The following is a 72089-nucleotide window of genomic DNA, read 5'->3' as shown; positions in this document are numbered from 1 at the left end:
ACTACCCCACATACGACAAGGAGTTGTACGCCTTAGTGAGGGCCTTGGAGACTTGGCAACACTATCTTCGCCCTCGGGAGTTCGTGATACACACTGATCACGAGTCATTGAAGTACCTCAAGGGACAACCCAAGTTAAGCAAGCGGCATGCCAAATGGGTAAGCTTCATTGACACCTTTTCGTATGTCATTAAGTATAAGACTGGCAAAACGAATGTAGTGGCTGATGCATTATCACGTAGACATTCGTTGCTTGCCCTTCTGGATGCCAAGTTACTAGGGTTCGAAATGGTTAAGGAACTCTACACAAATGATCATGACTTTGGTGATATCTATGTTGCTTGTGTTAAAAACCCGCATGGAAAATACTTCTTGCATGATGGATTTCTATTCCATGTAGATAAACTGTGTGTACCTAATTCTTCCATTCGTGATCTGTTGATTCGAGAGGCACATAGCGGTGGTCTCATGGGCCACTTTGGCATCACCAAGACTCTGGCCATGTTGCAAGAGCACTTTTACTGGCCTCATATGCGTAGAGATGTTGAACGCATGGTTGGTAGATGCGCTACTTGTCACAAGGCAAAGTCTAAGACAAATCCATATGGCTTGTATACCCCATTACCTATCCCACACCATCCTTGGGTTGACTTGTCTATGGACTTTGTGCTAGGTTTGCCTAGATCACCAAGGGGTAATGACTCCATATTTGTAGTGGTTGATAGATTTTCTAAAATGGCACATTTTATTCCTTGTCACAAAACTGACGATGCATCTCATATTGCTACTTTATTCTTCAAAGAGATTGTCCGTCTGCATGGCATGCCTAGGACTATTGTTAGTGACAGAGATGTGAAATTCCTGAGTTACTTTTGGAAGACTTTGTGGTCCAAACTTGGCACTAGGTTATTATTCTCCACCACTAGTCATCCTCAAAGCGATGGACAAACTGAAGTTGTCAATCGCACACTTGGCATTTTACTCCGGGCCTTGATTAAAAAGAATCTTAAGTCTTGGGAGGAGTGCTTACCTCATGTTGAATTTGCCTACAATCGAACTGTGCATAGTGTAACACAATATTCTCCCTTTGAGATTGTTTATGGCTTCAACCCCCTTACCCCCTTGATCTGGTGCCCTTACCTTCCTCTGAGCACACAAGCTTAGATGGGAAAAAGAAAGCTGATTTTGTGCGTAGGTTACATTAAGCTGTGCGAACGAACATCGAGAAGCGCACGCAGCAGTACATCCAGCAAGCCAACAAGCACCGCCGCAAGATGATTTTTGAGCCTGGAGATTGGGTGTGGCTACACTTGAGGAAAGAGCGATTCCCCAAGCAACGTCAAAGCAAATTATCCCCAAGAGGTGATGGACCATTTCGGGTACTCCAAAGGGTCAATGACAACGCCTACAAATTGGAGCTACCTGGGGAATTCAATGTTAGTGCAACCTTCAACGTTGCGGACCTAAGCCCATTTCTTGACTAGAAGGATCCAGATTTGAGGGCAAATCCTTCTCAAGAGGAGGGGACTGATGTGTGCACGAGCCTCGGCCTACGCAATGACCCAGTCCGAGTCCCATTGGGCCCAGTCACACGTGCACGGGCCAAGCTTTTCAAAGAATCACTCCAAGCCCTGGTGAGAGTCGTCCAAGACCAACATGGAGTTCACAAAGATATTGAGGGCTTAGAGAGAGACCACCGGGCCATTTACACCTTGATCCAAGCCCATGAAGACTCAAGTGGGTCACCAAGAGCTTTGGCCGAGTAGGGCCTTAGCCTTTGATAATTATTAGATTGGATTAGTTTGGTTAGTAGAATGGACCGGCCCATCTTTACACTAAGATGGCCGACCACCCTCTTAGGGTTTCTTTAGGGTTTTGCTTGTTACCTTTTAGCCTATAAATAGGCTAGCTTTGTAAGGTTAAAGACACAAGTTTTATGAATAAAATTCTTAGTACTTTCGTTTTCGTTCTAGAGAATTCGAGCATTTAACTTGCTTTGGCAAGGGTTATTGAGCAATCTTGCGTCCTGTCCTTGATTGTTCATCCGACCTATTCCCCTGGAGTATTCACCTTCATTGGAGTGTCGTCTACCACCTAAGTCAAATCGTGCCGTCCGTATTGACTCTAGGTTCCGCAAACCAAGCGTTGGACAACCTCGCTAGATCCTTGGGCAAACGTGCTACGTGTCTCGAAACGAGTTGATCGAGGAACGTATCAGTTGGCGTGGCAATTATATTTCCATTAGGGTTTGCACTCTTTGCTTTGAAGATATTCTATCAGTTTTCTTGAGTTGCTAGTTCTTTGATCGATCGAGCCCCGGCGAGAGATAGGCAGGCAGTCTGCTGATATCCTAGGGTTCGCCCTAGGGAGGGGTGGGGCTGTCACAGGTCGTATCAGAGCCTAGGTTTGAATTGACCTAGGCGTATTAGGAATTTTCGACTTTAGGATTATATTTGATCATTTACCCCTTAAGAGTACTTAAGTTTTATCTACACTTTGTGTAGGATGGACGGACATAGTGGCCCTATCGATAGTCAGGTTGGCGCGCAGCCTCGTGCTTCATTACCTATGATTAAATACCAGATTCGGTCAGGAGGAGCAGCCGTGCTTTGGAATCCTGCTAACCGCCATCAGCGATGCGAGTGCCATGTGATACCCCGATTTTTAGGAGAATGTTTTGTTTAGTCTCAAAAAAGGATGTTACAGTTTCTTTATTTTATTTTTATTTTAAGACATTGTTTTGTTTTAAAGACTAGAAACCCTACTTGTACTCAAAACCCTAGTTTTACTTGTGACTAACAGGTTTTCTTAAATCTCTCATATTTTAATCGAAACCCTAATTTTAATCGATTGAGTTGTAAAATCCCTCATATTTTTCTTAAAATTCCCTTTTATTTGGAATCCATTCCCTTATAATAGCTATACTACTCATTTACATCCCCAATGGTTGGAATAAAGAATAGAATTAAGAGTTTTTTCTTTTCATTCATCGTTAGGGTAAACTAAGGTTTTTATGCCCTTTCATAGTGTGACTATTCGGTACGGAGTGTGGATTAAATTTAGTGATTAAGAGTGAGTTTTAGACGATATTAAGTATGTGATGAGAAGTGATAATAATAAGTTAGTGAATTATAAGTTAAAACCCTAGTATACGCGATTTAAGAAAAATCGGCTTGAGCCGACGGGTATCGTTCACTACCGATTGAACACACCACTTGGCCACCACTTTTCTACCATAAAACATCATTGATATTAGTGCAAAATATCAGCCCCTTACTCAGCTCTTGATGGCCGAAATTATTGACTAGAAAAACAAGGGAAAAAGAAAAAATTTTGAAAGTTCATCTCATGGCGACAAGTGGCGATCATCCTAAGGTTGTTGACCAACCAATTTCTTCCATATTTATCACCAAAAATCATATGGTGGTTCAATACTCAGTCCCTTTGGTACTAATTCTCAATGGGCATGTCAAGCCATTCCAGCCGTGAGCTTTGAGGGAGAAAACAAGAGAAAGAAAACTCCATTTCCATCTTGAGCTTAACTTGTTTGAGTGAGAAATCAAGAAATCTAAACCGATTAACTTCTAAATTGGGGCTTAGGAAGCTTGGGGAGCTAAAATTTTTCAAGGAGAGGTGAAGGATATCTCTTGCAAGCATTTTATTGAGGTAGTAGGGCTGCTCATCCTATTTCTTTCCCTTAATCTTGCTTAAGTTATGTAGCAACTTGTATTCTTGGCTTGTGATACATACTTAAGTGATTTTGATGATTGTGGTTGTGGATTTGTGTGTTAGGGTTTTGAATTGTTCACCTATATTTCTTGTTGTTTAGATGGTATATGGTGTATATAATCTTGTATAGGAAGTTGTAGTAGTGGTTCAAGCTAGAAATGTGAAGTTTACACTTTGAATTCACTGAATTCCAGGTTTGAGCTTTTAGATTGCCCTGTTCTGACCGGTTCCATTCGGCCATGATGGAAGCCGAATTAGGCTTAGCTCCAAACATGAAAGTTGTAGGAAATGGTGTTATATAGTTTCTTGCATAATTTCAGCTCAATAGGAGTACTGTAGCATATGAAATGATAGAAATATCCCTGACTGTCAAATGCCCTGTTTTGTGGACAGTTTTCTGTCTTCTTTGACATTGCACGATTTGACCTTGAAAATGCACGAACTAGTTGTTGATGTCTTCATGAGACTTGTAGTTCTCTGTCTTAGCTTCGAAACGGTATAGCGTTTACCCCAAACCGATAGGCGTAGCTTCAGTTGTGACCAAAACGCCAAGAGACATCAAATCTGCCATTTAGCTATTTGCCTTTAAACTTGATTTCCGGTTGCCTTGTTAAGACTTGTGTTGTAATTGGATTATTTTGAGCCTAGTTGAAGGGCTATTGTGGTGACATTACCTATGTGTGACATTGGGGCTGATTTGAGGAAAATAATGAGGCTATAAATGGCTGAAAAATAGGTAAATACAATGGGCATGCCGCCCAAATTTTCACTAGAGGTATAAACCAGCCTTTGGAGTTTTGGTTCCGTAATCTACAAATGTGACCTAGATCCACTAAAAACTGGGTTGAGTTGTCTTCATGAAAGTTGTAACCCTTTGTCTTAGTTTCGAGACGCTACCTAGTACACCTTGATCCAATAACCACAACTCTAGTTATGATCAAAACCGTGTAACCCATTTTTATACCGTTTTCATTTCCGCGCATGCACTTCTTTGCCGTTTTCGCCGCTTTAATCGTTTTAGTCCTTATTTCCATTTGTGATGGTCGATTAACTGATAGTTGAGTACAATCTTCTGTCACAAGCAGTGACGAACCGGACAGAGTCGGTGGACCCGTATAAAGTGCCTTGATTTACGTGCTAACTATTTTGAGTGAGTAATTGGGTTCGCTTATATGATAAATTGTCAAAGTACCTTGTATATGTTAAATGGGTACTTAGTCGAAGGTGTACTTTATCTCACTCGACCTAAGCCCATCCTTTGTTCTTGATTTAATATGTGAAAGTACATGCCTTGTGTTGAGTATCACTCTTTTGCTGTGTGCTGTTGGGGTGATTACATGACTTGAGTTGAACCCCTTGTGCTGTGTGCTGTTGGAGTGAGTACTTTGTTATGTACTTTGTTGAGAGATATCATCTGTTGAGAGATTGGATATCTCAGGGCTTGGTTCCAGCCCGGTTCCAAGGGTAGACGGACTATTCGAGCCAGTCGGGGCTTGGTCGAAGTTAGTTCCATACTAACCTTAGGATTTCGTTCTTTGTTAAAACTTTGATTAAAACTAAGTGATTTTGTTTCGGTTGAGCTACTGTGTGCTGTTGACTGGCCAGCGGGGGTTGATAAGGTGAACGGGAAAAGTAAGTGGAGTCTACAGACCATGAGTATTTTGGTTGACGGAGAGTCAACAGGCATTCAAGCTCGACGAAATAAACTGGCTTTGAAGCCACCCGTATCCTACCATTGTGATGTTACATTTCTATCTATTGATGTGAAATATCTTGGTTTACATGTTTATTTGGATGTGATTTTACATTTTTACCCCTAATTATTCACTAAGCATATACCTTACCCCATTCCATTTATTTTCCTTAGCAGGGGCCAACGCGGGGATCTCTCGGGAAGGTGTATAGACTTTTGGTTTAAAGAATAACTGATGTTGCCCTAGTACTTGTTATAAGTGGACTAGTAAGATGTATATATTTGTTGTGGTGGTTATAATTAGTAACTTTTCTAGGATTTACTTTCTGATACTAGTGGTATGTATGGCTTGATGTAATAGTTTATATAACTTTTGAAGATGTAATAGTGTATATAGAACTTTCTTTTAGCGTAAAATTTATTTTATCATTTTTGGAATCGAGTACTGGCGCAAGCTAGGCAGGCGATCCGCTAAACCCTCTGGTACGCCTCTGGGTATGGTGGGGTCGTCATAGGTGGTATTAGAGCGCCTAGGTTAGAGGACTTGGGCAGTTGGGAAATAAGTCATAGGACACATAAGTATTCGATTGCCTTTAAGTTGAAACGTATCTATTAAGATGAAATGCCGGAGAACTGATTAAGTGATGTTTTGTTGTTTAGGTATGGAGACTGGTGGACCTAGTGATATCGGTGGACCTAGCGGTGCCAGAGCACGAGCTACAAGTGTAGGTAGTCGGTGAACCGGGTGGTACGCCGACGAGTCCTCAGATATTAGAGGAGGGTCGGGGAACCCTATAGGTTATATTCTCCCTTCGGTCAGATGAGTCGATCGTGTGAGTGTCGACATACGTATGGATACCCTGGCGAGGTAGTTATGGCTATAGATGATGAGCATCGTTGTCTAGGTAAGACGGTTGATACTCTGAGGGCACAGTTGGAAGAGGCCAGAAGGGTGAGCCATGGACAGGCCGTGCGCCTGCGTGACCTCGAGGAGGGGTTACGAGCTGAGGAGGAGCAAATGCATACTCTTGGTCGTCAGCTTGAGGAGACCTACCGCCACCTCTTTGGTTTGAAGGGGCAGATGAGAGAGAGAATCCGGGGTATTATGCTAGACTGTGAGGTTCTCTTGGATATGGCTGCAGAGGCGCCATCTAGGGTTGGCGGCGCGGGGCCGATGGATGTGGTAGACTCTATGGGCTCTGTAAGGGATTTTCGCTAGGGCCGTTACCTTGACTTGTATTGTTGACTTTTAGAGCCGGTGTGCTCATGAACTAACATGTTTTGTATTGGTTGGATGTTAGTTACTATGTGGACTAATACGTGTATATTTTGGCGTGGATTGTATATAGATATGTATATAGTTTAGTATATGACATTTTGGCATTTTAACCATTTCCTGCATTTTATAATTTTCCACGCTTTGAACTCCTACTATATTTTGTCCCAATTATAGAAGTTATAAGACAATCAAATGGAGACCCGTGGTCGAGGTGGGGGTAGAGGACGAGGACAAGGAACCGAAGGGGTAACAAATGAAAATGCGAATATACAGGCCGAGACCCAAGTAGCTACAGCCATACAACGAATGGCTGATTTGTTAGAACGAATGGTTAACCAACAGGGTCAAGGCCAGGTACAGCATCTCGGAAATCATGAGGGAGAGGACCATGCCTTAGAACGGTTCCAGAAGTTTCTACCGCCAAAATTTTTGGATGGACCTAACCCTGATATAGCGGAGAGTTGGTTGGATCGAATGTTAGATATTTTCGTTGCGTTAGGATACCCAGAGGAACGGCAAATAGCTTTTACCGTTTTTCAATTTGAGGGGGCGGCTCGTGCCTGGTGGAATGTGATCAGAGCCAAATGGGATAGAGAGCAGACCCCCTGGACATGGGTTAATTTCAGCCGTGAGTTTAATGAGAAGTACTTACCGCCACTTGTTCAAGAAAGGCGAGAGGATGAGTTGATACGATTACGTCAAGGGACTATGAGTGTGACGGAGTACGAGACACAGTTTACCAAACTCTCTCGTTTTGCTCCAGAGTTAGTGCTAATAGACCGAAAGAGAATTCGTCGGTTTGTCCAGGGTTTGAACGTGGAGATTCAAGAGGCATTGGCAGCTACTCAATTGGAGACATATAGTCAAGCGATTGAAAAGGCACAAAGATTTGAAAGTACTAAGAGTCAAGTAAAGGCTTTTCAGGATAAGAAAAGAAGACAACCGAATACAAGCAGTTATATAGAGGGACAGAGCTCGAGGAGCGAGCCACCATCTAAGATGGGCCAAGGAATAGGTGGTCCACAATCCACAGGGATCCCAAATCAAGGAAATTTTGAGAAGGGTCAGGCAGGGAGAGAGACACAAAAGGGTACCTCACGAGGGGGTCCGACATCAGGACCTAGAATGGCATGTGGGTTTTGTGGGGCTGCTAACCACATGGAAGATAATTGTTGGAAGAAATGCCAAGTTCGGAAATGCTATCGATGTGGTAGTGCTGAGCACTTGATTGCTCAGTGCCCTCACCTGCCAAAAGAAAGAAATTTGCCAAGGGCAGAAGAAAACACTTCTAAGCCGACCAATGCAACAAGTAATAGACCGAAAGTGCCGGCAAGGACCTATGCAATGGGACATCAAGAGGTGACAGACCCATTGGCAATCATTAAAGGTACCCTCCCTATCTTCCATCGTATTGAGGTTTCCTTCTATTCGCTCTAATAGATTAAGGCCGAGTACAACGGAATTATTATGTCGTTAAGATTTTATGGAATTCGATCTATGAGACGTTCAGCGTTCATTAAGAATACGTAAAGATCATTGAGATTTTGAGCTAAGGATTACACGATTGGTTCTTGGATTGAATACATAAAGGGACAAACTTTTGAGGTGATTTTTATTGTCAATGATGAACTCGTTAATGAGGTATTAGAGTATTCCAACCCTTAGCTTGTGAAAAGATTAAGAAGATTTGGCTTATAGGTTGCAATTTCGAGGACGAAATTCTTTTAAGGAGGGGAGATTGTGATACCCCGACTTTTAGGAGAATGTTTTGTTTAGTCTCAAAGAGGATATTACGGTTTCTTTATTTTATTTTTATTTTAAGACACTGTTTTGTTTTAAAGACTAGAAACCCTACTTGTATTCAAAACCCTAGTTTTACTTGTGACTAACAGGTTTTCTTAAATCTCTCATATTTTAATCGAAACCCTAATTTTAATCGATGGAATTGTAAAATCCCTCATATTTTTCTTAAAATTCCCTTTTATTTGGAATCCATTCCCTTATAATAGCTATACTACTCATTTACATCCCCAATGGTTGGAATAAAGAATAGAATTAAGAGTTTTTTCTTTTCATTCATCGTTAGGGTAAACTAAGGTTTTTATGCCCTTTCATAGTGTGACTATTCGGTACGGAGTGTGGATTAAATTTAGTGATTAAGAGTGAGTTTTAGACGATATTAAGTGTGTGATGAGAAGTGATAATAATAAGTTAGTGAATTATAAGTTAAAACCCTAGTATACGCGATTTAAGAAAAATCGGCTTGAGCCGACGGGTATCGTTCACTACCGATTGAACACACCACTTGGCCACCACTTTCCTACCATAAAACATCATTGATATTAGTGCAAAATATCAGCCCCTTACTCAGCTGTTGATGGCCGAAATTATTGACTAGAAAAACAAGGGAAAAAGAAAAAAATTTGAAAGTTCATCTCATGGCGACAAGTGGTGATCATCCTAAGGTTGTTGACCAACCAATTTCTTCCATATTTATCACCAAAAATCAATTGTTCTTCAATTCAGCCATTCTAGCCGTGAGCTTTAAGGGAGAAAACAAGAGAAAGAAAACTCCATTTCCATCTTGAGCTTAGCTTGTTTGAGTGAGAAATCAAGAAATCTAAACAGATTAACTTCTAAATTAGGGCTTAGAAAGCTTAGGGAGCTAAAATTTTTCAAGGAGAGGTGAAGGATATCTCTTGCAAGCATTTTATTAAGGTAGTATGGCTGCTCATCCTATTTCTTTCCCTTAATCTTGCTTAAGTTATGTAGCAACTTGTATTTTTGGCTTGTGATACATACTTATGTGATTTTGATGATTGTGGTTGTGGATTCGTGAGTTAGGGTTTTGAATTGTTCACCTATATTTCTTGTTGTTTAGATGGTATATTAAAGGAACTATTAAGATGCAAGCCGATCGGATCAAAGAACTTGAGTATGATGTGGTTGAGGGTCAGGAAAGGGTTGATGACCTCTGTGTGCAGTTTGGAGAAGCTCAGGAGTACATGGTAAAGGGGGCCATGAAAGTGAGGAATAGAACGGAGTCCATTCTGAATATTTGTGATGACCTACTTGGAGATGTGAGTGATAAGGCTTCCCACATCGGAGGCGAGGCAGGAGTTGAACCTGCCCAGGATGAGGGGTCAGCTAGTCCCACGGCGGACTGATCCTTGACTGTTAGGTTACACTTTTGGATGATTTTGACCTTTGTAAATAGAAAGGATAGGGGATGTGGTGACGTACATTGGCTTTTGCATGATACGACTTGATAAACTGTGTCTGTACTTTAGAGTTTCGTACTTGATACTTTTGGCCTTGTTAGCTTGTAAATGACTGCTATGAGCCTTTGAATGGATAATACTTTGACTTTGACTTTGACCTTGATTTTGACTTTGACTTTATTTCAAATTGGCATTTAACTGCTCTGTGTTTTCACTTGCTTATCGTGATTCCGACTTCATTTTTCTTTGACCTTCGATTGTGAATAAGTATCTATTGTCTACCAAAACTTGCTTACACTATTAGTTATGATACTTGGACCCTAGACCAGTGAGTGATAATGGAAGGTAGATGACAATGTGGTCGGGGCCGTGGGCGTGGACCCAGGCAAATTCAGGACTAAGAGAAGGAACAAGGATCAGTAGCAAACTAGAACCAGGGACCCAGAGGTGAAGGAGGGGACCAGGTTGCTACAGCTATCAATCGTATGACTGATTTGTTGGCTCGATTAGTTGACCAGCAAGGTCAAGTACCTGGTAACCAGCAAAGGGACCCTGAAGTAGGTGAAAACAGGGCCCTAGAACGGTTCCAAAAGTTCGCTCCTCCTAAATTTCTTGGAGGACCAGATCCCAAGTTGCCGAGAACTGGTTTAAAAGAATGGTGGACATCTTTGCTGCGTTGCACTACACAGAGGAAATGCAAGTAACCTTCGCCGTTTTCCAGTTGGAAGGCGCGACCCGCTCCTGGTGGAACGTAGTAAGGGCAAATTGGGATAGGGAGCAAACTCCCCATACTTGGTTTAACTTCACAAGGGAGTTTAACGAGAAGTTCCTCCCGCCCTTAATTCAGGAGAAAAGAGAGGATGAATTCATCAAACTACGCCGAGGCATTTCGAGTGTGGCGGAATACGAGACCTAGTTTACCAGACTCTTCATATTTGCTCCGGAACTAGTGGTAATGAGCAAAAACGTATAAGGCGATTTATACAATGTTTGAATATGGAGATTCAATAAGACTTAGCTGTGGCTCAAATCGACATGTTTAAAGATGCTCTTAAGAAAGCTCAACGAGTAGAGCAAACCCGATTTCAGGTTCGAACTTTTCAAGCGAAAAGACGAGGTGTATCTGGTAACACTTCCGGGCGAGACGATCAAAATGTATCACCTCCTAAGTTTGGAAGAGGTATGGGTGGAGTTCGAGTCTCAGGGACACCGAGAGGAACTCCCTCCAGAGGGGCTCAAAGTGGAAGGGAATAACAGAGGACTGTCTCCCAAGGAGGTCTGACACCCACCCCTCGAACAAGCTGTGGATATTGTGGTAAGACAAACCACACTGAGGATGTTTGTTGACGTAAAATGAGGAAATATCTCCGTTGCAGAAGTTTTGAGCATCAGATTGCCACCTGTCCTGTTAAAAATTGTGACGGAAATGAGGGTGTGCAGCCAGAGAAGTCAAGCTCTAAACAACCAACTGCTAGTGGGAGTAGACCGAAAGCCTCTGCTAGGGTTTCTGCCTTGGACTATCAGCGAGCCCCTGAGTCCTCTAAAGTAGTGGAAGGTATGATCCCTGTATTCCACCGCTTAGCTAAGCTTTTAATTGACCCTGGGGCAACCCATTCTTTTGTGAATCCTACCTTTATGTGTGAATCCTGTTAAATTGCCCTATGACTTGGAAGTTAGAACACCTACTGGGGATCAAAGCCTAATTACCAGTATGGTCTATAAAAATTGTGAGATTTGGGTAGGAGAACGGAAGTTGGTGGTAGACTTGATAAGTTTAGACCTCAAGGGGTATGACGTGATATTAGGCATGGATTGGTCGGCTCATTATAATGCTCCTCTATACCCGGAGAGGCAACTTGATACAAACTCGATTCTCCAAGGACCGCTCGAGAAGAAATGGAATCGATCAGGCAGCAGAAGGATCTATCTTGATTAGGTTATGGAACAATAACTACCTTACTAGACCTAAAGAGAACCCGTCTCTAGAAACCTAGTGGATTGATTATTGGCTTGAAAGAATAAGATGATGTGATCATCTTGCCTTGAACACCACAAGTATCCAAACTAAATACTTGATACAGTTCAAGAAGAAACTCAAGTTCCATCAAGGAACTCCATAAAAGGAGACAACTCTCTTTTTATTAATTCATCTTCAACATCATATATTGAATAGTTAAATAAAGTTGGCTATTTATAGCCTTACAAGACTCAAAACCCTAATCTAAATTGGAAACAATACAAGTTTCTTTATTTGACTTGATTTCCAAACTTGACACAACTTCCTAAACAAATTTGGAAGCAATTAACTACTTTCCTAAACTCTAATTTAACTAGAATAGGAAACTAACAAACTCAAATTGGCTTAACTATGGTCAACATGACCTTAGCCTTTATTCCCTAATTCAAACAACTTACTTAACTCTCAAATTAACTCTAATTAACAACTAACATTGCTGAAAACTCAATTAAATAAATGATAACAAGAAATAAGCATGACACGGGGTTGGATCTTCAATGATTCTCGAGCCCGATTGCACCATCAACCATCATTGGAATGTGAAGACTTGTAAAATGAATTTTCTTGGACTTGAAAGGAATCCAAATATTCATGTTCTCATCACAACTTTAAGATTGGATGTGAGAGGTAGATTAGTTTCATCTGCACTTATTTCCGGAATTCGGGCCAGGAAATTATTGAGTAAAGGGGCGCAGGGTTACTTAGCCTTCTTGATTAATACTCCTAGAGACAAGGTGAAATTGGAGGATATGTTAGTAGTAAATGAATTTTTCAATGTTTTCCCTGACGAGTTGAAGTCGATGCCACCAGAGAAGGAAATAGAATTTAAGTTTAATTTGGTGCCTGGAACCGCTCCTATTGCGAAAACTGTGAGGACCCGAAAATTTTCTTATTTTTATCAAATATTACTAGTTTATTTAAATATTTATTCACCTGTTTGCTCCGAATATTTTATTCCAAACTTTTTAGACCCAATTATAGGGAACTATGGCCTACCTGTATTTTTAAAATGGCTTGTTACAAAAATTATTTTTGGGAAGCTCGTTTAGTGAAAATAAGTGGATGCGCATGTGGAGGTAATAATCAATTTAAGGGTACAATGAGATTGGAAATTGAAGACTTATACATTAGTCTTGAAATAGGTATTTTTATGTTTAAGTACTCAAGTATTAGTTAGTTATACCATCATTATAAGAATTTCTTAGAAACTTCGCCGTACCCCGCGCAAATCGAAAGTTCGCGTATATCGAGCCGGAGCGGTTAATTGGAGATTTAAGAAAATATTCTAGACTATTAAGAGTGAATAATTATAATGTTTAAGAAAGTGGATTGGAGGTTTAGTGCACTAGTAAAATAAACTCGAGAGGAATCGAGCACGACACGCGCGCGTGCGCTCGCGAAGAGAGAGTTGACTTTTGAACACTTGTGAGCCACACACTTAAGCTTCCTCAAGAAGCTTTCTCATCAGTACACAACACTCTCTCTCTTGCTCTTGCTGGCCGAACAGCAAGGAGAAAGAACAAGACCAAATTCCTTCATCATCTTGCTTCATTTCTTCATCAAATCACTCCAAAATTTACACATAACTTGCAAACCACTTGGTGATCAACCTAAGCTAGGAAATGAGCTTCATCTCACGATTTTTCTTGAGCTTAAAGTGACCTAAAATTTCTGCTCTAGTCATCTAAGGAAGTAAGTGATGATCAATCTCTTGAATCTTGGTTTATATAAGTTGCATTGCACTTGTGAGCTCATAGATTCATACGGGTAGATTTATATTGTTGGAAATCTTGTGAGTGGGCTCTATGAAATCCCTCAATGGCTTGATGAACTGATTTGATGAGATTTGATGTTATTTATGTTGGATTAGTGCTTAATCTAGTAAAAATAAGTTGTGTTGGGAAAGAAAACTCAAAGGAAGTGAGATGAGCAAAAGTGACGATTCTGCCCCTGTTTTGCCGTGACCATTAGTGCAATTTTTTATGGTTCAATTAACTTGATTTTGATGTAAATATGTTGTGTGGGTTGTGTGGAAAGTTTTCACAAAAAATCATCCAAATTGGTTGGCCAAAAGTTGAGATTTCGAAAATGTAGGAAAACTGGAAACGTAACTAGAGCCTCTCTGGCAGTGGTTTTGTTTTGGCCAAAACTCTTTGCTCTGAAATCGAAATCGAGTGCCGTTTGCGGCATTAGAAAATATACACTTCCAGTTTCTAACGGTATAAAATACATGCCCAGATTCCACCAGAGTGAGCCGTACCAACCTTGTAAAGTTGCCTGTTCTGTTTCTCGTCTGTACTGGAAGCCCTGTTTTGAGCTGCGACTTGATGCTCAAATATGAGCTAGTTGTGGACAGAATTTTAAAATGATTCCTTCTGAGAAATTGTAGCCTTATGAATTTAGTTTTCAACGCCACCAACACGCTCAATTCTGAGTTGAATTGAGTGAGTTGTGGCTGGGTTTCAGAGCTGTTTTCGTGAAAGAAAACCTTAATTCTGGACTGATTTATAGCTAATCTTGATTTGGGACTTCTTATTCGAAATCCTTGGTGTTAATCACCTATCAAACACATCTTGGATGTTTATTAGACCTTGTCTTCTCAAATGGACCATGTTTGAGAAGATTTCATTGGCCAAATGTTTGAAAAAGGAAAACTGAAGTACAAGGCAGATTTGCCTTGGAAATTCTTGAAAATTTAGTAGCTTTGTTAACTGACTTCCCGATTGAATTTTTATATGAAATTTGACAAAGGAATATCCCTTATATGGTAGAGTAATACTACCAAATTTGGAGCCATTCCGAGTCTATTTCAATACCCAACTGGACTCACAAAGTTCATGTTTCAAATCTGGAAATTCTTGATCAATGAGGAATTTTTAGCCAAATTTGAGATGCTATATCTTGGCGCTCAAAACTTTGATTCTTGTTCCATTTGTTTTGTTTTAAAATTTGATTATAACTCTAATTTAGTTTCAAATTTGAGAGGCTAGTTCGCATTTCGTGAATTTTGCCAAATTTTCAAAATTTGCCGAAAACCAACTCCAAAGCTATCTTGGGAGTTCAAATTAGAAACTTGAATCCGAAATTTGAATGTTTTCAATTTGGAATCATGGAAAAATGCCTTCTAGAAACTTTTAGTACTTTGGAAGTAGTTTCCAACGATACCAAGTTTTCCAATTTTGAACTTACAGAGAATGAGATACGATTTTTCAAAGATTGCTTGTCAAAATTGAAATTTCCAAACTTAAAGGAAATTGAGTTTTTAGAACTCACCTTTTTCCTTCAAGATTGCTTGACCATTTTACACTTGATTTCAAGATGAAAAATCAGATTTTTCTTGTATTATTAAAACCCTACTTCGAGCCTCGATTTGCGAGAAATTAAGGCTCATTCTAGGATATCTTCTTAGATTGTACATGAGTGCAATCTTCCTTGGTAATTTGGGGTTTTAAGCGATAATGTGTAATAGTTCGTTATTATTTGCCCAGGCGCTCAAGGGGACCTTCAAGAGGAACTCAAAGCGGACGCCTAATCACTTGTTTGAGCACTTACTCATTTGTTTTGAATAGGTGAGTGTTCCATATAGGAGTACGTGATTTGAATAGTTTTATGACATGTTTACTCCATGGTCATTATATGTTCAACTGTTAAGTGCTACCGATAATTGTTTCTATGAACTTTTCCACCATTTTAAGGCGAGTGTGTACTTTATCGCACTCGACTTACTAAAATGATAAATGTCTTCAAATTAACCGTGAACTATTCGGTGCCATTCCGAGTCTATTTCAATGCCCAACTGAAGTCCTAATGTTCAGGTTTCAAATCTGAAAATTCTTGATCAATGAGGAATTTTTAGCCAAATTTGAGATGCTATATCTTGGCGCTCAAAACTTCGATTCTTGTTCCGTTTGTTTTGTTTTAAACTTTGATTGTAACTCTAATTTAGTTTCAAATTTGAGAGGCTAGTTCGCATTTCGTTAATTTTGCCGAATTTCCGAAATTTGCCGAAAACCAACTCCAAAGCTGTCTTGGGAGTTCAAATTAGAAACTTGAAGCTGAAATTTGAATGTCTTCAATTTGGAATCATGGAATAGTGCCTTCTAGGAACTTTTAGTACTTTGGAAGTAGTTTCCAACGGTACCAAGTTTTCCAATTTTGGACTTACACAGAATGAGATAGAGCTGTTAAACGAACCAAGCTGTTCGATAGCTCGGTTCGTTTTGACTCGTTTGGACGAACCGAGTTCGAATGAATTTTTTTGTTCGATTAATAATCGAGCGAACACGAGCATGCTCGCGAGTTTTAACGAACGTTCGCGAACGCGAACATAAGTATCATTTGACAAATTTTAAGGTTAATTTTATAGCTAGACTTTTATATTTGGAGGGCAAATTGCTTTGTTTTATTTGTTGTTTTATGTTAATGTTAGTTATATAGTTAATGAATAATAGAATTTAGTCACTTAGTGCTTTAATTGTTTTTGAGAATGATTAATGATTTGCATGGCATATTTAAGGCTTAAAATAATTTGAATTCGAGCATTTCGAGCATGTTCGCGAACGGCTCATTTATGTTAAACAAGTCGAACACGAACTTTGCTTAATGAGCCGAACATGAACACAGGTTTGGAGTTCGAAAAGTAACGAACGAACACGAACGTTGTTCGAATCGCTTAACGAACAGATCTCAAGCATGAGATACTCGGTTCGATTCGGTTCGTTTACAGCTCTAGAATGAGATACGATTTTTCAAAGATTGCTTGTCAAAACTGAAATTTCCGAACTTAAAGGAAATTGAGTTTTTAGAACTCACCTTTTTCCTTCAAGATTGCTTGACAATTTTTACACTTGATTTCAAGATGAAAATCAGATTTTCCTTGAAATTAAAGCTCATTCTAGGATATCTTCTTAGATTGTACATGAGTGCAATCTTCCTTGGTAATTAGGGAAGGGGACCTTCAAGAGCAACTCGAAGCGGACGCCTAATCACTTGTTTGAGCACTTACTCACTTGTTTTGAATAGGTGAGTGTTCCATATAGGAGTACATGATTTGAATAGTTTATGACATGTTTACTCCATGGTCATTATATGTTTAACTGTTAAGTGCTACCGATAATTGCTTCTATGAACTTTTCCACCATTTTAAGGCGAGTGTGTACTTTATCGCACTCGACTTACTAAAATGATAAATGTCTTCAAATTAACCATGAACTATTACCGTTTACTATTTACCATTTACCGTTAACCGTGATTACTTACCGTTTACCAATATACTTGATTACCTGCTTACTTGATTACTTGATTATCGTAAATTACATGTTCATATGAAATTACCGTATATTGCTTATGTGTTTAAGTGTTAAGTGTTAATGATAATTGCTCATATGAAATTGGCCACCGTTTTAAGGCAAGTGAGTACTTTATCTCACTCGACCTACTAAAATGATAAATTTTTACCGTACACCAATTTACTTGATTACTTGTGCATGTTGTAAGCTGTAAACTGAACTGGGCCCTACCCTTGGTTAGTACCTACTCGAGCCAAGACTGAGCTCGGTCGGGTAGGTTGGAACCTTGGGACACTGTTTCGGTATACTCGAGTACTACCACTAGAGGGATAAGGTGATGGCCAGACAAACCGAGGGGACAAGGAGTTATAAGGTGAAGTTGACCGAAATGGTTCCACTGGAACACCGTATCCTTCAGTATGTGTTTATTTCCGTATCATGAAAACTGTCTTATTGTAAATGTGCCAATGTGAAACCTTGAACTATGCTTGTGTTATGCTCAAATTACTCGTACAATGATAACTATCTCATGTTAAGGTGCCAAATATGCAGCCTTGAACCATACATGTGGTATGCTCAAATTACTTGATTTATTAGAACTGCTAGAGTGTCTTGGAACCTCACTAGGCTGTGTAGCTCATTCCACGTTTTTGTTTTCCTCCAAGAGTACCGTGAATGGTACTAGATTGTTTTCTTTTGAAGACCTTAAGTCATATTATAGCGGATGGTTGTAGTACATATTCTCTTGGATTGTATTAAGCTTGAAAGCTAACCAATTGTAAGCATGCAATATTTTGGAGTACTTTAATTATATATTGAAGTTATTTGAAGTATTTCGAACTTTTGAATTGTGGATTGTAGTGAGTCCTGGTGAGAGCTGGGCAGGCGTTCCGCAGATACCATTTGGTTCGCCTTAGGGAGAAGTGGGGGCGTCACAGTTGGTATCAGAGCTTAGTCTACAGATCTTTGTAGTGTATCCTAGGCTTAAAAATTTAGGATGCCGGACTGTGGGATTGGTTTGAAAGTTAAGTGACCGTTTGTAGGGATGAAAATCAGAGCCGCTTCTAGGGATGAAAATCAGAGCCGTTTCGCGTGGTCTCTGCACGAGGTGAGATTGGGCCAAATAGTGTTATGGTTCTTACTATGTGGAAGAGTAAAGACTTAAGTGCTCTTCTAGAGTGAAGCTATGGATCATGAATGTGATAGGTATATCTTGATACTTGGGGAAATTAGATATGTATGTTGGGTAGGAATCTCAAATATGGTGATTTACTCTTGGGACCGACCGGTTTGAGTTGTGAATTACCTTGTTTTGGATTCTTGTACCCGAGTACTTAAGAGTTGAGGGCAATGCTAAGGATTTGAGATCTCCATTTGTGGGGAATAAGAACGAATTGATATTTCACGTGAATAGTTACAGGAAACCAATAATCGTTTGGTTAAGATGGCACAATAATTAAGAGCGGGAGGTGGAGAAGATCGTAGCCCAGAAGATCCTAGTGTTGGGAATGAAGTTGAACGTGTTAGGGACCTGGAATCATCTAGTTCCAATTAATTTAGTGAAGCACTACTTGTGATCTTTTGTAGTGGGACGATGGGAGTAGAACTTAAGAGTTTGTGCCTTGGAGATGAATGTACTTTTGTTAACCACCTATTTACTTTTGTTTACTGACTTTGACTTGGTATGAACTTTACTTGACTATAACTTGTGTTATGATTTAATGAGCTCTAGTTTGTGTTTACTTGTATGGAGATAATGTTATTTGTGCAAGTGATTTCAATTTTCTTTAAAGTTGTTGCTGGTATGTGTGTGTTGTTCAATATGGCTTAGTGTGAGGTTATGTATGTGCATCTAGATTAGTTGTGAACATGGAAACTAGAGGACAACGAAAGGGACGTCAACCTAAACAACCCCGAACTCAACGAGTAGATAATGGGTCTGATATTGATCAAAATGCTGAGCCAAGAGCTGGGGGAGGAGATGACCAAATGGGATTAGTTCTAACTCGCATGATTGATGTATTAGAGCTCTTAGTAGCTCAACAGAGTCAGGGGGTTGGACAAGGAAACCAACGTGAAAACTGAGAGATAGGGGAGGATCGAGCATTAGAGCGGTTTCAGAAATTCTTCCCGCCCAAATTTTCTAGAGAACCTGACCTAGAAGTGGCTGAGAATTGGTTAGAGAATATAAAGAATATATTCGATGCCTTGGACTACACAGAAGAAAGACAAGTCACTTTTGTTGTATTTCAACTTGAAGAAGCAGCTCGAGCCTGGTGGAATGTTATAAGAAACAAGTGGGAAAGGGATCTGTGATACCCCAACTTTTCGGATCATCTTTTGTTTAGTCTCAAAGAGGATATTACGGTTTCTTTAGTTTATTTTATTTTAAACTATTATTTTGTTTTAAAGAAAATACTAAAGTTATTTCTTTAGGGTTTGATTTAAAACCTTGTTTTGTTTTAAAAGACTAGAAACCCTAAAAGTCTAAGCGAAACCCTAGTTTCACTTGTGATTGACCGTTTTCTCAAATTTCTCATAATTCAACCGAAACCCTAAATTCAATTTATGGAATTGTAAAATCCCTCGCTTTTTCTCAAAATGCCCTTTTATTTGGAAATTATTTATTTATTATAGCCCTACTACCCAATTATTCCACAATAAGTGCAAATGAACCTAGAAAGTAGGGTTTCACTTTTCGTTTTCAAGTTGGAGCAAGTTAGGATTTTCACGTGTATCCGTAGTGTAATTATCCGGTACGGAGCAAGGATCAAATTTGGTGCTTAAGAGTGACTTTTATGTGAGAAATAATATGTGATTAGAAGCAATGATATAAAGTTAGTGAATAGGAAGTAAAAACCCTAGTACGTGTGATTTAAGGAAAAACGGTGCGAACCGACGGGTATCGATCACTGCCGATTGAACCCACCACTTGACCACCACTTTCTTACTACCACATACCCTTGATATTTTTACAAAATATCCCCCCTCATCCTCAGCCATGTGACCAAAATATGTGGCCCAAAATGCAAGGAAAACAAAGAGAAATTTGGAAGGCTTTGGTGGTGACAAGTGTCACACACCTATGGCTCTTTGACCAAACCAATTGTCTTGCCTTTTTATCTTCCATTTAGCTTGATTCTTCCTCATTTTCTTCTGGTTTGGCCGAGACAAGAGAGAGAGAAAGAGAGAGCAAGAGTTTCACCATTTCATCTTGATTTGCACCATCCAAGTGAGAACCAAAATTCTAAACCGATTAAAGTGTGAGTTGTGACCTTGGAAAGCTAGGGGAAACAAGAATTCCAAGAGGAGGTGAAGTATCACTCTTACAAGCTTCATTTGTTGAGGTATAAGGCTAAACCATGGCTTTGGTTCTTTTATTTTGGTTTAAGTTGTTATATAATACTTGTTTTGGTTGGATTAGTGGTGATACAAGTTGTTATGATGATTTAAAGGTGATTTATGTGAGTTAGGGTTTGAGGTATTTGCTGCCTATCCTTTCTATATGGATGATATATGTTGTATTTAAGCTTATATAAGTGGTTGTGGTGATGATTGGAGCAAGAAATCAAGAAAGGTTACATTGAATCCCAAAATTCCAGATTTCTGGAAAATTTCAGCTCTATTCTGTCCGGTTTTATTGCACCATGTTAGAGGCCGAATTAGGCTTGGCATAAAACATAAAAGTTGTAGAGAATGGTATTTTATAGGTGCTTACAAAATTTCAGCTCAATCGGAGCAACGTAACTTGTGAAAAGACCAAAATACCCTCACTATTTTAGGATGTTTCCAGTGTTCCGTTTTAGTCAGTTCATCCAGTTTATCATGTTTATTCACTAGGATCCGTGCTGTTTTAGCCAATTTCCAAAACATGAAAGTTTTAGTACTCTGTCTTAGCTTTTGAAAACCTACAAGAACACTTTAAACGGACCTTGGTAGCCTGAGATATGACCATTCTAGTGCAGTACGGTCAATTAGCCGATTAGTTGGAACCTGGTTCGGTGAACTGGGAATTTGACTAGGTTACACAGGAAATTTGACTAAGTGATCTTCATAAAAATTGTAGCCCTATGTCTTAGCTTTGAAATGGTATAAGTTGCACACCAATCTGATAAGTGTAGCCTCGGATGTGTTCTTTCCGGAAAAACCCGTCAAATCTGTCTTTTGTAAATTTGATTTCCGCACTTGTTGTTAGTTGATTTTTGTCCTTGTATTGTCTTGAGCCTATGGAACGGCTATTGAAATGAATTTGTGCTGTGTGTAAACTTTGGTTTGTTTGAGGAAAATATTGAAGCCATAAATGGCTGGAAAGAGGAAAATACAAAGGGCATGCTGCCCAAATTTACGCTCGAGGACTAGAGAACTATACTTGCAACTTGAGTAAGGGTTAAGAGTGATTACTCCTTGAACCATCTAGGACCTTTGCTACTTTGTTTATCGAGGGTTATACGTTAGAACCTAGCTGAGCTTGTACCCTTGGGAAATGCAGTAATAATCCTTGAAAATCCGTTTTACTTGCACTTTCGACTCAAATGTTATTTCCAAGTATACATGCTACAAAGTTTTATAGTTTGAAAAGCGAGCTAGTGTTTCACGCCTATTCTCCAAGTGAATTTCAATTTCTTGATTCTTATTGAACGAAACGTCTAAGTTTCGAACCTTAGTCGATTTTCAAAGTTCTTAAGTCAAGTTTTATCGCAGATTTGGACTCCAAACCCGGAGTATAACCCGGACACGATCACTAGAGGCACTACTTTTGGTGAGTGTTTTCAAATACCGAATTGAACTTGATACTTGTATTTGATACGTGACCAATATGATTACATGTTATATACGTGAATTGTTAGGGCGAGAGTGTACTTTATCGCACTTGCCCTTACGTGATATATACTTGTTCCTTGTTGCACTTGACTTGATATACATGTTAATATGTGCGCACTTCCTGGAATTCCAGAAACGTTGTGGCGAGTTACTTAAGTCGAGCCGGCAAGGGCTTGGTCGATTGGGTAACGAACCCGGGGTCTCTTGTTTTGTCGAGTGGAGTGATATCTCCTTGACTAATCGGTATACTCGAGTATTACCATTTTCATTCTTGTTTGGCGTTCGGGCCCGATAAGGGGGTTGATCGGTGAACGGAGATTGGCGTTAAGTGGTGCTCTACTGGATTGGTTACTTACTTGATGGTTGACGGAGTGTCAACTATTACTTGATCAAGCTCTGATGACACGATGGGAATTTGGCTCCTGAAAGCCATCCATATCCTTATACTTTGGAATGATTACTATTTATTGGATTATCGTTTCTTCTGAAAACTTTTACACTCGTTCACTTTGAGATTTGCTACTTGAAGTATTATTGCTCACTTTTATGAACTATTCATGGTCATTACTTTGCTACGTGATACTTGCACTTTTAAATAAGGGTTAACTTGCTATTTGGAACCTCACTGGGCTTTTAGCTCATTCCACTCCATTTGTTTTCCTTACAGGGGTATGAGCGAGGTGTGAGATGTGTAAAGACTAGCGTAACCTAGTTGTTTTTGGTTTTTGACTTTTGACTTGTACTCGCGCTATCACTTGATTAGGATGATTTGTACTTGAATTGTATACACTTTAAACCAGTTTGGGTATGTAGAGGCTTTGTATCTTGAATGTGCATCGATGTAAATTGTAAGTGTGAATTGCGATGTTATTTATTACCGACGGATATATGCACGTGATGCGAGTGAGTGAGTCCTAGCGAGAGTTGGGCAGGCGGTCCGCCGAACCCTTTGGTACGCCTTAGGGGGAGGTGGGGTCGTCACAGGATCAAACTCCAAGGACTTGGATAAACTTTGTACGAGAGTTTAATGAGAAATTTCTTCCTTCACTAGTCCAAGAAAAGAGAGAAGACGATTTTATAAAGCTGCGTCAAGAAACTTTGAGTGTGGCTGAGTACGAAACACGATTCACGAAATTATCAACATATGCTCCAGAATTGGTGGCTATGGAACGGAAGAGAATAAGACGGTTTATCCAAGGATTAAATTTAGAAATCCAAGATGCCCTTGCTGCAGCACAGATTGAAACATTTAGTGACGCTCTCGAGAAAGCGCAAAGGGTGGAAAGCACAAAATCTCAACTGAGGGCCTTTCAAGCAAGGAAAAGAGATGCATCCGATAGTAGACTAAGAGAAATTGGACCATCACCCAAAATTAGAAAATGAGTGGATGGAGTAAGACCATCACTTCCTTCACCACTCATGATAAAGGAACCAGAAGGGACTACGTCACGAAGAGCTCCAGTAGGACAGATACAATCAAAGAAAACCTCGCAAGCAAGTTAAGTCACAACGCCTCGTCCGACCTGTGGATATTGTGGAAGGACGAATCATACCGAAAAAAATTTCTGGCTAAAGGGGAGAAAGTGTATGGGATGTGGGAGCACCAGCCATAAAGTTCACGACTGTCCAAAGAGGTATCCACGAGAAACTACTACTTCACAAGGAAATAGAACTATCCCTCGACGAGTTAATAGAGGAGGAAACCAACCAGTCGCATCGGCAAGAACATATAAAATGATCACACAACAAGGTTCAGGGTTATCTGAGATTACGGAAGGTATGAATTTCGAGGGCGAAATTCTTTTTAAGGATGGGAGGATGTGAGGACCCGAAAATTTTCTTATTTTTATCAAATATTACTAGTTTATTTAAATATTTATTCCCCTGTTTGCTCCGAATATTTTATTCCAAACTTTTTAGACCCAATTACAGGGAACTATGGCCTACCTGTATTTTTAAAATGGCTTGTTACAAAAATTATTTTTGGGAAGCTCGTTTAGTGAAAATAAGTGGATGCACGTGTGGAGGTAATAATCAATTTAAGGGTACAATGAGATTGGAAATTGAAGACTTATACATTAGTCTTGAAATAGGTATTTTTATGTTTAAGTACTCAAGTATTAGTTAGTTATACCATCATTATAAGAATTTCTTAGAAACTTCGTCGTACCCCGCACAAATCGAAAGTTCGCGTATATCGAGCCGGAGGGGTTAATTGGAGATTTAAGAAATTATTCTAGACTATTAAGAGTGAATAATTATAATGTTTAAGAAAGTGGATTGGAGGTTTAGTGCACTAGTAAAATAAACTCGAGAGGAATCGAGCACGAAACGCGCGCGTGCGCTCGCGAAGAGAGAGTTGACTTTTGAACACTTGTGAGCCACACACTTAAGCTTCCTCAAGAAGTTTTCTCATCAGCACACAACACTCTCTCTCTTGCTCTTGCTGGCCGAACAACAAGGAGGAAGAACAAGACCAAATTCCTTCATCATCTTGCTTCATTTCTTCATCAAATCACTCCAAAATTTACACATAACTTGCAAACCACTTGGTGATCAACCTAAGCTAGGAAAAGAGCTTCATCTCACGATTTTTCTTGAGCTTAAAGTGACCTAAAATTTCTGCTCTAGTCATCTAAGGAAGTAAGTGATGATCAATCTCTTGAATCTTGGTTTATATAAGTTGCATTGCACTTGTGAGCTCATAGATTCATACGGGTAGATTTATATTGTTGGAAATCTTGTGAGTGGGCTCTATGAAATCCCTCAATGGCTTGATGAACTGATTTGATGAGATTTGATGTTATTTATGTTGGATTAGTGCTTAATCTAGTGAAAATAAGTTGTGTTGTGAAAGAAAACTCAAAGGAAGTGAGATGAGCAAAAGTGACGATTCTGCCCCTGTTTTGCCGTGACCATTAGTGCAATTTTTTGTGGTTCAATTAACTTGATTTTGATGTAAATATGTTGTGTGGGTTGTGTGGAAAGTTTTCACAAAAAATCATCCAAATTGGTTGGCCAAAAGTTGAGATTTCGAAAATGTAGGAAAACTGGAAACGTAACTAGAGCCTCTCTGGCAGTGGTTTTGTTTTGGCCAAAACTCTTTGCTCCAAAATCGAAATCGAGTGCCGTTTGCGGCATTAGAAACTAGACACTTCCAGTTTCTAACGGTATAAAATACATGCCTAGATTCCACCTGAGTGAGCCGTACCAACCTTGTAAAGTTGCCTGTTCTGTTTCTCGTCTGTACTGGAAGCCCTGTTTTGAGCTGCGACTTGATGCTCAAATATGAGTAGTTGTGGACAGAATTTTAAAATGATTCCTTCTGAGAAATTGTAGCCTTATGAATTTAGTTTTCAACGCCACCAACACGCTCAATTCTGAGTTGAATTGAGTGAGTTGTGGCCGGGTTTCAGAGCTGTTTTCGTGAAAGAAAACCTTAATTCTAGACTGATTTATAGCTAATCTTGATTTGGGACTTCTTATTCGAAATCCTTGGTGTTAATCACCTATCAAACACATCTTGGATGTTTATTAGACCTTGTCTTCACAAATGGACCATGTTGAGAAGATTTCATTGGCCAAATGTTTGAAAAAGGAAAACTGAAGTACAAGGCAGATTTGCCTTGGAAATTCTTGAAAATTTAGTAGCTTTGTTAACTGACTTCCCGAATGAATTTTTATATGAAATTTGACAAAGGAATATCCCTTGTATGGTAGAGTAATACTACCAAATTTGGTGCCATTCCGAGTCTATTTCAATACCCAACTGGACTCACAAAGTTCATGTTTCAAATCTGGAAATTCTTGATCAATGAGGAATTTTTAGCCAAATTTGAGATGCTATATCTTGGCGCTCAAAACTTTGATTCTTGTTCCATTTATTTTGTTTTAAAATTTGATTATAACTCTAATTTAGTTTCAAATTTGAGAGGCTAGTTCGCATTTCGTGAATTTTGCCAAATTTTTAAAATTTGCCGAAAACCAACTCCAATGCTGTCTTGGGAGTTCAAATTAGAAACTTGAATCCGAAATTTGAATGTTTTCAATTTGGAATCATGGAAAAATGCCTTCTAGAAACTTTTATTACTTTAGAAGTAGTTTCCAACGATACCAAGTTTTCCAATTTTGAACTTACAGAGAATGAGATACGATTTTTCAAAGATTGCTTGTCAAAATTGAAATTTCCAAACTTAAAGGAAATTGAGTTTTTAGAACTCACCTTTTTCCTTCAAGATTGCTTGACCATTTTACACATGATTTCAAGATGAAAATCAGATTTTTATTGTATTATTAAAACCCTACTTCGAGCCTCGATTTGCGAGAAATTAAGGCTCATTCTAGGATATCTTCTTAGATTGTACATGAGTGCAATTTTCCTTGGTAATTAGGGGTTTTAAGCGATATTGTGTAATAGTTCGTTATTATTTGCCCAGGCGCTCAAGGGGACCTTCAAGAAGAACTCAAAGCGGACGCCTAATCACTTGTTTGAGCACTTACTCACTTGTTTTGAATAGGTGAGTGTTCCATATAGGAGTACGTGATTTGAATAGTTTTATGACATGTTTACTCCATGGTCATTATATGTTCAACTGTTAAGTGCTACCGATAATTGTTTCTATGAACTTTTCCACCATTTTAAGGCGAGTGTGTACTTTATCGCACTCGACTTACTAAAATGATAAATGTCTTCAAATTAACCGTGAACTATTCGGTGCCATTCCGAGTCTATTTCAATGCCCAACTGAAGTCTTAATGTTCATGTTTCAAATCTGAAAATTCTTGATCAATGAGGAATTTTTAGCCAAATTTGAGATGCTTTATCTTGGCGCTCAAAACTTCGATTCTTGTTCCGTTTGTTTTGTTTTAAACTTTGATTGTAACTCTAATTTAGTTTTAAATTTGAGAGGCTAGTTCGCATTTCGTTAATTTTGCCGAATTTCCGAAATTTGCCGAAAACCAACTCCAAAGCTGTCATGGGAGTTCAAATTACAAACTTGAAGCCGAAATTTGAATGTCTTCAATTTGGAATCATGGAAAAGTGCCTTCTAGAAACTTTTAGTACTTTGGATGTAGTTTCCAATGGTACCAAGTTTTCCAATTTTAGACTTACAGAGAATGAGATACGATTTTTCAAAGATTGCTTGTCAAAACTGAAATTTCCGAACTTAAAGGAAATTGAGTTTTAGAACTCACCTTTTTCCTTCAAGATTGCTTGACCATTTTACACTTGATTTCAAGATGAAAATCAGATTTTCCTTGTATTATTAAAACCCTACTTCGATTCTCGATTTGCAAGAAATTAAGGCTCATTCTAGGATATCTTCTTAGATTGTACATGAGTGCAATCTTCCTTGATAATTAGGGGTTTTAAACGATAATGTGTAATAGTTCGTTATTATTTGCTCAGGCGCTCAAGGGGACCTTCAAGAGGAACTCGAAGCGGACGCCTAATCACTTGTTTGAGCACTTACTTGTTTTGAATAGATGAGTGTTCCATATAGGAGTACGTGATTTGAATAGTTTTATGACATGTTTACTCCATGGTCATTATATGTTTAACTATTAAGTGCTACCGATAATTGCTTCTATAAACTTTTCCACCATTTTAAGGCGAGTGCGTACTTTATCGCACTCGACTTACTAAAATGATAAATGTCTTCAAATTAACCGTGAACTATTACCGTTTACCATTTACCGTTTACCGTTAACCGTGATTACTTACCGTTTACCGATTTACTTGATTACCTGCTTACTTGATTACTTGATTATCGTAAATTACATGTTAATATAAAGTTACCGCATATTGCTTATGTGTTTAAGTGTTAAGTGTTAATGATAATTGCTCATATGAAATTGGCCACCGTTTTAAGGCGAGTGTGTACTTTATCTCACTCGACCTACTAAAATGATAAATTTTTACCGTACACCAATTTACTTGATTATTTGTGCTTGTAAGCTCTAAGCTGAACTAGGCCCTGCCCTTGGTTACTAACCTACTCGAGTCAGGACTGGGCTCGGTCGGGTAGGTTGGAACCCTGGGACACCGTTTCAGTATACTCGAGTACTACCACTGGAGGGATAAGGTGATGGCCAGACAAACCGAGGGAACAAGGAGTTATAAGGTGAAGTTGACCGAAATGGTTCCACTGGAACACCGTATCTTTCAGTATGTGTTTATTTTCGTATCATGAAAACTGTCTTATTATAAATGTGTCAATGTGAAACCTTGAACTATGCTTGTGTTATGCTCAAATTACTCGTACAATGATAACTATCTCATGTTAAGGTGCCAAATATGCAACCTTGAACCATACATGTCGTATGCTCAAATTACTTGATTTATTAGAACTACTAGAGTGTTTTGGAACCTCACTGGGCTGTGTAGCTCATTCCACGTTTTTGTTTTCCTTAACAGGGTTCGAGACCAAGAGTACCAGTGAATAGTACTAGATTGTTTTCTTTAGAATACCTTAAGTCGTATTATAGCGGATGGTTGTAGTAGATGTGACAGCCCCACCTCACCCTAAGGCGAACCAAAGGGTTCGGCGGACCATTTGCCCAACTCTTGCCAGGACTACGGAGTCGAAACACACAAACCCAAAATAGCACGCACGATAGGACCCAAAGAAAACGAACAATCGGAGACTACTAAGGTGAGAACATGCTTACCAAACCATAAAATCATAATCTCAACTGAATATACTTAATAGACAAGGTTAAACACTTATACATATGTTTACATCGGAGTCTTTGGCAAATTAACTAAACTAAAATACAAGCCAAAGTATTCATATACTTAAAATACGATTCGGGTTTCGGTTGCAAAAGAGCTTAACAAAATATTAGTTACACTAGCTCGACCCTTTCTTCCAAGATCATGGATTCAAAGTTTGCTCCTGAAAGGAAAACAAAGATAACGGGAAGGGGGTGTGAGCTTACGCTCAATGAGGTACCAAAATAATAGCAGTCAAATCCTGGCATTTCACGTTTAACCAATCAGGTATACATGCCTGATATAAAGTAAAGCAGTTAGACACAATGATTCAAATAGAAAGGATACAGGTGCCTCTCGTTAGCCAGATTTCCATGGCAGAACTTGATCCAAACCCGTTGACTCTCCGTCAACATATATAGAACCAATATGTCCGTAGACCCCACTTTACACCAAATTTCGTCCACCAAACATACCCCTTACCGGGCCCGAACACCTCAACAGAAATAGAAGTGGTAATACTCGAGTATACCGGAATCAAGAGTCTCAATACCCAAAGATTGCTAGAAACACACTACCGTGGTTCGTTATCTAATCGACCAGGCCCTTGCCGGCCCGACTCGAGTAACTAGCCACAGGTGTTGAGCTCAGAGGTCACAGAAAGGTCGTTGGATACCAGCCTCCAAACGACGTCCGAACAGACTCAGATACAGATAACAGATTACACACAGTAAATAGGCATACAGACAGACAAGAGAACGAGTGTGATAAAGTACACCCTCGTCTCAAACAGAATAAACAGATAGTACAGTCACTCAAATCACAGATTGCAGGTGCAGAAACCAAGTTAAGCAACAAATGAGGGGAGTGGTACACTCACCAGTTCAAGTACAGGTACGTCAAAATTTTCACCCAAAGTGGCCTTAATCACCGTGAAACCCTAAGAATAACAAAGGTAAAGTAGTTGAAGTTTCCACATCTAAAACCGAGTAAACGGAATGCACAAGTGAGGCTCGATTACTAGTCGGGTGCCTCTCCAAGTTATATACAAGTACAAAAGAATAAAAATGTAATTTTTGAGCAAACGGATAACAGTTGGTACAAGGGTTACAAACAACCCCAAACCCCCTCATTCTACCACAATCCAGCTCCAACTTAAAGAAATCAGACGGCCTAGAAAATTGGACAGCATTTCCCCCTAAATTTCCTTACATTTCCAGCCATCATGGCTTCATTTTTCCTCAAATTAGTCCCAACGTCACACACAAAATAATCTCATTTCAGTAGCCGTTCAATAGGCTCAATGTCGTACAAGTATAAAATCAAGTTAGGAAAATGTCTGGAAATGAAGTTTAAGCCATAAAACAAAAGACAGATTTGACGTCGCTTAGTGTATCGGACACAACCGAAGCTACGCTTTATCGAATTGGTGTGCAATTTATACCGTTTCGAAGCTAAGATAAAGGGCTACAACTTTGATGAAGACCACTCAGTCCAATTCGTAGTGTAACCAGATCAAAATTTCAAATCTCACAATCAGGCTAGTTAACCGTACTATGCTTAAACGACAATAAATCAGGCTACCGAAGTCTGATTGAGGTGATTTTAGGGCCGTTGGAAAGCTAAGACATAGCACTACAACTTCTATGTTTTGGCCAAATCCTAATTCAGTACGGATCAGGGTGAACAGACGCGGTCAGATTGGTGAAATGTCAACACTGTCCACAGAGCTCTACCTATGGCAGTCAGGGGTATTTTTTGTCCTTTTACATGCTACAGTACTCGGATTTAGATGAAATTTTATAGACAGCTATAAAACATCATTTCTTACAACTTTCATGTTTTAACCTAAGATTGATTCGGCCTCCATCATGGCCGAACAGAACCGGGCAGAACAGGGTAAGAAGAAACCCTAAACTGGAATTTCCGCACAAATTCGGAAATTCTCCACAAACAACCTTAATTAACGCACAAAGGCTCCATTTAACACAATTTAGAGCTATCAATCCAAGGCCAACCATAACTATCATATGAAAACAGAAAAATCCCCAAAAAAATCAGAAATTTATCTACTCCACTTTAATCCATGAAATCTTCCATAAAACAACCTATTTAGCTACCACAAGTTACTAATCTACCATTATTAGGAACAAAGAGTGAGTTTCCAAGCAAAATACCTTGACACCTCAAGAAAGGTAGTAGCTTAGGGGTTCCTCCTTCAAAACAACTCCACCAACCACTTTAATCCTGCCTAGCAAAGAGTTTTTATGGAGTGATTTGAGATGTTAATGGTTGGAACTCAAGATTTGGACAAGAATTGAAGTGGCAAAATGAAAGGTTTTCTCTCTTTTCTCTCTCAATGTGGTCGGCCAAGAAGGAAGAAGAAATTGGGAAATTTTGGTCAAATTTTTGGTATTTCGTAAAGGTAAGAAAGTCAGGCAAGTCCAACTTCCAATGATGTTGTAACAAATGGCACCTTAGGGTTTCATTCTCATCCTTTGTCTACCAATGGTAATTTATCTAGCTAACCTCTAATTGTATCCTAGCACCTTGTAAAATAATATCTCTTGATACAAAACTCCAATAAGTTGTCAAAAACATATCACATTTACCGTACTAGCGGGTCCCACGTCAATAATACACTTCAAACTTATCATGAACTAACTTAACCTAGGAAAATGATTTAAAAACTCTATTCACTTATAAAACCTCTGAAAATCGAAATAGTAGGGTATAATGAAGAAAAATACACGCGAGGAAAAAAAATAAATAAGATAAAATTAGGGAAATTTACGGGTCCTCACACTCTCTCCCCCTTAAAGAAATTTCGTCCTCGAAATTGTCTTATCAACGGGATCTATCAAAATCTAAGGTAACCAACGGATCGTACCTTCTATGTCCTTAGACGAGTTAGGGACCTGATGGTGCTCTATAGAATACACCCGATCCAGTCCCTTCCTCTTCCGATTGTCCAGGGTTAGTCTTAGTTGGTTGCTGGGTCCCTTTTCCTTTTCGTAATCGAACTGGGCAGTCAGCAATCCGATGATCGTCACTTCCACATTGCAAACACTTTCCTTCTTTCTTCCAACAATTCCCTTCAGTTTGATTTGGCCCTTCGCAATATCCACAGGGACCACGAGTAGCAGAGACCGAACCTCCCAGTGAGACACCACTTGACATCCCCGGTTGTCGTACTTCCCCATTTCCCTTTCCAATCTTAGAGGGTGTACTTTTACCCTCTTGCTCGGAGCTACTCCCAGGAAAGCCCCTTTTCTTGGCTTGGAAGTTCCTCACCTGTAACCTCGCAATTTCAACCCGCTGGGCTTTCTCCACAGCATCACTAAAGGCGCTAAGTTGGGCTACAGCCAGGTCCTTCTGAATCTCAACATTAAGTCCCTGGACAAAACGCCTTATCCGCCTTTGTTCGTGATACGAGTCAAGCTATGCCATCGGATAAGGTTCAAGTCCCACTAGGACTGGTTACACGAGCTCGAGCAGTTCATTCAGCTTCACCGCAGCAAAGACGTTATAAGGCACAGACACGCTTTATAAGGATACGTCTTCTGCCATTTAATCGATTCACCATAGCAAAGTCATTATAAGGTGTGGGCACGCTTTATAAGCTCAAGTCGTCTGCCCATCTAGTCACATTTGCTATTTTAGTTAAGTCATTGTAATAAGGGCTTAATGGTCCATAGTCATGCTTTAATTACCTAAGCGATGACCTCATAAGGTTGTTTACCTAAGGGATGACCTCATAAGGTTTGGTCAAGCCTACAATTGTTAGTCTTAGTCAAGACCACAACTCTAGACTAGTTCCACATTTAGTTGTTCATCTCTATGTAAGGCTATAAATAGCCCACACTTCCAATGGTTTTAGGCATTCAATGAATAAATCAGATTTTGAGAGTTTTCTTGGTTTCTCCAAGGCTTCTTGAATACCTTAGAATTTCTCTAGGTGTTCGTGACTTATCAATCTAGAATCGCACTAGGTTGTGGCGTCTTCTACCATTATACCAAGGTTCGTTAACCACGTGATTAACGGGTTGAGGTCATCCGCTCCAAACTTGGTGTCCTCTTGTCGATCCTGAATCTAATCTTTTACGGGTTTCGTCACAAGGTTGGCGACGTTCGTATCAGTTGGTATCAGAGCTAGTTAAGAGGTATCACGTTATATCCCTTTATTTATTTCCTTTCGAGTCAAGTTGTCCAAAATTCTGTTTTCATGTTCCAAGTTTGCTGTCCGCAATTTCCAGATTTGTTGCATCGTGTTCTTGCGTTATTTTTCCAGATTTGTTGCATCGTAAACTTGCGTCTAGTTGTTGTTAATTGCTGTGGTTAGCCTTGTTTGGTCCAGCCTTTTTTTTTGTGTCTTATTCTTGATTCTTTGTTTGTGTTTGTGTCTTGTTTCTATCCTGTTATATCCATTTAATTCCAGTCTTTTGTTCTATTTGATCATCCGAGGTTACTGTTCATCCGAAAAAAAAAATATAGCTGGCTGACCTTACAAAATTCTTGAAAATCTGTCTTGATCAAAACTTGGGTTTCTTGAAGTTCTTGATTGTTTAAAACCACAATCTTGAAGTTCTTGGAACTTTAGTTGGGATTCTTGAAGCCAACCAAAATCTGTCTTGATCAAATCGAGAAATCTTGGATTGTTTTGGGAGGAAATCATCTTCAATTTTGTGTTTCTTGAATTCTGGAAATTAACATCTTGAATTCTTGAAAGAATCTTGAAGTTTCTGGGTTTTGGGAACCAAATCTTGGTAAACAACAAGGCTGCAAAATTCCAGCTGCCAAAATCCTTGTCGTTCTTTCTTTCTTGATCAATCTTCTTTATTGATCACCACAACAATCTTCTTTCTTGATCAAGAACATTTAAGCCACAAAATTTGACTCTTGAAAGCCTCCAGAATTGACCATTGATAAGAAGAAGAATGTTCAGCCATGAAATTTGACTCTTGAAAGCCAGCCTCCCTAAGCCACGAAATTTGACTCTTGAAAGCTTCCAAATTTGACCATTGATTGTGATAAATGCCTTCCTAAAAGCTGACCATCAAAAAAAAAAGAAGAGCACCAAAACAACCAGCAACCCTACTCCAATTCCAAGTTGGATTTGATTAGTTTAGTCCAACTTGAATAAGGCTGTCCAGATTTACTTCAATTTCGTTTTTACAGCCTGTTAAATCCTTTTTGGGATAGGAAAAAGGGATTAGTTCCGGAATAATCCAAAAATTTCCACTATCCATTGTTTCCTAAATTGCTGCAACAAGAGCAAGTGTTGGTGCACTCTTTAGGCAGTTGTTATTGAGTCAAATCTTTATAGCTTTCTTGAATCAGTTGTTCTGCTTATTTTTTCCAGTAATTTCCAGCCAGAGTAGTGTCCAAATTTCCAGCTCTTGTATAGAGTCATTTGCCAAGTTTTTGTGTTGCATAACTAGTAGTCCTTTTGTCGTGCATCTACGCATTTTTTCCAACAAATTCCAGCAGATTATTTTTTCCAGTTCTTTTGAGTCATTTTTGTCTTATACCTCCTCAAATTTCCAGCTTATAACGAGCCACATTTGAGTAGATTCTTGTGCGAATCTAGTTGAACTTTTCAGGGAAATTTTCTACTTTCTTCAAGGGAAGCAAGCAGAACCTTGAGAACATTAGAGTGTTTTAAACACTTGAGTGATACACGAGTGACGAGTGTAAACATGTGAGCTTGTGTGGTAAGGAAAAATATCTTTTGTTTCACTAAATTTTTGCAGGTTTCCTCAATACATCATGGCGAATACGAGGCATTTAAAAGCTAGCTTACAACATCTTCTTCCTGATCCTAAGGGAGTCGAAGAAGTGGCATTACGTGGTGTAAATGAGCAGTTGGACATCGTCAAATCTCAGTTGCATTGTTGGTTTTATACTCGTTGTGGTGTCAAAGATAAAACATGCAGCTTGGCCATTGATAGGAGTTGTGAAGTCAATCTTGCAAGCGCTATCATGGTTCACAAATTAAATCTTCCAACCATTGATCATCTTCAACCGTATAAGTTGTCGAGTGCTCATGGTGATGTTTGGGTTACTAAACACACACTTGTACCTATTCAAATTGGCAAATATGTGGATGAGGTGTTGTGTGATGTAGTCCCAATTCAAGTGACACATGTGTTGCTAGGTAAAGCGTGGATGTTGAGGCGAGAAGTTAAATATGATAGACATACTAATAAGTATTCCTTCTTATTTAATGGTCGTCGTTCTGCACTTGTACCACTTATTTATGACCAAATTTGTATTGATCTAGCATACATGAGAAGTGAACATGAGCGTTATAGTATGAAGAAAGAGCTAGATGAGGGAATTGTGACTGATGAGGTAAAATCTGAGGGAGTTGAAAAGGAGAAAGAGGCTAAGAATAATGAGAGGAAAAAGACAGCTATTGAGCATGAGAAAGAGATTGAAAAATCCAAAGTGTTGACTGAGGAAGCGAAAGAAAGAAGGGATAATGCACTGATTTTAAGTTTCAACAAAAATGAGAGTGAGGGGACTTATTGCCATTCTAACAACCTTAACATTGCTCTGTCTAGTGTTCCTTGTTTTGTGCAGGTTAAGCAAAGTGCAATCGTTTTGATCTTACAATGTTCCATCCCAAAGACGCTTGTGCAATTTGCGAGTTTCCATGGAGTTTGTCTTCTAGGAGTTAGATCAAATTGGTTCCCATTCATGGAATCAGATAATTTCAAAACTGTTCACGTCTTTGGAGGATCAAACTATGTGTACCCTCAAGACCTTAGAACCGACCATGTTCCACGAGTTTACACAAGGAGCGAGGTCTTCAATGGTCACTACAATACCTATGCTCATCTTGCACCTAGTCCACTTGAAGCTCCAACTTCACCAAGTCAGCTTCCATACTTTGCAAGCTTATTCAAGTTTGAGGAGTATGATTTCATAGGATCTACATCGCATCACTTTGAGGATCCTTACCTCATGATCACAAGCGATCAAGTTGGGCATACATTGAAACTGGTTCGTGAGATTCAAGGTTCAACAATGTTTACTTTCCAGCTTAGCAAGTGGTTTATGCATTGGATGAAAATTGTGGTAATCATAACAAAATTGACTCGACGGCATGTAACTCTTCTTATCATCATTCATGCTTCAATTTGTGGGCAAATTGCTTTCAAGAGAAGGGGAATGATACGAGTCAAGCTATGCCATCGGATAAGGTTCAAGTCCCACTAGGACTGGTTACACGAGCTCGAGCAGTTCATTCAGCTTCACCGCAGCAAAGACGTTATAAGGCACAGACACGCTTTATAAGGATACGTCTTCTGCCATTTAATCGATTCACCATAGCAAAGTCATTATAAGGTGTGGGCACGCTTTATAAGCTCAAGTCGTCTGCCCATCTAGTCACATTTGCTATTTTAGTTAAGTCATTGTAATAAGGGCTTAATGGTCCATAGTCATGCTTTAATTACCTAAGCGATGACCTCATAAGGTTGTTTACCTAAGGGATGACCTCATAAGGTTGTTTACCTAAGGGATGACCTCATAAGGTTGTTTACCTAAGGGATGACCTCATAAGGTTTGGTCAAGCCTACAATTGTTAGTCTTAGTCAAGACCACAACTCTAGACTAGTTCCACATTTAGTTGTTCATCTCTATGTAAGGCTATAAATAGCCCACACTTCCAATGGTTTTAGGCATTCAATGAATAAATCAGATTTTGAGAGTTTTCTTGGTTTCTCCAAGGCTTCTTGAATACCTTAGAATTTCTCTAGGTGTTCGTGACTTATCAATCTAGAATCGCACTAGGTTGTGGCGTCTTCTACCATTATACCAAGGTTCGTTAACCACGTGATTAACGGGTTGAGGTCATCCGCTCCAAACTTGGTGTCCTCTTGTCGATCCTGAATCTAATCTTTTACGGGTTTCGTCACAAGGTTGGCGACGTTCGTATCAGTTCGGTTACAATCAGTTCGGGCACAAACTTAGATAACCGAGTAAATTGACTCTCATACTCAGCTACGGTTTGGGTTCCTTGACGAAGTCGAATGAATTTATCGTCCTTCTTTTCTTGTATTAGAGGAGGGAAAAACTTGGCGTTGAATTCCCTCATGAAGTTCGCCCACGTTCTCGGTGTTTGTTCTCGTTACCATTTAAGTCTTATAATATTCCACCAAGAACGGGCTGCTCTCTCCAGTTGGAAGACAGCAAATGTCACCTGTCTCTCCTCAGTGTAGTGTAATGTGACAAAAATATCGATCATCTTTTCCAGCCACCTCTCAGCCACGTCAGGATCAGGGCCTCCAAGAAATTGTGGTGGGGAGGACTTCTGAAATCTTTCAATGGCTCTATCGTCGCCCTCTATATGGTAACCAGGATTTCCACTTTGAGGATTAGGGTTCTGGCCCTGGTGTTCCACTACATGGGCTAGCAGATCAGTCATGCGCTGGATAGCAGCGGCTACTTGAGCATTTAGGTCAACCCTGGGTTCAGAATTTGGTTCAGGTATTGGTTCTCGGTTACCCCTTTCATTCGAGGGTTGCTTACGTCCGTGCCCACGACCTCGTCCACTACGAGTACCCTCCATTGGTCTAACCAATCTAGGGTCGAAGCGGAAATATAACATTAAAGATAATTATAGGCATAAGCAAGTAACAAGAGGTACACACAGATCAAAAGCATATATACATAACACAACTGTACCGAACCAGTCACACAGTAGCAGTCAGCTAGATACAACCAAAAGAGATCCATGAAGGTAGCGGGGTCACCCAAAAGTACTATAGACGAGTTAGGTCAAAAGCACAAAAGCAACTAACGAAAAGCTATTTCGCCTCTAGGCCTCCATCCATAATCTACGAGAATACCACAGTTTATATCTTAATCCAGGTTAATTATGCTTATTAACACCCGAACAAACCACATGAAGTTCCATAGAATCAAATGTCTAGTTCGCCCAAGTCCTTTCTAACCTAGGCTCTCATCTATTTAGTAGCCGGGCACAAGAATCCCCAAATAAGATAATTCACAACTCGAGCCGGCCGGTCCCAAGAGTAAATCATCCATAGTAACGATTCCTACCCGACATACATATATATCTTCCTCAGGTACCATGATAAAGATTTTTACACTTATAACATGCACGGTTCATAGCTTATGCTCAAAAGAGCACTTATACCTTTAGACACATTCACGAAATCAGGACCATAACACCACTTGACCCAAGCTCACTCCGCGCAGAGACCACGCGAAGCAGCTCTGATACCACCTGTGACAGCCCCACCTCACCCTAAGGCGAACCAAAGGGTTCGGCAGACCGCCTGCCCAGCTCTGGCCAGGACTACGGAGTCGAAACACACAAACCCAAAATAGCACGCACGTAGGACCCAAAGAAAACGAACAATCGGAGACTACTAAGGTGAGAACATGCTTACCAAACCATAAAATCATAATCTCAACTGAATAGACTTAATAGACAAGGTTAAACACCTATACATATATTTACAACGGAGTCTTTAGCAAATTAACTAAACTAAAATACAAGCCAAAGTATTCATACACTTAAAATATGATTTGGATTTCAATTGCAAAAGAGCTTAACAAAATATTAGTTACACTAGCTGATGTATGCACGGATCTCAGCCCACGTAATGACCCAGTTCGAGTTCCATTGGGCCCAGTCACACGTGCACGGGCCAAGTTATTCAAAGAATCTCTCCAAGCCCTCGTTCGCATTGTCCAAGACCAACATGGAGTCCATAGAGATATTGAAGGCTTGGAAAGAGACAATCCAGTTATCTACACCTTGGTCCAAGCCCATGAAGAATCAAGTGGGCCTCCTAGAGGGTCGGCCGAGTAGGGCCTTAGTCCTTGGTACTTGTTAGACTGGATTAATTTGCTATAGTAGGTCATTGGGCCGGCCCATCTTGTCCACCAAGATGGCCGACCTTCCTTTCCCTTGTTCCTTAGGGTTTTAGTAAACTTTAGCCTATAAATAGGCTTGCTTTGTAAGGTATTGGACACAAGTTTTATGAATAAAATTCTTAGTATTTTCGATTTCCTCTTAAGAGAGAGTTCGAGCCTTTAACTTGCTTTGGCAAAGGTTATTGAGCAATCTTGCGTCTTGTCCATGATTGTTCGTCCGACCTATCCCTTAGAGTATTCACCTTCATTGGAGTCGTCGTTCCACCACTTTAAACCAACTCGTGTCGTCCGTGTTGATTTAAGGTCCCGTAAAACAAGCGTAGGACAACCTCGCTAGATCCTTGGGCAAACGTGCTACGTGTCTCGAAACAAGTTGATCGAGGAACGTATCACTAGCTCGACCCTTTCTTCCAAGATCATGGATTCAAAGTTTGGTCCTGAAAGGAAAACAAAGATAACGGGAAGGGGATGAGCTTACGCTCATGAGGTACCGAAATAATAGCAGTCAAATCTTGGCATTTCACGTTTAACCAATCAGGTATACATGCCAGATATAAAGTGAAGTAGTTAGACACAATGATTCAAATAGGAAGGATACAGGTGGCTCTCAGGAGCCAGATTTCCATGGCAGAACTTGATCCAAACCCGTTGACTCTCCGTCAACGTATATAGAACCAACATATCCGTAGACTCCACTTTACACCAAATTCCGTCCACCAAACATACCCCTTACCGGGCCCGAACACCTCAACAGAAACAGAAGTGGTAATACTCGAGTATACCGGAATCAAGAGTCTCAATACCCAAAGATTACTAGAAGCAGATTACCGTAGTTCGTTATCTAATCGACCAGGCCCTTGCCGGCCCGACTTGAGTAACTAGCCATAGGTGTTGAGCTCAGAGGTCACAGAAAGGTCGTTGGATACCAGCCTCCAAACGACGTCCGAACAGACTCAGATACAGATAATAGATTACACACAGTAAATAGGCATACAGACAGACAAGAGAACGAGTGTGATAAAGTACACCCTCGTCTCAAACAGAATAAACAGATAGTACAGTCATTCAAATCACAGATTACAGGTGCAGAAACCAAGTTAAGCAACAAATGAGGGGAGTGGTACACTCACCAGTTCAAGTACAGGTACGTCAAAATTTTCACCCAAAGTGGCCTTAATCACCATGAAACCCTAAGAATAACAAAGGTAAAGTAGTTGAAGTTTCCACATCCAAAACCGAGTAAACGGAATGCATAAGTGAGGCTCGATTACTAGTCGGGTGCCTCTCCAAGTTATATACGAGTACAAAAGAATAAAAATGTAATTTTTGAGAAAACGGATAACAGTTGGTACGAGGGGTACAAACAACCCCAAACCCCCTCATTCTACCACAATGCAACTCCAACTTAAAGAAATCAGACGGCCTAGAAAATTGGACAGCATTTCCCCCTAAATTTCCTTACTTTTCCAGCCATCATGGCTTCATTTTTCCTCAAATCAGTCCCAACATCACACACAAAATAATCTCATTTCAATAGCCGTTCAATAGGCTCAATGTCGTACAAGTATAAAATCAAGTTAGAAAAATGTCCGGATATGAAGTTTAAGCCATAAAACAAAAGTCAGATTTGACGTCGCATAGCGTATCGGACACAACCGAAACTACGCTTATCGAATTGGTGTACAATTTATACCGTTTCGAAACTAAGATAAAGGGCTACAACTTTGATGAAGACCACTCAGTCCAATTCGTAGTGTAACCAGATCAAAATTTCAAATCTCACAATCAGGCTAGTTAACCGTACTATGCTTAAACGACAATAAATCAGGCTACCGAAGTCTGATTGAGGTGATTTCAGGGCCGTTGGAAAGCTAAGACATAGCACTACAACTTCTATGTTTTGGCCAAATCCTAATTCAGTACGGATCAGGGTGAACAGACGCGGTCAGATTGGTGAAATGTCAACACTGTCCACAGAGCTCTACCTATGGCAGTCAGGGGTATTTTTTGTCCTTTTACATGCTACAGTACTCGGATTTAGATGAAATTTTATAGACAGCTATAAAACATCATTTCTTACAACTTTCATGTTTTAACCTAAGATTGATTCGGCCTCCATCATGGCCGAACAGAACCGGGCAGAACAGGGTAAGAAGAAACCCTAAACTGGAATTTCCGCACAAATTCGGAAATTCTCCACAAACAACCGCAATTAACGCACAAAGGCTCCATTTAACACAATTTAGAGCTATCAATCCAAGGCCAACCATAACTATCATATGAAAACAGAAAAATCCCCAAAAAAATCAGAAATTTATCTACTCCACTTTAATCCATGAAATCTTCCATAAAACAACCTATTTAGCTACCACAAGTTATTAATCTACCATTATTAGGAACAAAGAGTGAGTTTCCAAGCAAAATACCTTGACACCTCAAGAAAGGTAGTAGCTTAGGGGTTCCTCCTTCAAAACAACTCCACCAACCACTTTAATCCTGCCTAGCAAAGAGTTTTTATGGAGTGATTTGAGATGTTAATGGTTGGAACTCAAGATTTGGACAAGAATTGAAGTGGTAAAATGAAAGGTTTTCTCTCTTTTCTCTCTCAATGTGGTCGGCCAAGAAGGAAGAAGAAATTGGGAAATTTTGGTCAAATTTTTGGTATTTAGTAAAGGTAAGAAAGTCAGGCAAGTCCAACTTCCAATGATGTTGTAACAAATGGCACCTTAGGGTTTCATTCTCATCCTTTGTCTACCAATGGTAATTTATCTAGCTAACCTCTAATTGTATCCTAGCACCTTGTAAAATAATATCACTTGATACAAAAGTCCAACAAGTTGTCAAAAACATATCGCATTTACCGTACTAGCGGGTCCCACGTCAATAATACACTTCAAACTTATCATGAACTAACTTAACCTAGGAAAATGATTTAAAAACTCTATTCACTTATAAAACCTCTGAAAAATCGAAATAGTAGGGTATAATGAAGAAAAATACACGCGAGGAAAAAAAATAAATAAGATAAAATTAGGGAAATTTACGGGTCCTCACACTCTCTCCCCCTTAAAGAAATTTCGTCCTCGAAATTGTCTTATCAACGGGATCTATCAAAATCTAAGGTAACCAACGGATCGTACCTTCTATGTCCTTAGACGAGTTAGGGACCTGATGGTGCTCTATAGAATACACCCGATCCAGTCCCTTCCTCTTCCGATTGTCCAGGGTTAGTCTTAGTTGGTTGCTGGGTCCCTTTTCCTTTTCGTAATCGAACTGGGCAGTCAGCAATCCGATGATCGGCACTTCCACATTGCAAACACTTTCCTTCTTTCTTCCAACAATTCCCTTCAGTTTGATTTGGCCCTCCGCAATATCCACAGGGACCACGAGTAGCAGAGACCGAACCTCCCGGTGAGACACCACTTGACATCCCCGGTTGTCGTACTTCCCCATTTCCCTTTCCAATCTTAGAGGGTGTACTTTTACCCTCTTGCTCGGAGCTACTCCCAGGAAAGCCCCTTTTCTTGGCTTGGAAGTTCCTCACCTGTAACCTCGCAATTTCAACCCGCTGGGCTTTCTCCACAGCATCACTAAAGGCGCTAAGTTGGGCTACAGCCAGGTCCTTCTGAATCTCAACATTAAGTCCCTGGACAAAACGCCTTATCCGCCTTTGTTCGGTTACAATCAGTTCGGGCGCAAACTTAGATAACCGAGTAAATTGACTCTCATACTCAGCTACGGTTTGGGTTCCTTGACGAAGTCGAATGAATTTATCGTCCTTCTTTTCTTGTATTAGAGGAGGGAAAAACTTGGCGTTGAATTCCCTCATGAAGTTCGCCCACGTTCTCGGTGTTTGTTCTCGTTCCCATTTAAGTCTTATAATATTCCACCAAGAACGGGCTGCTCTCTCCAGTTGGAAGACAGCAAATGTCACCTGTCTCTCCTCAGTGTAGTGTAATGTGACAAAAATATCGATCATCTTTTCCAGCCACCTCTCAGCCACGTCAGGATCAGGGCCTCCAAGAAATTTTGGTGGGGAGAACTTCTGAAATCTTTCAATGGCTCTATCCTCGCCCTCTATATGGTAACCAGGATTTCCACTTTGAGGATTAGGGTTCTGGCCCTGGTGTTCCACTACATGGGCTAGCAGATCAGTCATGCGCTGGATAGCAGCGGCTACTTGAGCATTTAGGTCAACCCTGGGTTCAGAATTTGGTTCAGGTATTGGTTCTCGGTTACCCCTTTCATTCGAGGGTTGCTTACGTCCGTGCCCACGACCTCGTCCACTACGAGTACCCTCCATTGGTCTAACCAATCTAGGGTCGAAGCGGAAATATAACATTAAAGATAATTATAGGCATAAGCAAGTAACAAGAGGTACACACAGATCAAAAGCATATATACATAACACAATTGTACCGAACCAGTCACACAGTAGCAGTCAGCTAGATACAACCAAAAGAGATCCATGAAGGTAGCGGGGTCACCCAAAAGTACTATAGACGAGTTAGGTCAAAAGCACAAAAGCAACTAACGAAAAGCTATTTCGCCTCTAGGCCTCCATCCATAATCTACGAGAATACCACAGTTTATATCTTAATCCAGGTTAATTATGCTTATTAACACCCGAACAAACCACATGAAGTTCCATAGAATCAAATGTCCAGTTCGCCCAAGTCCTTTCTAACCTAGGCTCTCATCTATTTAGTAGCCGGGCACAAGAATCCCCAAATAAGATAATTCACAACTCGAGCCGGCCGGTCCCAAGAGTAAATCATCCATAGTAACGATTCCTACCCGACATACATATATATCTTCCTCAGGTACCATGATAAAGATTTTTACACTTATAACATGCACGGTTCATAGCTTATGCTCAAAAGAGCACTTATACCTTTAGACACATTCACGAAATCAGGACCATAACACCACTTGACCCAAGCTCACTCCACGCAGAGACCACGCGAAGCAGCTCTGATACCACCTGTGACAGCCCCACCTCACCCTAAGGCGAACCAAAGGGTTCGGCAGACCGCCTGCCCAGCTCTGGCCAGGACTACGGAGTCGAAACACACAAACCCAAAATAGCACGCACGTAGGACCCAAAGAAAACGAACAATCGGAGACTACTAAGGTGAGAACATGCTTACCAAACCATAAAATCATAATCTCAACTGAATACACTTAATAGACAAGGTTAAACACTTATACATATATTTACAACGGAGTCTTTAGCAAATTAACTAAACTAAAATACAAGCCAAAGTATTCATATACTTAAAATATGATTTGGATTTCAATTGCAAAAGAGCTTAACAAAATATTAGTTACACTAGCTGATGTATGCACGGATCTCAGCCCACGTAATGACCCAGTTCGAGTTCCATTGGGCCCAGTCACACGTGCACGGGCCAAGTTATTCAAAGAATCTCTCCAAGCCCTCGTTCGCATTGTCCAAGACCAACATGGAGTCCATAGAGATATTGAAGGCTTGGAAAGAGACAATCCAGTTATCTACACCTTGGTCCAAGCCCATGAAGAATCAAGTGGGCCTCCTAGAGGGTCGGCCGAGTAGGGCCTTAGTCCTTGGTACTTGTTAGACTGGATTAATTTGCTATAGTAGGTCATTGGGCCGGCCCATCTTGTCCACCAAGATGGCCGACCATCCTTTCCCTTGTTCCTTAGGGTTTTAGTAAACTTTAGCCTATAAATAGGCTTGCTTTGTAAGGTATTGGACACAAGTTTTATGAATAAAATTCTTAGTATTTTCGATTTCCTCTTAAGAGAGAGTTCGAGCCTTTAACTTGCTTTGGCAAAGGTTATTGAGCAATCTTGCGTCTTGTCCATGTTGTTCGTCCGACCTATCCCTTAGAGTATTCACCTTCATTGGAGTCGTCGTTCCACCACTTTAAACCAACTCGTGTCGTCCGTGTTGATTTAAGGTCCCGTAAAACAAGCGTAGGACAACCTCGCTAGATCCTTGGGCAAACGTGCTACGTGTCTCGAAACAAGTTGATCGAGGAACGTATCACTAGCTCGACCCTTTCTTCCAAGATCATGGATTCAAAGTTTGGTCCTGAAAGGAAAACAAAGATAACGGGAAGGGGATGAGCTTACGCTCATGAGGTACCGAAATAATAGCAGTCAAATCTTGGCATTTCACGTTTAACCAATCAGGTATACATGCCAGATATAAAGTGAAGTAGTTAGACACAATGATTCAAATAGGAAGGATACAGGTGGCTCTCAGGAGCCAGATTTCCATGGCAGAACTTGATCCAAACCCGTTGACTCTCCGTCAACGTATATAGAACCAACATATCCGTAGACTCCACTTTACACCAAATTCCGTCCACCAAACATACCCCTTACCGGGCCCGAACACCTCAACAGAAACAGAAGTGGTAATACTCGAGTATACCGGAATCAAGAGTCTCAATACCCAAAGATTACTAGAAGCAGATTACCGTAGTTCGTTATCTAATCGACCAGGCCCTTGCCGGCCCGACTTGAGTAACTAGCCATAGGTGTTGAGCTCAGAGGTCACAGAAAGGTCGTTGGATACCAGCCTCCAAACGACGTCCGAACAGACTCAGATACAGATAATAGATTACACACAGTAAATAGGCATACAGACAGACAAGAGAACGAGTGTGATAAAGTACACCCTCGTCTCAAACAGAATAAACAGATAGTACAGTCATTCAAATCACAGATTACAGGTGCAGAAACCAAGTTAAGCAACAAATGAGGGGAGTGGTACACTCACCAGTTCAAGTACAGGTACGTCAAAATTTTCACCCAAAGTGGCCTTAATCACCATGAAACCCTAAGAATAACAAAGGTAAAGTAGTTGAAGTTTCCACATCCAAAACCGAGTAAACGGAATGCATAAGTGAGGCTCGATTACTAGTCGGGTGCCTCTCCAAGTTATATACGAGTACAAAAGAATAAAAATGTAATTTTTGAGAAAACGGATAACAGTTGGTACGAGGGGTACAAACAACCCCAAACCCCCTCATTCTACCACAATGCAACTCCAACTTAAAGAAATCAGACGGCCTAGAAAATTGGACAGCATTTCCCCCTAAATTTCCTTACTTTTCCAGCCATCATGGCTTCATTTTTCCTCAAATCAGTCCCAACATCACACACAAAATAATCTCATTTCAATAGCCGTTCAACAGGCTCAATGTCGTACAAGTATAAAATCAAGTTAGAAAAATGTCCGGATATGAAGTTTAAGCCATAAAACAAAAGTCAGATTTGACGTCGCATAGCGTATCGGACACAACCGAAACTACGCTTATCGAATTGGTGTACAATTTATACCGTTTCGAAACTAAGATAAAGGGCTACAACTTTGATGAAGACCACTCAGTCCAATTCGTAGTGTAACCAGATCAAAATTTCAAATCTCACAATCAGGCTAGTTAACCGTACTATGCTTAAACGACAATAAATCAGGCTACCGAAGTCTGATTGAGGTGATTTCAGGGCCGTTGGAAAGCTAAGACATAGCACTACAACTTCTATGTTTTGGCCAAATCCTAATTCAGTACGGATCAGGGTGAACAGACGCGGTCAGATTGGTGAAATGTCAACACTGTCCACAGAGCTCTACCTATGGCAGTCAGGGGTATTTTTTGTCCTTTTACATGCTACAGTACTCGGATTTAGATGAAATTTTATAGACAGCTATAAAACATCATTTCTTACAACTTTCATGTTTTAACCTAAGATTGATTCGGCCTCCATCATGGCCGAACAGAACCGGGCAGAACAGGGTAAGAAGAAACCCTAAACTGGAATTTCCGCACAAATTCGGAAATTCTCCACAAACAACCGCAATTAACGCACAAAGGCTCCATTTAACACAATTTAGAGCTATCAATCCAAGGCCAACCATAACTATCATATGAAAACAGAAAAATCCCCAAAAAAATCAGAAATTTATCTACTCCACTTTAATCCATGAAATCTTCCATAAAACAACCTATTTAGCTACCACAAGTTATTAATCTACCATTATTAGGAACAAAGAGTGAGTTTCCAAGCAAAATACCTTGACACCTCAAGAAAGGTAGTAGCTTAGGGGTTCCTCCTTCAAAACAACTCCACCAACCACTTTAATCCTGCCTAGCAAAGAGTTTTTATGGAGTGATTTGAGATGTTAATGGTTGGAACTCAAGATTTGGACAAGAATTGAAGTGGTAAAATGAAAGGTTTTCTCTCTTTTCTCTCTCAATGTGGTCGGCCAAGAAGGAAGAAGAAATTGGGAAATTTTGGTCAAATTTTTGGTATTTAGTAAAGGTAAGAAAGTCAGGCAAGTCCAACTTCCAATGATGTTGTAACAAATGGCACCTTAGGGTTTCATTCTCATCCTTTGTCTACCAATGGTAATTTATCTAGCTAACCTCTAATTGTATCCTAGCACCTTGTAAAATAATATCACTTGATACAAAAGTCCAACAAGTTGTCAAAAACATATCGCATTTACCGTACTAGCGGGTCCCACGTCAATAATACACTTCAAACTTATCATGAACTAACTTAACCTAGGAAAATGATTTAAAAACTCTATTCACTTATAAAACCTCTGAAAAATCGAAATAGTAGGGTATAATGAAGAAAAATACACGCGAGGAAAAAAAATAAATAAGATAAAATTAGGGAAATTTACGGGTCCTCACACTCTCTCCCCCTTAAAGAAATTTCGTCCTCGAAATTGTCTTATCAACGGGATCTATCAAAATCTAAGGTAACCAACGGATCGTACCTTCTATGTCCTTAGACGAGTTAGGGACCTGATGGTGCTCTATAGAATACACCCGATCCAGTCCCTTCCTCTTCCGATTGTCCAGGGTTAGTCTTAGTTGGTTGCTGGGTCCCTTTTCCTTTTCGTAATCGAACTGGGCAGTCAGCAATCCGATGATCGGCACTTCCACATTGCAAACACTTTCCTTCTTTCTTCCAACAATTCCCTTCAGTTTGATTTGGCCCTCCGCAATATCCACAGGGACCACGAGTAGCAGAGACCGAACCTCCCGGTGAGACACCACTTGACATCCCCGGTTGTCGTACTTCCCCATTTCCCTTTCCAATCTTAGAGGGTGTACTTTTACCCTCTTGCTCGGAGCTACTCCCAGGAAAGCCCCTTTTCTTGGCTTGGAAGTTCCTCACCTGTAACCTCGCAATTTCAACCCGCTGGGCTTTCTCCACAGCATCACTAAAGGCGCTAAGTTGGGCTACAGCCAGGTCCTTCTGAATCTCAACATTAAGTCCCTGGACAAAACGCCTTATCCGCCTTTGTTCGGTTACAATCAGTTCGGGCGCAAACTTAGATAACCGAGTAAATTGACTCTCATACTCAGCTACGGTTTGGGTTCCTTGACGAAGTCGAATGAATTTATCGTCCTTCTTTTCTTGTATTAGAGGAGGGAAAAACTTGGCGTTGAATTCCCTCATGAAGTTCGCCCACGTTCTCGGTGTTTGTTCTCGTTCCCATTTAAGTCTTATAATATTCCACCAAGAACGGGCTGCTCTCTCCAGTTGGAAGACAGCAAATGTCACCTGTCTCTCCTCAGTGTAGTGTAATGTGACAAAAATATCGATCATCTTTTCCAGCCACCTCTCAGCCACGTCAGGATCAGGGCCTCCAAGAAATTTTGGTGGGGAGAACTTCTGAAATCTTTCAATGGCTCTATCCTCGCCCTCTATATGGTAACCAGGATTTCCACTTTGAGGATTAGGGTTCTGGCCCTGGTGTTCCACTACATGGGCTAGCAGATCAGTCATGCGCTGGATAGCAGCGGCTACTTGAGCATTTAGGTCAACCCTGGGTTCAGAATTTGGTTCAGGTATTGGTTCTCGGTTACCCCTTTCATTCGAGGGTTGCTTACGTCCGTGCCCACGACCTCGTCCACTACGAGTACCCTCCATTGGTCTAACCAATCTAGGGTCGAAGCGGAAATATAACATTAAAGATAATTATAGGCATAAGCAAGTAACAAGAGGTACACACAGATCAAAAGCATATACACATAACACAACTGTACCGAACCAGTCACACAGTAGCAGTCAGCTAGATACAACCAAAAGAGATCCATGAAGGTAGCGGGGTCACCCAAAAGTACTATAGACGAGTTAGGTCAAAAGCACAAAAGCAACTAACGAAAAGCTATTTCGCCTCTAGGCCTCCATCCATAATCTACGAGAATACCACAGTTTATATCTTAATCCAGGTTAATTATGCTTATTAACACCTGAACAAACCACATGAAGTTCCATAGAATCAAATGTCTAGTTCGCCCAAGTCCTTTCTAACCTAGGCTCTCATCTATTTAGTAGCCGGGCACAAGAATCCCCAAATAAGATAATTCACAACTCGAGCCGGCCGGTCCCAAGAGTACATCATCCATAGTAACGATTCCTACCCGACATACATATATATCTTCCTCAGGTACCATGATAAAGATTTTTACACTTATAACATGCACGGTTCATAGCTTATGCTCAAAAGAGCACTTATACCTTTAGACACATTCACGAAATCAGGACCATAACACCACTTGACCCAAGCTCACTCCGCGCAGAGACCACGCGAAGCAGCTCTGATACCACCTGTGACAGCCCCACCTCACCCTAAGGCGAACCAAAGGGTTCGGCAGACCGCCTGCCCAGCTCTGGCCAGGACTACGGAGTCGAAACACACAAACCCAAAATAGCACGCACGTAGGACCCAAATAAAACGAACAATCGGAGACTACTAAGGTGAGAACATGCTTACCAAACCATAAAATCATAATCTCAACTGAATACACTTAATAGACAAGGTTAAACACTTATACATATATTTACAACGGAGTCTTTAGCAAATTAACTAAACTAAAATACAAGCCAAAGTATTCATACACTTAAAATATGATTTGGATTTCAATTGCAAAAGAGCTTAACAAAATATTAGTTACACTAGCTGATGTATGCACGGATCTCAGCCCACGTAATGACCCAGTTCGAGTTCCATTGGGCCCAGTCACACGTGCACGGGCCAAGTTATTCAAAGAATCTCTCCAAGCCCTCGTTCGCATTGTCCAAGACCAACATGGAGTCCATAGAGATATTGAAGGCTTGGAAAGAGACAATCCAGTTATCTACACCTTGGTCCAAGCCCATGAAGAATCAAGTGGGCCTCCTAGAGGGTCGGCCGAGTAGGGCCTTAGTCCTTGGTACTTGTTAGACTGGATTAATTTGCTATAGTAGGTCATTGGGCCGGCCCATCTTGTCCACCAAGATGGCCGACCTTCCTTTCCCTTGTTCCTTAGGGTTTTAGTAAACTTTAGCCTATAAATAGGCTTGCTTTGTAAGGTATTGGACACAAGTTTTATGAATAAAATTCTTAGTATTTTCGATTTCCTCTTAAGAGAGAGTTCGAGCCTTTAACTTGCTTTGGCAAAGGTTATTGAGCAATCTTGCGTCTTGTCCATGATTGTTCGTCCGACCTATCCCTTAGAGTATTCACCTTCATTGGAGTCGTCGTTCCACCATTTTAAACCAACTCGTGTCGTCCGTGTTGATTTAAGGTCCCGTAAAACAAGCGTAGGACAACCTCGCTAGATCCTTGGGCAAACGTGCTACGTGTCTCGAAACAAGTTGATCGAGGAACGTATCACTAGCTCGACCCTTTCTTCCAAGATCATGGATTCAAAGTTTGGTCCTGAAAGGAAAACAAAGATAACGGGAAGGGGATGAGCTTACGCTCATGAGGTACCGAAATAATAGCAGTCAAATCTTGGCATTTCACGTTTAACCAATCAGGTATACATGCCAGATATAAAGTGAAGTAGTTAGACACAATGATTCAAATAGGAAGGATACAGGTGGCTCTCAGGAGCCAGATTTCCATGGCAGAACTTGATCCAAACCCGTTGACTCTCCGTCAACGTATATAGAACCAACATATCCGTAGACTCCACTTTACACCAAATTCCGTCCACCAAACATACCCCTTACCGGGCCCGAACACCTCAACAGAAACAGAAGTGGTAATACTCGAGTATACCGGAATCAAGAGTCTCAATACCCAAAGATTACTAGAAGCAGATTACCGTAGTTCGTTATCTAATCGACCAGGCCCTTGCCGGCCCGACTTGAGTAACTAGCCATAGGTGTTGAGCTCAGAGGTCACAGAAAGGTCGTTGGATACCAGCCTCCAAACGACGTCCGAACAGACTCAGATACAGATAATAGATTACACACAGTAAATAGGCATACAGACAGACAAGAGAACGAGTGTGATAAAGTACACCCTCGTCTCAAACAGAATAAACAGATAGTACAGTCATTCAAATCACAGATTACAGGTGCAGAAACCAAGTTAAGCAACAAATGAGGGGAGTGGTACACTCACCAGTTCAAGTACAGGTACGTCAAAATTTTCACCCAAAGTGGCCTTAATCACCATGAAACCCTAAGAATAACAAAGGTAAAGTAGTTGAAGTTTCCACATCCAAAACCGAGTAAACGGAATGCATAAGTGAGGCTCGATTACTAGTCGGGTGCCTCTCCAAGTTATATACGAGTACAAAAGAATAAAAATGTAATTTTTGAGAAAACGGATAACAGTTGGTACGAGGGGTACAAACAACCCCAAACCCCCTCATTCTACCACAATGCAACTCCAACTTAAAGAAATCAGACGGCCTAGAAAATTGGACAGCATTTCCCCCTAAATTTCCTTACTTTTCCAGCCATCATGGCTTCATTTTTCCTCAAATCAGTCCCAACATCACACACAAAATAATCTCATTTCAATAGCCGTTCAACAGGCTCAATGTCGTACAAGTATAAAATCAAGTTAGAAAAATGTCCGGATATGAAGTTTAAGCCATAAAACAAAAGTCAGATTTGACGTCGCATAGCGTATCGGACACAACCGAAACTACGCTTATCGAATTGGTGTACAATTTATACCGTTTCGAAACTAAGATAAAGGGCTACAACTTTGATGAAGACCACTCAGTCCAATTCGTAGTGTAACCAGATCAAAATTTCAAATCTCACAATCAGGCTAGTTAACCGTACTATGCTTAAACGACAATAAATCAGGCTACCGAAGTCTGATTGAGGTGATTTCAGGGCCGTTGGAAAGCTAAGACATAGCACTACAACTTCTATGTTTTGGCCAAATCCTAATTCAGTACGGATCAGGGTGAACAGACGCGGTCAGATTGGTGAAATGTCAACACTGTCCACAGAGCTCTACCTATGGCAGTCAGGGGTATTTTTTGTCCTTTTACATGCTACAGTACTCGGATTTAGATGAAATTTTATAGACAGCTATAAAACATCATTTCTTACAACTTTCATGTTTTAACCTAAGATTGATTCGGCCTCCATCATGGCCGAACAGAACCGGGCAGAACAGGGTAAGAAGAAACCCTAAACTGGAATTTCCGCACAAATTCGGAAATTCTCCACAAACAACCGCAATTAACGCACAAAGGCTCCATTTAACACAATTTAGAGCTATCAATCCAAGGCCAACCATAACTATCATATGAAAACAGAAAAATCCCCAAAAAAATCAGAAATTTATCTACTCCACTTTAATCCATGAAATCTTCCATAAAACAACCTATTTAGCCACCACAAGTTACTAATCTACCATTATTAGGAACAAAGAGTGAGTTTCCAAGCAAAATACCTTGACACCTCAAGAAAGGTAGTAGCTTAGGGGTTCCTCCTTCAAAACAACTCCATCAACCACTTTAATCCTTCATAGCAAAGAGTTTTTATGGAGTGATTTGAGATGTTAATGGTTGGAACTCAAGATTTGGACAAGAATTGAAGTGGCAAAATGAAAGGTTTTCTCTCTTTTCTCTCTCAATGTGGTCGGCCATGAAGGAAAAAGAAATTGGGAAATTTTGGTCAAATTTTTGGTATTTAGTAAAGGTAAGAAAGTTAGGCAAGTCCAACTTCCAATGATGTTGTAACAAATGGCACCTTAGGGTTTCATTCTCATCCTTTGTCTACCAATGGTAATTTATCTAGCTAACATCTAATTGTATCCGAGCACCTGGTAAAATAATATCACTTGATACAAAACTCCAACAAGTTGTCAAAAATATATCGCATTTACCATACTAGCGGGTCCCACGTCAATAATACACTTCAAACTTATCATGAACTAACTTAAACTAGGAAAATGATTTAAAAACTCTATTCACTTATAAAATCTCTGAAAAATCGAAATAGTAGGGTATAATGAAGAAAAATTTTATCTAGCTAACATCTAATTGTATCCTAGCACCTGGTAAAATAATATCACTTGATACAAAACTCCAACAAGTTGTCAAAAATATATCGCATTTACCATACTAGCGGGTCCCACGTCAATAATACACTTCAAACTTATCATGAACTAACTTAAACTAGGAAAATGATTTAAAAACTCTATTCACTTATAAAATCTCTGAAAAATCGAAATAGTAGGGTATAATGAAGAAAAATACACGCGAGGAAATAAAATAAATAAGATAAAATTAGGAAAATTTACGGGTCCTCACAGTACATATTCTCTTGGATTGTATTAAGCTTGAAAGCTAACCAATTGTAAGCATGCAATATTTTGGAGTACTTTAATTATATATTGAAGTTATTTGAAGTATTTCGAGCTTTTAAATTGTGAATTGTAGTGAGTCCTGGCGAGAGTTGGGCAGGCGTTCCGCGGATACCCTTTGGTTCGCCTGAGGGAGAAGTGGGGGCATCACAAAAACACCATACCGAATGGCCCCTGCCGAACTTAAGGAACTAAAACTGCAGTTACAGGACTTGTTAGAGTGAGGGTTTATTCGAGAAAGTGAATCACCTTGGGGAGCGTCCATTCTATTTGTTAAAATGAAGGATGGTAGTTTGAAACTCTGTATTGACTATTGCGGCTTAAATGATGTCATGGTGGAAAATAAATATCCTTTGCCGTATATTGACGAGTTGTTTGACCAGTTGCAAAGAGCAGTGATTTTCTTTAAATTGGACTTGAAGCAAGGTTACTATCAGTTACGAATTAAGCAGGAGGACATACCGAAGACTGCTTTTAATTCCAGATATGGGCACTTCAAATTTGTAGTGATGCCTTTTGGTTTAACAAATACTCCTGCTGCATTTATGGATTTAATGCATCGAGTTTTTAAATCCTATTTGGACCAATTTATCGTGGTGCTCATAGATGATATCTTAGTATATTCGAAGACTTGAGAGGATCATGAACGGCATTTGAAGGTAGTTTTGTAGACTTTGATAGAACATCAGTTATGTGCCAAATTTAGCAAGTGTGAATTTTGGTTGGAGCATATTTCTTTTCTAGGGCATGTACTATCCAAAGATGGTATTTCTATGGATCCAGTGAAAGTAGAAGCCGTATATGAGTGGAAACGGCCAAAAACCTCAACTGAGGTCCGTAGTTTCCTAGGTTTAGCCGGGTACTACCGTCGGTTCATCAAAGATTTCTCCAAATTAGCTGATCCTTTAACCGACTTGACGAAAAAGCATGGTCAATTTGTCTGGGATTCTAAATGTGAAGCTAGTTTCCGGAAATTAAAGAAACTGTTAACGTCGGCACCAGTCTTAGCCTTACCAAACGGGAAAGACAGTTCTAATGCAGAATGGAAGTGTGATTGCCTATGCCTCTAGGAAATTAAAACCCAATGAGCGAAATTACCCGACTCATGATTTGGAATTGGCCGCTGTAGTTTTTGCCCTAAAGAAGTGGAGGCATTACTTATATGGGGTGACTTTTGAGGTGTATAACGACCATAAGAGGTTGAAATATCTATTTTCTCAGAAGGAGCTAAACTTGAGACAGCGTCGATGGATGGAATTTCTTGAGGATTATGACTGTACAATTAACTACCACCCAGGGAAGGCCAACGTCGTAGCGGATGCTTTAGCTTAGAAAGTTCAAGTAGTTGGATTAATGGTCAAGGAGTGAAATTTATTGAAAAAGTTGGGTGAATGGAACCCACGGTTGGACAGACAGAGAGTGATTTTAGGCAATATCACGATGAGATCTGATTTGTTGGACTGAATTAAAGAATCTTAGAAGAATGACCAGATGGTGCAAAAATGGGTAGAAAAAGTGCAAAAAGGGGAAATCTCAGACTTTAATGTGAGTTCCGAGGGTATCTTGAAATTTCGTGATCAGATAGTGGTACCGCAAGATGAAGTGATAAAAAAGGAATATTTTGGAGGAGGCACATCGATCTAAGTATACAGTACATCCCGGAAGCAATAAAATGTACCAGGATTTGAGAAGACTGTATTGGTGGGATAAAATGAGGAAAGAAATTGCTCAATTTGTTCAAAAGTGTTTAGTGTGCCAACAAGTGAAAGTTGAACATCAGAAACCCTCAAGTCTTCTACAACCTCTTGAAATTCCTGAGTGGAAATGGGAACACATTACCATGGATTTCGTATCAGGGTTACCCCGTACCCAGAAAGGTCATGACGCCGTTTGGATAATAGTAGACAGATTAACCAAGTCTGCTCATTTCTTGCCTATAAATATGAGATAATCCTTGGAGAAATTGGCTCGGCTATACATGGATGAAGTAGTGAGATTGCATGGTATTCCAGTAAGCATTGTTTTTGATAGAGATCCACGGTTCATGTCTCGTTTCTGGCAACAGTTACAAGGAACTTTAGGGACCAAGTTGAACTTTAGTACTACTTATTATCCCCAAACCGATAGACAATCAGAAAGAACCATTCGGACACTTGAGGACATGCTAAGGACTTGTATCTTGGATTTTGGTGGAAGCTGGGGACAGTATATGGTGTTAGTTGAATTTGCATACAATAATAGTTATCATTCCTCTATACAAATGGCACCGTACGAAGCTCTCTATGGAAGAAAGTGTGGATCACCAATATACTGAGATGAAGTAGGGGAAAGAAGGGTTTTAGACCCAATTGCAATACCATGGATCGAAAATGCCTATGAGAAGGTGAAGGTGATACGTCAGAGGCTTCAAACAGCGCAAAGTCGACAAAAGAGTTACGCCGATAATCGGCGAAAGGACTTGGAGTTTGAAATTGGAGACAAGATATTTCTAAAGGTCACACCACTTCGAAGTCTCACGGCGGGAAAAGGAAAGAAACTTCAACCGAGATATGTAGGACATTTCGAAATTCTTCAACGAGTAGGGAATGTGGCATACCGGTTGGAGTTACCAGCAAGTCTATCCAAAATCCATGACGTGTTTCACGTTTCTATGTTGAAGAAGTATCATCCAGACCTCACTCATGTACTGAAGCCAGAAGAAATTAACATTGACGAATTGCTGACTTACAAAGAAAAGCCGGTACAGATCTTAGATCGAAAAGTAAAGGAATTAAGGACTAAACAGATACCCTTGGTAAAGGTTTTGTGGAGAAAGCATGAGGTAGAGGAAGCTACTTGGGAAGTGGAAGAAGATATTCCCGCAAAATATCCTGAGCTTTTCAGTAATCAAGGTGAGAATTTCGAGGATGAAATTCTTCAAGGAGGAGAGAGTGTGAGAACCCTTACTTAAAAATATGAATTCTCCCAAAACATTACTTGCATTACCCTAAGGTTAAATCACTTATAACAATTCCATGCATTGCATATTATTGCTCTTACTTGAATTGTAATATTTCCTTGAGTTGACTTTATTTTATTTGACCACATATACTTTGTCCAAATATTCTTTTATTGTGGTTGGGAGTTTATATGATAGTTTAGAGGTGTTAAATAGACATTGGAATATTTGGAGTGTAAAAACTTCATTAGTCAAAGATTAAGGGAAGAAAGGGCCAAGATTGGGCCAAGTGGCTAAACCCTAGCCATTCAACCTTTTTGACCAAAGGATTAGAGGAAATTTAAACCAACTTTGCTTCATTTTCTCCTCCATATTTTTGGCCACCTTGAAGCTTCTAAAGGAAGGAAGAAAACTCCATCTTCTTGCTTTTAAAACCTTAACTTGATCTTGAGCAAAAATCATAAGAGAAGGAACTTGAGTTAGTGAGTGAACCACCTTCAATCCTAGAGTGTGTTTCAAGCCTAGAGTTTTGATTTTGGTGGTTTGTTTTAGTGCTTCAAGCTTCACATAAGAGAGGTATGTGAACCTTAAATCCTAGCTCTCTTGTACCATATCAAGTATTTGAAGTTTTGATGGCAAACTAGGAGTCAAATGGATGTTCGTTGTGGTTAAAATTCTAAAACCAAACAAGTGGTAGTAGGGTTGGTTGTTTTGCATACCATATGTTTGATGAATTTCTTGAGCTTTGTTCATAGCTTTCCTTCACGTATTTACATGTTTTGGTCCCTTTCTGAGTTAAAGATGACACTTGGTATGATGTTTAAGTTAACTACAATGAAAGGATGAAGGTTGGTGAGATAAGTGGATTTGTGGACTGTTTTGGTTGCTCTTGGCTGACTGGTTTTGTAGGATAGGTTTCTCCTTGATTTTGTGGTTTATTTGCTCCTTAATTAAGCCTAAGAAACTTGGCTAAACATTGGTTTAAGGTTTGGTGTGAGTTAAAATGGAAATTAAGCAAGAAAAGTGGTTGTTTTGAGCAAGTAGTGGACTGTTTTGATCCCTTTGGTTGACTAGACTGTTTTGGCTCTTTTAATCAATTATGTGTGTTGCATTTTGAGCTCCAATGGTACTAGTTAACTTGCTTCCCGTCTGTGAACCCTAGGAGATTGATTTGGATGAGTTTGAACCAAAACAAGTGAAGTTAGCAACAAGAACTAGTGTAACTTTGCTAGGGTTTTAAGGCTGATCAGAACTGAAAAATCAGCCGACTTTCCTGAATCACTGGTACTGATAGGAGATGAACTAGAGTGTGAATTTCATACCATTGGAAATCCATTCGAGTCTAGTTTCCAATGCCACTAATTGCACCTGATTTTGACCTTCCTACAGTGAGATATGGCCATTTTCCCGAGACTGCGCGGGCGCGACTGTTTTACTCGCGAAGAAGATTTTGAACTTGAATGAAAATTTTCTTTTGCCCAAATTTCTTGCACTTGTCAAACTTGTTTTCTATTGACCTTTTACTGCATTTTGGACCTAACTTGCATGGTGAATTGAGTAGATTTAACCACTCACGTGGTTACCTAATGAGCTCACATTTGGGTTGGAAACAAACCTAGATTGTTAACGATTTCACTCGTTGCCCTAGGATTGGGAAATGGAGGTGATCGTAACCAAGGGATTTGACGTTTGATCACTGCATTGCTTGACTGGTGAGTGTTCCATTATCTGTTAACTGTCTATGTGAAAAATCTGAATACTTGATTTGCGACTTTTTGAGCCAAACATTGTTTTGATAAAAATTGAGGCGAGCGTGTACTTTATCGCATTCGACCTCCCTCGTTTCCACTAAGGCTCTGTATACTGCTATTATGAGATGTGATTTCTCTTTATGTGACTATGTTTGAGTTGTTTGGGTGATACCCCATCAACTACTACTACTGTTTGGATACCCAACCTCATAGGTGAGTCGGTTGTATCGAGCCAGCAAGGGCTTGGTCAAGAAAACCAATAAACCCTGAGGACTGTTTACTGAATTTGGAAACCAGTATACTCGAGTATTACCTACTTATTATTTGTGATGTTCGGGTCCGGTAAGGGGGTTGACTGGTGGACGGGAATTGGAGAAAGTAGTGTTCTACGGACATTATATTCTTGAAATGCAAACGTTGACGGAGAGTCAACGGATTCATGTATGATCAAGTTCAAGTGGATTTGGCTTTTGGAAGCCACCTGTATCCTTGAATTGAACTATGATTAAACTGTTATAGTACATTACGGTGCTTACTTGTTTACATTACTCCCTTATTTGACTATGTGCTTACGTGTTATTTGGAACCTCACTGAGCGTTAACTTACCCCACTCCTTTTGTTTTCCTTAACAGATCGGGGATGGAATTATGGCCAAGAACTTTCATAGTTTAGCTTTTGTCTTGAACTTGTATTTTGGCTTGTACTCCTTTTGTTTAGAAGACCTTACTTTTGACTCTTGTAAGTTTGAATTTATAAGTTCAACATATGTTATGTAAATTAAGTGTGGAGTGGTAAGTTTGACATTTAGCTCTATATTCTAAATTTGGAAAGTTGGCGTGGCAATTATATTTCCATTAGGGTTTACAATCTTTGCTTTGAAGATATTCCATCAGTTTTCTTGAGTTGCTAGTTCTTTGATCGACCGAGCCCTGGCAAGAGCTAGGCAGGCAGGCCGCTGATACCCTAGAATTCGCCCTAAGGAGAGGTAGGGCTGTCACAATGGATCTGCCATAAACCCTAATTCGTGAGATCAAGGATCGGATTGAGTTGTTTACTTTTTTGAGTCATTTTTCACTTAGTTTTTGTGAGCTTATTTTAGTCGTTCATGTTGTAAATTTGGGCTAGCTTGCATGTAAGTTGGACCCATTTTAGTTGCTTATTCTTTGAGTTGTTTGGACCTTCTAGATAGGAGAATAAAATCAGCCAACTTTAGACTAAGTGTGGCCTTAATTAGTTCATTAGTTAGTTAGTTAAGTAGTTTAATCTTGACTTATTTGGTTTTGTAATTTGGCTTTAAATAGCCAAATTTAAGACAAATAATACACGAGTTTTGAGAATTTTTCAGCAAACCATTTCTTGAGTGAAACAAATCTTTGGCTTGTGAAAGTTACTTTTGAACATCTTAGAGTGGTTCTTAAGGTGCTCTCGACTTATCAATCAAATAGTCACCTGATTGTGGCATCGTCTACCAATCTTGAGGTTCTTGGGCGGTCCAAGTTCATTTAGTTTTCCGCTACTCAAACATTGATAATCTATTCAAGATCCTGTAGCTTGTGTGTTATGGGTTATGTTTGAAATAGGGTGTAGATCATATCAGCTAGCATCAAACCTAGTTGAAGGTATCAAAGTTATATCCCTTTTCATTTTCTTGTTCATGTCTTTAGTTAAGTTTTTCGTTAGGATTTTTGTGTTGTTAAGTTTGTGTCAAATCTATCCACTATATTGAGTCATTCATTTCCTCTTATTTTTGTTAATTTCTTGAGTCAATTGTGTTGTTCTTTTACATGTTTTTGTCCCTAAATTCCTTCGAGTCAAAAAAGTTTCTATCCATTATTATTTGTGAAGAAATCTAAAGCTTACCTAGGGTTTCTTTTGTGATTTGTGTTGTTTGTTAAGTGTGTGGGCTGTTCGTACCTTTTTCTTGAAATATTGAAGCAAGATTGTTGATTTCTTGAAGTTCTTGATTGGGCAATAATCAATCTTGAAGTTTCTTGAAACCCTAATTTTGGTTCTTGAAGTTCTTGAAAATCTTGGCTGTTCATGGTTGAATCTTGAATATTTTGAAGTGTTGTTTGGGTTTTCTTGTAATCTTGATCAAAACACCAATCAGGTTTAAGCAATTTGCGTGAAACCCTAATTTTGTCAAAAACCCTAGTTACAAAAATTCTTGGCTATTCGTGAAAAAAATGGCAGCCATGATTTGATCTTCAAACACTTCAAAAACAAGTGTCAATTGTGTTTTTGGAAGCTCAAAATAAGCTGGAAAAAGGAATTAAACAGCTACTTCTTAGCTTTTCCAAATTCCAATTGGATTCCAATTTCCCACTTGCTAAATTGTGCACTATTGTCCTAAAATTCTTTGGAAACAACCACATAGGAGTTTTAAATCTTTGTTCAACTAGGAAAAAGGGTTAAATTTCCAGGTTTTTGTTCCATTTAAGCTGACACATATAAATTCTATTGTTGAGTCCAAGAGTAATCGGTTAGTTTCTTTTCTTTCATTTTTGTTCCATCACTAATTTCCATCCTTTTAAATAATTACATCGAGCAAATTTCCAGAATATTCCCGGTATTTTTATCATCCAAAAAGTCAAATCATTTGCTTAATTTTTAGCTTTTGTCGTGTACTCATCTTATTAGCTTAAAACCCTAATTTTGGTACAATCTTGAGTACTGAATTGATTGATTGATTTGCCTTGAGGAATAGCTCTAATTTCTTCAAGAGAAGCAAGTAAGGGCCTTAAGAATCTGTTCTAGTGAGATTATTGGAGTGCTATATTTTTTAGTGATATGCGTGTCACGGGTAAACATGTGAGGGAGTGTTGCAAGGAATATATTCATTTCTTTACAAACCTTTTTTGCAGGTTACCTAAGCAAGTCTAACGAAGGAGAATCATCCACATTTGATCCTAGTGCCGACGATAAACACATGAGGGAGTGTTGCGAGGAATATATTTGTTTCTTTACTAACCCTTTTTGCAGGTTACCTAAGCAAGTCTAACGAAGGAGAATCATCCACATTTGATCCTAAACTCGCAGTGGAGGCCATGACTAGCCTCATGCAAAAAATGTTAAAGGAGGAGTTGGAACCCGTGCATGAACTACTTGACCAATTAGAGAACTCCGCGAACACTCGAACTTCCGTGCACGAGTCCAAAATTCTAGCAATGAAGAGGAGGAAATTGTGAGCATCCAAGGCATGAAAGGCATGGAGTTGGCCATGGTGATGATTCCATCAAAAGGGTTAAACTTAAAATCCCTCCATTCCAAGAGAAATTGGATCCGGAGGCATACTTGGAGTGGGAATGCAGGATTGAGAATTTCTTTGATTGCAACAATTATTTAGAGGAACAAAAGGTGAAACTTGCTGCAATCAAGCTCATGGCCTATGTGTTGATTTGGCGGGACCAAGTTCGAACTAGTAAAAGGAGAAACCATGAATGGCCTATGGAGACTTGGGAGGAGCTTCAAGGGTTGATGAGAAAGCGATTTATCCCTAGTCATTATCATCAGAATTTGCACCAAAAATTGCAAACTCTTACTCAAAGAAACAAGAGCGTTGAGGATTAATATAAAGAGATGGAAAAGGCTATAATGAGGAGCAATGTTCAAGAGGACTTGCAGGCAACCATGGCGAGGTTTTTGAATGGATTAAGACCAGAAATTGCTGAAGTAGTGGAATCCCAATATTACCTTGAAATTAGCGACATGTTGGACAAAGCGATGTAGGTGGAAATACGGCTTAAGAGGAGGGGTACTATACGCATAAACACCAAATTCCATACTGGAAATTGATGAAATACTACACCAAAGAGGGAGGATAAGGTGTCGGGTTCATCTAGTGCCTCAAACCCGAAATCTAAGTCCAATAAGAGTGAATCCAAAGTTGCTCCAAAAGCTGTCCAATATAATTTTAAACCCTGTAATCGAGACATCAAGTGCTTTAAATGCCAAGGAGTTGGACATATTGCTTCCTAATGCCCTAATCAATGGGTAATGGTCATCTTGTCCAATAGAGAGAGGTCGTGATGGATAATGCAGTTGAGTATGAGGGAATGGCATTGTTAATTGAAGATGAAGGTGAATTAGAGGATGATACGAACGTCGCCAACTTGTGACGAAACCCGCAAAAGACAAGCGCACAGGATCTAGTGGGACGGAACACGTTTGGAGTTGATGGAACCTTGACCCGTTAATCACGTGGCTAACGAACCTTGGTATAGGGTAGAAGACGCCACAATCTAGTGTGATTCTAGATTGATAAGTCAACTTGAAGATCCTAGGGAATTAATCTAAGAACTTCAAGAAAAGCTCGCAAGAAGCCAATAAGAGAACTCTCAATTTTTGTATTAAACGAAATCTGAAAAACATTACAAGTAATAGTTCTATTTATAATACTACTACTAGATGCCCGAAAATCCAAAGGGAATTAGGCCCCCAAGGGAGGTTCGTAGCCTTTGCTAAGTTCGGCCAAGGAAGTGGGCCTCCAAAGGGCTTTTCTACTCGGTCCTATGCTCAACATGAGCTTTATTGATCTAAGCCAATACTACTAATGAAATACTTAAACTCTAAATAGCTATATGATTAACCATGATACTCTAAAAAGGGCCATGGCCTTCAAATAAGGTCCTCTTCATCGAGCAAGGCCTCTACCAAGGTGACTTGTCTTTCATTCTCACTTGCAAGGCCTTCTATGGGCCGAGGCCTCCTAACTTGGGCTTGGACAGCTTGAACTAGAAGTTGGAGCGCTTCCTTCATTTTCTTGGCACGTGCTCGGGTGACAGGGCCTAGAGGAACCTTCACTTGTTCAACTTGCATGGTTTGCTCGCTATTCTCCTTCAACATCATTCCCCTCCTCTTGAAAAGGATTTGGCCTCAAATCTGATTCATCATCTGCGAGAAGGTCAGTGACATTAAATGTAGGACTTCTAGTTCCATACTCACCTGGGAGGTCCAACTTGTAAGCATTGTTGTTCACACGCTCAAGAACTTGGAAGGGACCGCCGCCTCGAGGGAGTAGCTTGCTCCGATGTTGAACTAGAAACCTCTCCTTGCGAAGGTGCAACCAAACCCAATCACCAGGTTCAAAGATCATTTGGTGCCTTCCTTTGTTTGCTTGCTTCGCATATTGGCTCGTGCGTTGCTCAATGTTGAGTCGCACCTTCTCATGTAGTGCCTTCACAAAATCCGCCTTTTTCTTTCCATCTAGATTTACACGCTCAGACAAAGGCAAATGTGACAAATCCAAGGGAGTTAAAGGGTTAAAGCCATACACAACTTCAAAAGGCGAGTATTGTGTCGCACTATGCACGGTTCGGTTATAGGCAAACTCAACATGAGGAAGACATTCCTCTCAAGACTTAATGTTCTTTTTAATGATGGCACACAACAATATAGATAAAGTTCTATTAACAACTTCTGTTTGGCCATCAGTTTATGGGTGACTCGAAGTTGAAAATAATAGTTTAGTACCCAACTTTCCCCATAATGTCTTCCAGAAATAGCTAAGAAATTTAACATCCTTGTCAGACACAATAGTTCTAGGCATGCCATGTAACCTAACTATCTCACGAAAGAACAATTCAGCAATGTAAGATGCATCATCCGTTTTGTGACAAGCAATGAAATGAGCCATTTTAGAAAACCTGTCAACTACAACGAATATGCTATCTTGTCCTTTCCTAGACCTAGGCAACCCAAGTACAAAATTCATAGAAATATCGATCCAAGGTGTAGTAGGAATAGGCAAAGGGGTATACAAACCGAATGGTTGAGTCTTAGACTTAGCTTTGTGGCACACAATGCATCGACCAACCAAACGCTTCACATCTCTTCTCATCTTTGGCCAATGGAAATGTTCCTGCAAAACAGCCAAAGTCTTTGCAACACCAAAGTGTCCCATTAAACCTCCTGAATGTGCTTCATGGATTAACAATAATCGAATGGAAGACTGAGGGATGCATAGTTTATCAACTCGAAACAGGTAACCATCATGTATAAAGAAGTGCTCCAACTTAGATTTTAAACATTGTGCATATAACTCCTTGATGGTGTCAAAACCAAGTAAGGTAAGTAAAGAGTACCTGCGTGACAAGGCGTCGGTTACTACATTGGTTTTACCTGTCTTATTGATCACATACGGGAAAGTCTCAACAAAGGCAATCCATCATGCATGCCTCTTGTTCAACTTTTGTTGGGACTTCAAATCCTTGACTGACTCGTGATCAGTATGAATGACGAACTCCCTTGCTCTCAAATAGTGTTGCCATGTCTCGAGACCCTAATTAGGGAGTATAGCTCCTTATCATAGGTGGAGTAGTTCAAGGCTGCCCCACTCAGCTTCTCGCTAAAGTAGGCAATCGGCCTACTCTCTTGCATTAACACAGCTCCAATGCCAACACCTGAAGCATCACATTCGATCTCAAACATCTTGTCAAAGCTAGGTAAAGAAAATATAGGTGTGTGCGTGAGTTTGTGTTTAAGCAATTGAAACGCCTTATCTTGGTCGGCTCCCCAATGAAAGGTGACATTCTTCTTGATTACAGCAGTCAATGGAGTGGCAATTGTGCAGAAATCTCGCAGAAACCTCCGGTAGAAGCTAGCTAATCCATGGAAGCTCCTTACTTCACTCACAGTTTTTGGTGTAGGCCATTCTTGGCTGGCTTTCTCCTTGCTCTCATCTACATGTATTCCCTGTGCACTAATAACATATCCTAGAAAGACCAATTGATTAGTGCAAAAAGAACACATTTTCAAGTTAGCATACAAACTGGCTTGGCGTAATGCACTTAAAACAGCACGTAAATGCTCCATATGCTCATCAAGATTGCGACTATAGACCAAGATATCATCAAAATAGACTACCACGAATTTACCAAGAAAAGAGCGTAAAATATGATTCATTAGCCTCATGAATGTACTCGGGGCATTAGATAGACCAAAGGGCATGACTAGCCATTCATACAATCAATAAGTAGTCTTAAAAGCCGTTTTCCATTCGTCACCCTCTTTCATTTGAATTTGGTGGTATCCACTTTTCAAGTCAATTTTCGTGAAAATTATAGCTCCATTTAGTTCATCTAGCATGTCATCTAACCTAGATATAGGATGACGATACTTTACCGTTATAGAATTGATGGCTCTGCAATCTACACACATGCGTGAGCTTCCATCCTTCTTTGGCACCAAGACAACAGGGACGGCACAAGGGCTTAAGCTTTCAGGCGTCCAACCTTTCTTAAGTAGTTCATCCACTTGCCTTTGAAGTTCCTTGGTTTCTTCCGGGCTCATGCGATAGGCCGCTTCAACCACGAATCAAACAATGAATGAAGCAAGGGTCAAACTGGAACAAACTCAGGTATATGACACAATTAAGATGCTATTTAATGGCTCAAATAATGTAGGAAAGCAATCCTAAGATGATCGACACTAGACGCGACTCACAACTCAAAGCTGAAATTTGGAATCCTAGAAAGACTCCTACCCAAAAACTAGAATTTTGAGCTGCTGTTTTTGCCAAGTTCTGGTCAGTATTTTGGAGGGAAAAAGGTGCTGTTGTGGTGTTCAAATAATGTCAGAATCAACCCTCAAATTTCAGCCAATTCGATTTGCAACAACTAGTCCAACCGATTTAGGAAACTCAAGAATCCAAAGGTGATTTGGATAAGGTCTTTGTAGCGGTTTAGGAAACTGGTTTGGGGTGTTTTTGGGGCTGTCCAGGTCGTTTGAGGTTGTTGGAATTCAGTCAAGAATAGGAAGCTCAAGATATTGAAACCAATTAAGATTTGGAAGCCAACCAAGAATTGGAAACTCAAACCAATCAAGATTTGGAAATCTGATTTCCCTTGAGCCGAATGTCTCACTTTCCTTTTTTTTTGTCTCGTTTCTTTTCTTCTTCTTTGTTTTGTCTTTTTCATTTCTTTCTTGATGCTTTTGTTCAAGATTTTGGCTCTTCAAGGAACATAATTTCAGATTATACCACAAGATCAAGAAGCGGCTGCAATGGTTATTCAAACTTTCAAGAAACCATAGTTCTTGATTTTATGGTTTCAAGAACTTTCAAGTCAAGTCTTGGAGGTCCAAGAACTTCAAGAATCTTGTTCAAGAACTCAAGAACTTCCCCAAATTATATTATGGTATCCAAGGTTTGCAAGAACAACAACCAAAACTCACGAAATAGGCAAAACAGAATTTCAGCAATACTCAAAACGAAATTCCAGCCACTTGACGCGAGAACAAAATAAGGTGCGTGACTTTTTTTTTGTTTTTGACTCTAATGATTCAAACACAACACCAACAAACTCACGGATGAAACTTGGGCAGAAACAACACACAAAAATACTGGAATAATTCTGGAAAAATTGCGGACAGCAAACTAACAAGAAGCAAACAATTCGGACTTTACAAGAAACCCTTCCCACGATTTGACACAAAACCCTATTGACCTAGCAATGAAATTGATAGATAAAAACTGACTCAAAAAAACAAAAACAAGGGATATAACGTGATACCTCTAACTAGCTCTAATTACCAACTGATACGAACGTCGCCAACTTGTAACGAAACCCGCAAAAGACAAGCGCATAGGATCTAGAGGGACGTAACACGTTTGGAGTTGATGAAACCTTGACCCGTTAATCACGTGGCTAACGAACCTTGGTATAGGGTAGAAGACGCCACAATCTAGTGTGATTCTAGATTGATAAGTCAACTTGAAGATCCTAGGGAATTAATCTAAGAACTTCAAGAAAAGCTCGCAAGAAGCCAATAAGAGAACTCTTAATTTTTGTATTAAACGAAATCTGAAAAACATTGTAATAGTCCTATTTATAATACTACTACTAGATGCTCGAAAATCCAAAGGGAATTAAGCCCCCAAGGGAAGTTCGTAGCCTTTGCTAAGTTCGGCCAAGGTAGTGGGCCTCCAAAGGGCTTTCTACTCAGTCCTATGCTCAACATGAGCTTTATTGATCTAAGCCAATACTACTAATGAAATACTTAAATTCTAAATAGCGATATGATTAACCATGATACTCCAAAGAGGGCCGTGGCCTTCAAACAAGGTCCTCTTCATCGAGCAAGGCCTCTACCTAGGTGACTTGTCTTTCATCCTCACTTGCAAGGCCTTCTGTGGGTCGAGGCCTGCCAACTTGGGCTTGGACAGCTTGAACTAGAAGTTGGAACACTTCCTTCATTTTCTTGGCACGTGCTCGGGTGACAGGGCCGAGAGGAACCTTCACTTGTTCTACTTGCATGGTTTGCTCGCTATTCTCCTTCGTATCAGAGGAGGAGATGCCTACAAGTGAGAAGGTCAGATGCCTAGTTGCATGCAAAGCTTTAGCTGCACCTGTGAACGATGAAAATGATATGCAACGGGAAAATTTATTCTATACACATTGTTACATTAAAGACAAGATGTGTAGTCTAATTATTGATGGTGGGAGTTGTGCCAATGTTGCAAGCTTGCTCATGCTGAAGAAGTTGGATCTTCCAACCATTACTCATCCTAAACTATACCGTCTTCAGTGGTTGAATGAAACAGGTGATGTGCGAGTTTATAGATGGGTACGAGTTCCTTTTCACATTGGTTAATATGAGGATGAAGTTTTATGTGATGTAGTACCAATGCAAGATAGTCATGTCTTGTTGGGTTGTCCATGGTAGTCTGATAAGTAAATTTCTTGTGATGGACACGCTAACAAGTATACTCTTATGCATTGTAATAGAAAAATCACTCTTGTACCACTTACCCCTAGACAAGTGTATGAGGATCAAGTGAGGCTTTAGAGGGAAAGTGAGATTGAGATGAGAGGAAAAATTGAGAGACAAGTGAAACACCAAAGCAAGAGAGAGTGGCTGAATTAGTTGAGGGGGAAAAGGCAATTGGAGAGTTGGCCAAGAGAGAGGAAATGATGATGGACTCACGACTGGTCATGCTCAACAAGGATCGATGGTGCCAAATCCCAATGATGGTCAAGTTGTTCCAAGTGGTCCAATGACTAGAGCTCATCCTAAGAAGCTTTGAGAATCGTTACAAGATTTAGTTCATGCTATGAAAGCTTGAGTTGGTAATGCAAGAGTCATTCAAGGGTTTGAACATGAAGATACAACACTTTATACTTTTCTTCAAGTCATTTAATCAAGTAATGAAGATTGAGGAGCAGTCGGGTTCATGAGCCTTTGTGTAATCCGAATATGTTTTGTGCTTAAGTTCTTCGTGTCATTTGCTTGATTCTTTTCCAGCAATGTTAGTTGACTATAAATAGTGTTAGTTTGGAGTTAGTTTGAGGCATTAGTGTGATGAAATAAAATAGCTAGGTCATGTTGATCGTTATTAGTGCTGAATTAGGGTTTCTAGAATCTAGTTAAGTGTTTCCTAGTTTGATTAGGTTTTTGAGTCTTGTAAAGGCTATAAATAAGCCTTAGTCTTCAAATGTTTAAAATAGTCATCAATAAGGTGAAACTCTCCAGCAAACACCTGTGTGTGAGCAACTCTCTTGTCTAAGAGATGCAACATGAATACTTGAGAGATTCTTGAGTATTCAATCGACTTATCAGCCAAGAAACACACTTGGTTATGGCATCTTCTACCTTCAAACTTTGGTTCACTAAATTATTAGGTTGTGGGTTGATTCACCTTAGTTCATAATCTCGTGATTTTGAAGGGTCAAGGGTTATTCCGCAATCCTTCAACTTGATTCTTCATCTAGATCCGGGATTTTCTGGCCATCTTGGTTCAGGCCATAAGTTCAGGCCATCTTGGTAGGTTCGTATCAGGAAACAAAGCTTGATTGCAAAAGCCAAAGATATCAAATGAGTTTTGATTTCTAATCAGCCTCTATTTGTACTTTTGTACAAAGAGGTGTTGGTTATTTTTAACGAAATTGATAACCCTTGATACGAATCTCATTGGTGAAGTAGATTCGCGACCCAAGATCGCTTATTGGATTTGACTTCAAACGCGAGAAACGGTGGCAGCGGAAACCCTACGACCCCTCTAATCCCCGTACTATGATGCTATCATTCCCCTCCTTTTGAGAAAGATTTGCCCTCAAATCAAAAGCATCATCTGCATCAAAAGAAGCTAAGTCAGAAACATTAAATGTAGCACTAACTCAATACTCACCAGGACGATCAAGTTTGTAGGCGTTGTCATTGATTCGCTCCAACACTTGAAAAGGTCCATCACCCCGTGGTTGTAATTTGTTTCTCCTTTGAACAGGAAAACGTTCCTTGCGCATGTGCAACCACACCTAATCGCTAGGTTCAAAAATTAACTTTTGGCGACCCTTGTTAGTTTGCTTGACATATTGAGCAGTTCTCCTCTCAATGTTGGCCCGGACTTTCTCATGCAGTTGCTTAACAAACTCTGCACGTTGTTTACCATCCAAATGTGCACGCTCATTACTAGGTAATGGCACTAGATCAAGTGGTGTTAGCGGATTAAAACCATAAACACATTCAAATGGAGAGAAACCAGTAGTAGAATTGACAGCCCTATTATAAGCAAACTCTACATGAGGTAAACACTCTTCCCATGATTTCAAGTTCTTTTTGATGATGGCACGCAACAAGGTACCTAATGTACGATTCACCACCTCAGTTTGACCATCAGTTTGGGGATGGCTAGCAGTAGAGAATAGCAATTTGGTGCCTAACTTAGACCAGAGTGTCTTCTAAAAATAGCTCAAAAATTTGACATCTCTATCAGATATAATGGTCCTAGGAATGCCATGCAATCTCACAATCTCTTTAAAGAATAAGTTAGTAATATGAGATGCATCATCTGTTTTATGACAAGCAATGAAGTGTGCCATTTTAGAGAATCTATCAACTACCACATAAATGGAGTCATGGCCACACTTGGATCTAGGCAAACCAAGTATAAAATCCATAGAAATATCGACCCATGGTGCACTAGAGATAGGTAACGGGGTGTAAAGACCATACGGGTGTACCTTGGATTTAGCTTTCTTACAAGCTAAGTATCGCTCCACCACCCGTGCAACATCTCTCCTCATGTACGGCCAATAGAAGTGTTCCTGCAACATGGTAAGAGTCTTATCAACCCCAAAGTGTCCCATAAGTCCACTTGAGTGGGATTCCCTTACCAAGAGCTCTCGGAGTGATCAATATGGGATGCAAAGTCGATTGGCACAAAACAAGTAACCATCGGAAATGAAGAACTTACCTTGCCCAGTGTGTTTGCAAGAAGTGTAAAGCTCACCGAAGTCACTATCTTGGGTATAGAGCTCTTTAATTAGCTCAAACCCTAACAACTTAGCATCTAAGAAGATGAGTAGAGAGTGCCTTCGGGAGAGTGCATCCGTAACCACATTAGACTTACTAGCCTTGTATTTAATCACGTATGGAAAGGACTCCACGAATGCAATCCACCTTGCATGCTTCTTGCTCAAGGTGTGCTGGGCCTTAAGGTACTTAAGGGACTCATGATCGGTATGTATCATGAATTCCTTAGGTCTTAAGTAGTGCTGCCACACTTGTAGTGCTCAAATGAGGGCGTACAGCTCTTTATCATAAGTTGAGTAGTTCAGTGCAGCCCTATTGAGTTTCTCACTAAAGTAGGCAATAGGCCTTCCACCTTGGTTCAACACAACCCGTAAAGCACGTACAGGTGCGTGTGTGAGTTGGTGCTTTAAAGCGCGAAAAGCCTGTTCTTGAGATTCTCCCCAATGGAAGTTCTCTCATTCTTCTTGATCAACTCAGTCAAGGGGGCAGCAATGGTGCTAAAGTCTCTCACGAATCTCCTACAGAAACCTGCAAGTCCATGGAAGCTCCGAACATCGCCCACAGATCTTGGTGTTGGCCATTCATGGATAGCTTTCACCTTTTGGTCATCCACCTTCATTCCCTGCGCACTTATAACAAACCCTAGAAACACAAACTCATTAGTGCAAAAATTGCACTTCTTGAGATTGGCATAGAGCTTCTCTCTTCGAAGTACATCCATAACAACCATAATATGCTCTAGGTGTTCATCATAAGATTTGCTATAAATTAGGATATCATCAAAGTAAACTACCACAAATTTTTCTAATAATGGACGTAGAACATGGTTCATTAACCTCAGGAAGGTACTAGGTGCATTAGTTAACCCAAAAGGCATCACTAACCACTCATACAATCCATACTTAGTTTTGAAGGCAGTTTTCCATTCATCCCCCTCCTTAATCCTAATTTGATAGTACCCACTTTTGAGATCAATTTTGGTAAAGAACACAGCCCCATGTAACTCATCAAGCATGTCATCTAAGCGAGGTGTAGGGTGGCGATACTTTACCGTGATGGCATTTACGGCTCTACAATCGGTGCACATTCTCCACGTACCATCTTTCTTGGGCACCAAAATGACTGGGACAGCACACGGGCTTAAGCTCTCACGTGCCCATCCTTTGCCAAGCAACTCATCCACTTGCCTTTGCAACTCCTTAGTCTCCTCCGGGTTGCTCTTGTAAGCTGGTCGATTTGGCAATGAAGCCCTACGGATGAAATCAATTTGATGCTCAATGCCTCTAAGTGGCGGCAATCCACTTGGCACATCCTCGGGGAAGACATCAGCATATTCCTGTAAAAGAGACTTAACCTCGAGAGGTATGTCAATATCAAATTCATGCACATGCAGAGCTACTTCTTTGCTAACAAGCATAAGAAGTGGCTGCTCATCTCTCATTAACTTCCTTATTTTCTTGGCTTTTATCAGGAGCATTTGTTTTCCCTCGGATTTTACCTCACTTGTCGAGCTATCTATAGCCTTTTTCCTCTCTTTTTTTGCCTCGGCTCTCTCATTTGCTTTCCTTTCTGCACTATACTTCTCAAACTCTTGTTGCAATTTCAATTGGTCCTCATGCACTTGTTTGGGGGAAAGGGGAGCTAGTGTGACTTTCTTACTATTGTACAAGAAGTTATACTTATTAATCACACCATCAAAAGTTACCTGTCTGTCAAACTGCCAAGGCCTACCAAGTATAATGTGACTAGCCTGCATAGGAACTACATCACATAATACTTCATCAGAATATTTATGGATTTGGAAGGATATAAGAACCTACTTGGTTACTCGAACCTCCCCAAAATTGTTGAGC

This window comes from Coffea arabica, chromosome 9e (assembly GCF_036785885.1).
Source record: "Coffea arabica cultivar ET-39 chromosome 9e, Coffea Arabica ET-39 HiFi, whole genome shotgun sequence".
In the NCBI taxonomy this organism is placed as follows: domain Eukaryota; kingdom Viridiplantae; phylum Streptophyta; class Magnoliopsida; order Gentianales; family Rubiaceae; genus Coffea; species Coffea arabica.
This window is presented reverse-complemented; position numbering follows the sequence as displayed.